At 37.7% G+C, this 72,089-nt stretch overlaps 1 protein-coding gene and 3 long non-coding RNA genes across 4 annotated transcripts; all 4 read left to right on the top strand.

Annotated features, from left to right (window-relative positions):
• The first annotated feature begins 35,707 nt into the window (after positions 1-35,707).
• LOC147489024 (uncharacterized) lies at positions 35,708-36,338 on the top strand. The gene is made up of 3 exons (XR_015200828.1): positions 35,708-35,768; positions 35,852-35,971; positions 36,062-36,338. It is a non-coding gene; the product is annotated as an uncharacterized LOC147489024 (long non-coding RNA).
• Positions 36,339-37,846: 1,508 nt separating this feature from the next.
• LOC147489023 (uncharacterized) lies at positions 37,847-38,626 on the top strand. Its single transcript, XR_015200934.1, has 3 exons — positions 37,847-37,929; positions 38,038-38,141; positions 38,417-38,626. It is a non-coding gene; the product is annotated as an uncharacterized LOC147489023 (long non-coding RNA).
• Positions 38,627-50,801: 12,175 nt separating this feature from the next.
• LOC147489022 (uncharacterized) lies at positions 50,802-51,248 on the top strand. The gene has a single exon (XM_086574547.1). The coding sequence runs from the start codon at positions 50,802-50,804 to the stop codon at positions 51,246-51,248; it is 447 nt and encodes a 148-aa protein (XP_086430673.1).
• Positions 51,249-51,831: 583 nt separating this feature from the next.
• On the top strand, positions 51,832-54,519 carry LOC147489021 (uncharacterized). Its single transcript, XR_015202036.1, has 2 exons — positions 51,832-52,363; positions 54,249-54,519. It is a non-coding gene; the product is annotated as an uncharacterized LOC147489021 (long non-coding RNA).
• The last annotated feature ends 17,570 nt before the right edge of the window (positions 54,520-72,089 follow it).

The raw sequence follows: 72,089 nt of genomic DNA, 5'->3' as shown, positions 1-72,089 counted from the left end.
TAGATAGATAAAAGGATTATTACCTACATATTAGCCTAAGTTTCTAAAAACTATTCTAATGCAAAAGCTACATGAGACTTCTAGATTATTGAGAGCATAGAGAAAGAAAACAATACCAATATTCCTAAGTGTATAACATACTTTTTATTTATATTTTTAAAATTTTTGAATTTTTTTAACTAGAAAACAGGTGCATATTATACGTATCTATATCCTAACAGATGCCTTAATTACACGTGTTTCTATGCCCCCCCCCCCCAAACAAGAAGCATGCTTTGTCCTCAAAGTATTTAAATAATTAGGTTAGAGGAATACCATTGAAACGCGTGAAATTCTAGAACATCTGCAAAATAAGGTTAAACATACTAATATAGAAAAGAAAAACTAATGCAACTCTATAAGAGTTCCACCCGTTATGGGGTTAATGAGAAATAATTTGCTTGGGACATAAGCAGACACTAACTGAAATAAAAACTAACCTTAACTCCCGTTTAAACATTTTCCTCCTCATTTCCCTCTCCAAAGAGAGGAGGTTCCTTCGCATCCTGCCATGCCATGATAACTTGCCAAGCCTGCTGCCATGTGTCATCAACTTGTGCTAACCTGTCTAGTGTTACTATGTCTGATGGGGTGTATGGAGCAACCAAATGAGGTTGCACCTGCCATCCCGACCAAGTCATTACTCGAAATGAGCGAACCACCCAATTGGTGGGTCTCATGACTTCAACCCTTTTCCAATCCGTGAACTGGGTACAGAATTCAGGTAGACAACTGAGCATGATGTGGCAAACCAAAATAGGTATAAGAAGATACTTATGTCGCATGCTTTGGGCTTTCTTAAGACTAGCCACTAATACTCGGGGAATGTCATATCGGCAATGTCCCTCAGCTAAAGTAAGGAAAACACAGACTACCAAGGGCTATGTTGTAACGCCCTTGGTCCATTATACGAAATATACCTCCCCCATAATACTCATGGAAATATGTATAGTCATAGAGGTATGCATTATCGGTCATATATCCCCACGTGTGAATAGGATCAGGTATTGGTATTCCATTATCGGTCATATATCCCCACATACTTATTGAATTCTAGGGGTGTGTCATCAACCATGACGGAAAATTCTTGTTCTCCATCCTGGTTACAATAGAACTTAACATTATTGTAAAAAAATTCAGTAAGCTTAGGTGAATATGAGTCGTCTTCACTTACCAGAAGATGCCTCCATCCGAACTGCATGATCCTCTCGCATAACCAATGTCCATAAGACTCGTTCCCCAATAAGTGTTCGAAAGACTGCTCCGGTATTACTATAGGAGAAGTCATCACAAAACTACTCTCTAGAACAGCTGCAACGATCTTGGAACAACCCATAAAAAATTGGAATTTTTCTTGGCCACAGGGTTCTGGCCGCGGGTGCGCTCCACCTATGCCTGGGTAGGGCGCGGGTCACACTCTGATGAAATTCTATCAGAGAGTGCCTAGAAGGCGCCAGTAGCGCCCGAGATTCGAAATATAGTGCTAAAATGGATAAGAAGATGGGAATCGTGGGAGTGAGAGGTGAGAGATGAAAGTGGAGGTGTAGTGTGGGTTGTGAGTGTAGAATGAATGAAGTTTTTATAGGTTTTAAGTTATTAAAATGAATCGGGAAGTTACCAAAAAGTTTTAAGGCAATTGCCGGAAACAAAAAATTTCCAAAACCAAAAACGGAAACAACCTATATTCTCTATTTCGAAACAAATCTAATATCTTTTAGGTTGAATTTAGGATAGAAACTGCCTAATTCATCGAGATTTCATCCTATCACAATATCTATTCATAGTGATGCCCATATCGGCAATATTCTCAACCCTCACTCCAACACAAATTCTAAACCGGAGGATCATATAAAAAATCATGCTAGAATACATAATACCACCCCCAAACAATTCGGGAAGGTGGGATTATTGATAAAAACAATGCACAATTTAAAAAGAACCAGATTATATTAAAACGGAAATTCAAACAACATTTAACAACCAAATTCAAAATTAAATACGGAATTCATAAATTAACATCTGAACTAAAATAAAAAGAAAATACAAAACAACATCAACTCATAATATTCCTAAACCACTCGCTGCTGGTAGTGGAAGGGACATGGGAAGGTGATGTCTCCTGAGCTCCTGATGGGCCAGAGCCATCCGTCCTGCGGCGACGACACTTGTGCCTCACCGACTCAGAAGAAGCACCCCCCTGGGGTGGAAAGCGTGCAAGCATATTATCTCAAAACTTGCACTAAGCTTCCATCTTAGCCCTCGTCTGTTCCCACCGCTCATCCTCGCGTTGGGCACGAGTCTCAAAGTTATGATGTATGGTAGCCTGCCGAGTTCGGAGGTCTTCACAAATAGTATTGAGAGAACGCATGCCACGATGAATCACAGCCATGCGTTCTGCATCTGACCTACACCTCTCCAAGGCATCGGCATCAAAATATGTCGTGTCCTCCTCATCCTCTGAGTCATCCTCCTCGACTACCCTCTCTTCAAGCAACCTCCAAACTCTCTAGATACACTCCGTATAAATATGAGGATTTCGGTGCTCCTTCAGGCAAATCCTATCAGAAGTCGGAGTCGCTCTCAAGGTCATCATGATCTTGGTTATCAAAACAGGGAGATGTGCAATATTCTTCCCAACTCCCCTAATCATGTTACCCAAAAACTCCAAAATACAGAACTCGTACTTCTGCTCTTGGAGTATCCATAAAATGTGAAGGCAGTTCAGACCGATGTCACTGACTTTCTCCTTTCCTATGACATTCCTACCAATCCACTGAGCTATAGCCAGCTGGTTGGTTCTGAGAGACGACTGGTGAACACAATGCGAGCTCGCATTGTAGTTCCCTTCCGAAACAGTCGCGTTCATCAAAGGCTCGACCCCAGTAAATTGGGAATCTTGTAGTGTGGCATCGAGATAGAATCTAGGCGGAATGGCTAAAATCTCAGCTAACAACCCAGTAGATACTTCTCTCCTCCGCCCATCCACCTTAACAAAAATCCTATTTCCATCTAACTCCCTTGTCCTATAAAACTGTCGGACCAAATCTTCATGGTAAAAATCCTCTGTCGAGTACCACAACCCACTCCAATCTCTCCTAACCATTTCGTCACCGTAAAACGGTGCGAAATGGTCGGCAGTAAATGCGTGCTCCGGCAAAATCCGATGTCTTTGAGCTATTTTAAGATTTGGGACGATATGGGGGTTTAACTTGAATGTGGGGATGGAGTTTGAGACAACCTCACTAACCAAATAGTGGTGGTAGCACGGCAGTTCAAATTCCACAATTTTTTTTTGTTTTTTCTAAAGTTTTGGTGGTGGGAATTGGTGGGGGAATGATTTGAAGAAGATTTGGGGTGGATTTAATTGATTGGAGTGGGTGTAATTGTGGCATGGAAAATACCGACCGTGGATGACATATAAGAAGATGGAAAATACCTTGAAGTGCGTGCATGATGTAAGTTATGCGAACGAAAGAGCTCTAAATTCATATGTAATGTCACCCCGAATCAAAATACAATTAAACAACCTAAGCAACACAAATGGAAAGTTGAACAATCCATTACGGAAAACCAAACATCCCACCCCTAAACAAATTTTAGACAACAAAGTTTGAAAATTTGTTTTAAAAGTGGGTCTTTTAAAGTCAGATTCTCGAGACTTCCTAAATTACTATTTTTATGATTTTAACCATTTTTATTTTTTTATGAATATGATTTAATATAAGAAAAACGATAGAGCAATAAATGCATAATTCACACCATAGAAGAACATGACTCAAAATTCGAGAAAACATGTAAGAGTGGAAAACGTGAATTATGTTAAACGTGGACTTAGGATCCGGTACTTATAGCCACACACTCCATAAGGAGGGCCCGATTACCTGAATGGTGCACTTACCAATATATGGAAATGAAAGGAAGTACACTAATGAAAAAGGTTAGTCCTCATAGATAGGGTCCTGTAAAAGGACTTCCTCTACATCAGGGGACAATAGCTCGTGAAAATGTTTCAACCGTTGGCCATTGACTTGAAAGGTACTATTGTCCTTGGGATTTACCAAGGTGATTACCCCATAAGGGGTGACTTCAGTAACCAGAAAAGGACCAGACCAACGAGTTTTTAATTTCCCTAGAAAAATATGTAGACAGGAGTTGTAAAGCAAGACTTTTTGACCTACCATAAACTCTTTGCGCAAGATTTGCTTATCATGAACACGTTTTATGTTAGCTTTATAATCCTTCATGAGATCATAAGAATCACTACGGATTTCTTCAAGCTCATTCAATTTCAACTTGCGCTTGACACCTGCCTCATCGACATTGAAGTTAAGGCTTTTTATAGCCCACATAGCACGGTGCCCCAATCCAACGGGCAAATGATAAGGTTTCCCAGGCCAAATACAAGTCTAAAGGGAGACATACCTATAGGAGTTTTGAAAGCCGTCCTATATGCCCATAAGGCATCAAATAGACGCTTTGACTAGTCTTTCCTATCAGGATTTATAGTTGTTTCTAATATCTTTTTGATTTCCCTATTAGAAACTTCTACTTGTCCGCTAGCTTGTGGATGATACGGAGTTGCGACTTTATGTGTAACTCCATACTTTTTCGCTAGAGATGCAACAACTCTGTTGCAAAAATGTGTTCCACCATCACTAATGATGACTTTGGGAATGCCAAATTGACAGAAAATATATTCTTTAACAAAAAACACAACTGTCTTATGGTCATTGTTACGGCAAGCCATGGCCTCTATCCATTTAGACACGTAATCCACGACGACTAGAATATAAATGAAACCGTGGGAAACTGGAAAGGGACCCATGAAATCAATGCCCCATACATCAAAAATTTCTACCACCAATATTGGATTCAATGACATCATATTACGCTTCGTGATTCGCCCAAGTTGTTGGCAAGGAATGCATGTCTTACAATGTACTTGGGCATCTTTAAAGAGAGTGGGCCAAGAAAACCCACATTGATGAATTTTAGCAGCTGTTTTTATACCACTAAAATGGCCACCACACTCTTTGTCATGGCAGAATGAGAGAACCTCATTATATTCCCATTGGGGAATACAACGACGAATAATTTGATCTGCATAATACTTGAAAAGGTAGGGCTCATCCCAGTAGTATAGCTTAACTTTGGCCAAGAACTTCTTACGTTCATTTCTTGACCAATCATAAGGAATAACATCAGACGCTAAATAATTCACAATGTCAACATACCATGGTGCAGAAAAAATAGCATACAGATGCTCATCCGGAAAAGAGTCCGGTATGGAGTCAGAATCACTATCATCATTGTTTGTAAGTCTAGATAACTGGTCGGCAACTACGTTTTCAACCACTCGTTTGTCTTTTATTTCTAATGTGAATTCTTGCAGTAGAAGAATCCATCGGATCAATCTCTGCTTAGCATCCTTCTTTGCGAGAAGGTACCTAATGGTTGCATGGTCCGTGTAAACTAGAGTCTTAGAACCAACCAAATAAGGACAAAACTTATCTAAAGCATAAACGACAGCTAAGATTTCTTTTTCAGTAGTTGTATAATTTCTTTGAGCATCGTTTAGAGTTTTACTAGCATAATAAATAACGGTGAATTTATTATCTAGTTTCTGTCCCAAGACAGCATCAACTGCATAATCACTAACATCACACATAAGTTCAAAAGGTTTAGACCAATTGGGAGGCTGTATAATGGGTGCAGAAGTTAAGGCGGCTTTTAAAGTTTCAAAAGCCTATTTACAGTTAAAATTAAAATAAAAAATGGCCTCCTTTAAAAGCAGATTAGTTAAAGGTCTAGCTATTTTCGAAAAATCTTTGATAAAACGCCTATAATTAAAAACCTACATGGCCTAGAAAGGCTCTAATATCACGGACAGTCCGTGATATAGGTAAAGTCGCTATCTTATCTAGTTTGGCCTTATCTATTTCGATGCCATCACTAGATACGATGTGACCTAGTACTATGCCTTTTTTCACCATGAAGTGACATTTTTCCCAATTTCAAACGAGACTCTTCTCTTCACATCGTGTTAAAACTTTAGACAGGTTAGACATGCATTTAATGAAAGAGTCTCCATAGATAGAAAAATCATCCATGAACACTTCCATGAAACACTCTACCATGTCACTAAATATATGAAGCATACACCGCTGGAAAGTACCAGGAGCATTACAAAGGCCAAAAGGCATTCGTTTATAGGCGTATGTTCCAAAAGGACATGTGAAGGTAGTCTTTTCTTTGTCATCACTATCAATAATAATTTGGAAATGGCCAGAGTAGCCATCCAAAAAACAATAAAAAGCATGACCAGCTAGACGTTCAAGCATCTGATCTATATAGGGTAAAGGAAAATGATCCTTTTGTGTCATGACATTTAAACGTCTGTAATCAATACAGATCCTCCATTTCATAGGGCCATGCGTGGCAACATATTCACCCTTGGCATTACGTACCATGGTAATCCCTGATTTCTTTGGAACTACATGAATGGGACTTACCCATTCGCTATCAAAGATTGGGTATATGATACCCGCATCGAGTAACCGTATGACCTCTTGCCTGACCACTTCTTTCATGGCAGGGTTTAAACGACGCTGAGGTTAATGGGAAGTCTTTGCGTTATCCTCTAAATGGATACGATGAGTGCACACATTAGGGTAAATTCCCTTAATGTCGGTTAGGGACCAATCAATCACAGAACGATGTTCCCTAATCACCCTGATCACCCGTGTCTCTTCCTCTTTAGATAACAGAGAAGATATAATTACCGGATGACTACTATCCAGATCAAGTTGAATATACTTTAACTCAGGAGGAAGAGGGTTAAGCACCGGGGTGGAAGGAATATCGATAAATGCTTCTGGAGGGTCCTCATCTTGAGTAATGAATACTTTCTTAGGCAGCAGGTCTTCAAACTCTGTATATGGAGCAACCGAAGGGTCTACGATTTGTGTAGACTCAAAGATGGTGTTGACTTCCTCTATGTAGGAGTCATCGACAAAATCTAAACTTCCAAAAGAAAGGAATTTATGCATATGGTTTTCTGGAAACGTGTTATTAAAGTAATCTTGAGCTAAGCTCTCGATCATGCTAACCTCTCCATCTATAGACGAATCTGGTAACTATTTCATCATTTTAAAAACATTTACCTCAACCGAAAGATGGCTAAAAAACAAAGACATAGACCCATCGCGGTAGTTTATAAGTGCGTTGGCAGTTGCCAAGAAGGGACGACCTAAGATGATCGGAACAGAGTCGTTAGTGACTACTGTATCGAAGATAACAAAATCAGTAGGATAGTAGAAATCCTGGACCTTAACAAGCACATTTTCAACCACACCCTTAGGGTACTTAATAGATCGATCCGCTAATTACAATGTCATTTTAGTAGGTTGCATCTCTTGTAGACCTATTTGTTTGTATAGATAATACAGGAGTAAGTTAACACTCGCCCCCAGGTCTAGTAAAGCGGTCATCGTGTGGGAATCTCCTAAGGTACATTATACAGTAGGACGACCAGGGTCCTTGTACTTAACGATTCCATTGTGTTCCGTTAAAGTTGGAAACTGTTCAGTTAAAAAGGCGTCTTTAGGAATATTTGTCTTATGCCTTTTAGTGCACAACTCTTTGAGAAACTTAGCATGGTGAGGTAATTTCTTAATTGCGACTAGAAAAGGTAAGTTTATCGTTAGATTTTTAAAAACTTCCCTAATCTCGTCGAAGTTTGTATCCCTATTTAACATAACTAATTTCTGGGAAAACGGTTGTTTCTCTTAATATTTAGCGTATGGATCAACTGGATGTCTAACCTTTGCTTTCTATTTTTTAGATTGTGGTTTAACTGGTACCTCTACAGGGGTAGGCTCTTCAGTTTCTATTATGGTATCTAGTACAATCTCCGGTGTAGGGACAACTGGTGGGGTAACTATATGCATAGTTACTTTGTTATCAACCACTCTCCCAGAGCGGAGACGAGATGACATTTAGCTCACCTACGTTTTCATTTTCCGTACTAGTATTACCATTTACCTCAAAGGTTGTGTTTGTTGTTTTAGGATTAGCTATCGCTTGTCTTGAAAACACACCTTTGGGTTGCACTTTCTCTTTAGCTAATTGCTATAAGGAAAGTTGGATGGCTTGTAAAATCTATTGTTGAGATTTCATAAAGGTATCAAAACGATCTGGTTGTGGAAGAGTGTTAGCTATAGGTTGTGTGACAGGAACTATGTCACGTTGATTATTAATGGGTGGATTTTGATAGTTATTATTTATCGAAACGATACCTCTATTAGCATTATAATTATTATTGTTATAATTATTATAATTACCTTGACCTTGTGCTTGACCTTGTTGTGGTTGCGCTTGGTTGTTATAATTATTATAATTACCCTGACCTTGTCCTTGTCGTGGTGGAGCTTGGTTATAATTGTTTGCTTGCCTAACATTTTGATTATTAAACCCTGGAGGTGTTACTTGTTGACTATTTCTCCAACTGAAGTTGGGATGTTGTCTCCAAGGGGCGTTAGGAATATGAAAACTATTAATCGAGCAAACATTATCTTTTTGTGATTCTTGTTGTTCATAGGCGAGAGGACAATAGGAGTCGGGATGCTCTGGACTCAAACAGAAATTACATGGATTGGAGTTGACATTCATGACGGGGATAGGCATTTGTTGAACAGAAATAGCCTCTACCTTTTTAGTTAGAGATTCAATTAAATTTTTAAGTTCCGGATTTGGTTTCATCTCAAATATACCGGCTGCTTTAACTATTGTAAAAGAACTAGCAGAACGGGAGAAATCGTCACTACCTCCCCAGTTATTATTACGCTTAGTTTGATTTTCTAAAAATTTATAAGCCTCTGAGGCTCCCTTACTTAGGAAACTACCCCCATTCATTATGTCAAGCACCTTTTTGTGGTGGTGTAACAGTCCCTTGAAAAAGGCACGAACTAGCGTGTCTTTCGCGAGGTTATGGTGTGGACACTCTATAAGTAGATCGGTGAAACAATTCCAAGTCTCTGAAAATGATTCATGAGGATTCTGTTGAAAGAAATGAATCTTGAAAAGCATTTCATCGGTCTTCAGTGGTGGGTAAAAATGTTCCATAAATAGTTGAACAAGTTTAGCCCACGAGTCCACAGAATTTGGCGCTTGGGTAGTTAACCAAGACGCCGCCTTATCGGCTAAAGTGAAGGGAAATACCCTAAGTTTAATTTGTTTAGCACTAACCGTAGGATGGTGGAATGTAGTAAGGACTTGGTCAATCCTACGCATCTGCTGATAAGGCTTTTCATGGTCTAACCCATGAAAAATGGGTAACAAATTAAATATATTTGGGGGGATTCGAAAATCCCCCACTGGGTCTGGTAGAACGATGCAGGATTTAGGGCTATCATTCAAGGCTTTGTAAAAATCAGAGAGAGGAGACTCTCTTTCTTCATCCATTACTTCAGGTGGTGTGTGTGGTATATTAGTTAGAGGTGTAGTGAGTGGTATACTAGAAAGGCGTGTTTGTTGACGTTGCTGGTTGATTACGCTAGACGTTTTTCTTTGGCCTGACCTTAATCTCATGCAAAGCTAAGCCAATCTTAACGAAACACAATAACATTCCAAACAATCTTGATATGCTAGTATGAACCTCTAACAGGAGATGTGAGGTGTGGAAGAAAAGAGTACATGAATGCCTCCTTGCTTTGCTTATAAATAACGTCTTGTTTACGCGTGCTCAGTGTGTATAACAAGTTAAAACACTGAAAACTATGAAGAAATGGAAATTTGAAACAAACCTATGGAAATCGGGCAGTTTAAGAGATTGAGCCGGAATAGGCGCTTCGAGAATAGGCCTAAGTAGAGGCGTGGTAGCCTTCGGTTTCGAGTTGGAGCTCCAGCGTTTGCCGGCCAATTTAGCCTTGGTGGGGCGCAGGTAGCGCTCAGGGAAAACCTCGAGGCCCAGGCGCTTCAATGCGGGGGGCGCTCGTGTTTTGCCTTGTCAAGGCGCGGGTCGCGCTCAGCCAAAAGTGGAGTTCCAGGCGCCGCGGGTCGCGCTCCAATTATGCCTAAGCAGGGCGCGGGTCACGCTCCCTGTAATTTTTCAAGGAAAATTTTCAGTGCTAAAACAGACAACCATAATGAGAATCAAACAAGGGTGGGTGGGTTATGGGACTTTGGAAAATTAACAATTCTAAAGAAAACAATGCTAAAGGCAACTTAGATGGCAGCGGCGCCATTTAATAAACGTAAAATTGAATAGTTTTACTAATGAATAAAGCGATGAAACTCTAAACGCAAGTAAAACTAAAAACTGAACTATACTTGTGATTACCAAAGATTTCTACTCTCGATACTATTGAAGTAGAGTTGGAATAGAAGATTCGTTCCACTCCTAGTTCTTTAGCATTCAAGTTTCCTACAACTATCAATCCTACCAAAGTCAATGAGAGAATTACGAATTATACTACGAAATACTACGGAATACTAAGGTTTGAATCTAGAATAAGAATTAGGGGGGAATTGAATCCACCTTAAATCCAACTTAAGAACTAACATAGATTGTTGTAATCTAATTCTTACGTTCTTACGGTAAGAATTGGTCGTTCTAATCCCTAATTATACATGACATCTCTACCAATTCATAACTAGCATGTGAGGAAGTCCACCCATTCTCATGGAGAATCAACTCCCTTCTAGAGTGGAATAGACTCTTACAACGTTTCTACGCTACATAATCAAGTTTTCATCAAGTCTTCACCAAACCCCTCTAATGGAGGTTTAGCTTTGATTCATCAAACTATCATTTCCAATTGAATTAAAACTAGACATCATATAAAGATTCTAACTTTACTAAATTCAACTAAACAATAATTGAAATCTAAATTACAACTAAGAATTCATTGAATAACAAGAATTGAAATTAGATCTAAACAATTTTAAATAACAAAATCGAATTTAACAAGAACTAACTATTTTATTTATCTAATCAATGATAAACAATGATTCATATACTTAATCTAAAACAAGGAATGAAACTAATTAATTAACTAATTCAAAACTCAAAACTAGATCTAGAAGCTATTCTCTAATGGCTACTTTCTAACCTAAGCTAATTAATACTTAAGAGCTAAGTCTTGTGTGTGGAAATGGAGGAGACCAGATCCACATTTTCGTGCATGGGCTGAGGGTCCATGTTTTAGGCCAGAAAATCGAGCCCAAAGCCCAATTTCTTCAGTCCACAGGGCCCTTTTCAGCTGGCTTTGACTTTAACAGGCTTTTTGTCTACTTTTGCTTCTCTGATTGGGTCAAGATTTGGACAATTGGAAAGCTCTTTCTGAGCTGGTCATTTTGACATAAGGTATGCCCAATTCTGAGGCATGAGTCTAAAGATACGGTGTTCGGAAGTTCTACTGACTTTTGTGTGCTGTTTCTGCCCGTCTTGGCCTTTAATCACAGAAGTTCTTACTAACCAACCCTTGCTCCTTTCTATCGCCAAAGTGGCACATTTCTGCATATAATTGACTTCAATGCCTGAAATACATAAAAGCACGTAATTAGCATTAACTCTTATTTATTACTCGCATAATTGGTCTAAAAGTATTATTGTTAAGGGATTAAAACTACCGTTTTGGGCTCTTATCAATACCGTTTTACATTACTAGAAAAATAAAAATGCACTGCATAAGGGAAATAAATAACTGAGGTATTTTAGACTAAGAGAAACAAGCTGCTACTGTGAGTCCTCAGGGTTAGCTGATGAAGAACCAGGGTTCCGACGATGACGAGTACTACGAACTCCTGAGTGAGCTGATTGGTCCCGTCTGTTGCCTAAGGACTGAATTATTCGGTCCTGAAATTGCTGCTGATTAGCCAGCATCATGCGCTGAAAATGACCCTAACGATTACGCATCTCCTGCTGAAATTCACTCATGGAAGTACCAGTGTTCATTAGTCTCAAGGCTTCCATGGGAGTGCTGATTTGGCGCATGGTATCCTCATTAAAATAGTTGGGTGGTGAAGGAGGAGGAGGAGGCACATTATCACGCTCAATATCATCTCTCGCACTAGGTTCCCAGTGATCCATGACACAAGTCTCAAAAATCGCAAAATTTTCGAAAGACCTTGTTTGAATTAATGGCCTAGCGGATTGGAACCCTAAATTAATCATAATCTATGTAACAAGTACAACAAGAGGAGCTGACCTGTTAGAAGCGGTTGTAAGGACATGGCCAAGGAAATGGACCATGAAGAAAGTTTCCTTCTTCTCCTGAAGGATCCACAGCAGATGCAAGGATGTTTTGTTGATGTCAGACGTCTTTGATATACCGATGACGTTGTAGGCCGGCCATTGCGTGACTGCCAGTTGGTTCTGTTGGAGGGAATGTTGGTACACGCATCTCGAGCCATCATTGTATTCTCCCTCGAGAAGCGTGTCAAACATCAACTCCATTGTATTCGGATACTCCGATATCAGTAGTGTCGGACTATCGGAGTTAATCGGAATATTCGTTATAGTCGACAATAACTCCAATGTGAGTTCATGTTCCATCCTATCCGCTGTAATCCAAAACTCATTTCCCTGGAAACCAGCATTGTTGTAAAATTTTAACGCCAAATCTTCGGAGTAATGAGTCGGCACTTTGTGTAAGAGATACTCCCACTCCCTATTCTCAATTTCACCATCGAAAAAGGGATGAAACATGCCGAAATCATAGAGATTTTTAAAACTTCTCTCGACTGTGATTCTACGATTTCCAGCCATAGAGTGATCGAGATGAGGTTTTGAGGGTGTATATTAGTTGAACGGAGTGAGGAGATGATGTTGTATCAATAGGTTTGGAGTCGATGAGGTTTATACCGCGTGCGCGAGTCAATTTTAGACCAGCAGTACCGCGTGAGCTGGGTTTTTCTTAGGGAACGAGATCCAAAATTTAGGGAGAACGAAATGGGAGAGGCTAACGCGTGGGTCCTCCCGCGTGATGGGTTTTGTGGCTGGACACGTGATTTGGGTCGGGTGCGAAATTTTGGCCCAAGCCCAAATGAATTCTGGAAATTCCTATTATGTCCTAAAATTTCAAAGCGGAATCTCGATTCGTTTCAACTCCAATTTAAACGAATGAGATGCCAAAATGATCAGCATTAAAAATGTCATCCAATGGTATAAGAAGAAGGCACATTCAACCTGTTTTTCTTTTCTTTTATTTTTATTTTTATTTTTATTTTTATTTTTTATTTTTTTATTTACAAATGTACAAGGGGAGATAAGCGTGTCAACAACACCGGATTTCAAGAAGAAACCCAATACAGTAAAATTAGGCAACTGTCATGTCGGCTCTGGGGCGAACCCAATCCAGCCAGACTGTGGCTTAACCTATATGTTTTAGGGGCCTAGGGTTCAAGACGATACCATCCCTAACCAATGTTCAATGGTCTAATAATAATATTACCCTTAGTACATATGGTATAGCCTCAAACCGCCCTGAATTGCCATCAAATAGAAAACTATTCGGGGTTGGCCTGGTGAAATCCATTACCCGTGCGAACGAGGGACCATCCGATGTTGTACATCACGACTTTCTTTGTGCACAATGCTTAATGCAAAGGTGAAAAATAAAAGACATGAGTATATACATGTGAGTCTTTTAACGTCAGATCCTCAAGACGAATGTGAGTCTTTTAACATTAGATCCTCAAGACTAATCCCAACCTGTGGGAGCAATGGGCCGTCGACGAAGTTTATCCTGCTGAGATGGTGTCAGACAAAAATATACCTTATACCGGCTCATATCGGATAGTAATTCAAGACCTAGACAGAAAGGTGTTTGACGATTCATACACCACCCCATCCTTCGCGCACGTCGCTTTCGAGCAAAAGTACTACGATCATTACCTATTCGAGATGGGTGAGAATTACACCAAATGATGAGTTGGAGTTCGCGAGGAAGAGAATAGAAAAAGGGAAGAGAAGGAAGGATTTGAAATTTTTGGTACCCATTGTTTACCAGAAATCACGTTTGCTCGATTATCAGAAGACATTTATACTCAGTTCTGAAATAGAGTTTTTGTGGACTTAGGTTCCGGCGCTTGCAACCACACACTCTAGGAGATTTGAGAGAAGAAAATAGAAGAGGGCCCGACTACCATACTGGCGTACTTTCCCTGTTTTAAACACCTGGAATTGAAGGAAGTACACCAGCAAATCTTTTAGTTTTTGTAGACTGGATCTTTGAGAAGAGTCTTTTCGACATCGGGAGAGTGCAACTCATGATAATGTTTAAGGCGTTGGCCATTTACTTGAAATTCGCTGTCATCGTTTAAATTTTTCAAAGATATAGCCCCATAAGGGGTGACAACAGAGACAGTGAAAGGATCAGACCATTGAGTTTTTAATTTTCCTAGAAAAATGTGTAATCTCGAGTTGTACAACAAAACTTTTTGACCAATTTTGAAATCTTTTCTTATTATGTGCTTGTCATGCACTCTTTTCATGTTGGCTTTATAGGATTTCGAGAGATCATAGGCATCACTCCGAATCTCCTCAAGCACTTTTAACTGTAATTTTCACTTCTTGCCTACCGCATTGGTATTATAATTGAGGCTTTTGATGGCCCATAGAGCACGATGCTTAAGTTCAACCAGCAAATGACAAGGTTTTCCAAAAACGAGGCGGTAAGGGGACATGCCTATAGGTGTCTTAAAAGCTTTTCTATATGCCCACAAGGCATTAGATAATCGAAGAGACCAGTCTTTCCTAGATGGATTAACTATTTTCTCTAAAATGGACTTAATTTCTCTATTTGAGACTTCTACTTGGCCACTGGTCTGAGGATGATACGGAGTTGCCACCTTGTGAGTGACTCCGTATTTCTTTACTAACAATTCAAAAATTTTATTACAAAAATGTTTTCCCCCCATCACTAATGATAGCTTTGGGAACACCAAATCGAGAGAAAATATGTTCCTTTACAAACAAAATAACAGTTTTGTGATCGTTAGCACGACATGCCATTGCCTCAATCCATTTTGACACGTAGTCAACAGCTACTAGTATGTAGAGAAAACCATCAGAATTTGGAAAGGGACCCATGAAGTTGATGCCCCACACATCAAAAATTTTGACAATTAAAATTGGATTTAAGGGCATCATATTGCGTTGAGTAATGCTTCCTAGCTGTTGGCAGCGATTGCATGCTTTGCAATGCTCATGTGCATCTTTAAACAGTGTTGGCCAATAAAATCCACATTGTAGAACCTTGGCCGCAGTTTTCTTACCACTAAAATGACCACCACAAGATTGTTCATGGCAGAAGGATAACACGTCATTGTGTTCCCAGTCGGGAATGTAATGGTGCATCAGTTGGTCTGAACAATACTTGAAGAGGTAGGGATCATCCCAGAAATAAAATTTTACTGTGGATAAGAACTTTTTCCGGTCCGTACGAGTCCAAGATGAAGGGACTTCTTCGGTGACTAGGTAGTTTACTATATCAGCGTACCAAGGAGATCAAAAAATAGAATACAAGTGTTCATCTGGGAATGAATCACAGATGGGTTCAGCATCATTATCGACATCATTGATGAGTCGTGATAAATGGTTTGCAACCACATTCTCAGCTCGCAGCCTTTTTTATCTCTAATTTCTAGAGTAAACTCTTGCAAGAGGAGGATCCAGCGGATCAACCTTTGTTTTGCATCTTTTTTCGCTAATAGGTAACGAAGCGCCGCATGGTCAGTGTAGACTATTGTGGAAGAACCAACTAGGTAAGGACATATACAACTGCGAGAAATTCTTTCTCAGTGGTGGTATAATTATGTTGAGCTTCATTAAGAGTTTTACTAGTGTAGTAAATGACAATTGGTTTATTCTCTCGGCATTGCCCTAGGATAGCTCCAATAGCGTATCACTCGCATCACACATTAATTCAAAATGTTTAGACCAATTAGGTGGTTGAATTATAGAAGCCGTAGTCAGGGCGGATTTTAGGATCTCAAAAGCTTGTTTGTAATTGAAATTGAAGTCAAAGACAACATCTTTAAGAAGGAGATTTGTTAAAGGTCGAGCAACCTTTGAGAAATCTTGAATAAATCTCCTGTAGAACCCTGTATGTCCTAAAATCGCACGTATGTCGTGAACTGATTTTGGTATAGGAAGTGAAGTAATTTTTTCAATCTTAGCTTTATTGACTTCGATTCCATCCTTTGAAATAGTATGAATTAGAACTATTCCTTTTGTAACCATAAAATGACATTTTTCCCAATTAAGAACGAGATTTTTCTCTTCACAACGTACTAAAACCTTTTCAAGATTTGATAGACAGCTATCGAAAGAATTACCATATATTGAGAAATCATCCATGAACACTTCCATAAAGCGTTCAACTATATCACTAAAAATGTGAAGCATATAGCGTTGGAATGTACCAGGTGTATTGCAAAGGCCAAAAGACATTCGTTTATATGCAAATGTACCAAAAGGACAGGTGAACGATGTTTATTCTTGATCAACAGGATCTATGATTATTTGAAAATATCCTGAATAACCATCAAGAAAATAGTAATATGCATGACCCGCTAAGCGTTCAAGCATTTGGTCAATGAAGGGAAGTGGGAAATGATCTTTATGAGTGACCGCATTAAGTTTGCGATAGTCAATGCATATTCGCCACCTCACTGGAATACGAGCAGAGATGCATTCATCTTTATCATTTCACACAGCTGTAATGCCAGACTTCTTGGGAACAACGTGTACGAGACTCACCCAAACACTATCTGAGATGGGGTAAATAATACCTGCATCAAATAACCTTAAAATTTCTTCCCGTACCACATCCTTCATGGTGGGATTGAGATGACGTTGCGGCTCACGTGACATCTTGGCATTTTCTTCAAGATGTATGCGATGGGTGCACACTTTAGGGTCAATGCCTTTAATGTCATCGAGAGACCATCCAATAGTAGAATGGTATTCTTGGATGACCTTAATTAAACGTGATTCCTGATTGGTAGTCAATTGTGATGATATGATAATTGGGTGACTACCATCTGGATCTAGATGTACGTATTTTAAGTCCGAAGGAATAAACTTTAAGTCAGGGGTGGGAGGAGTGGGTATTAAAGATTCTTGAGGAAAGTCGTCTTCCATAGAGAAAACAGATTGATGGTCGTCCAAGTCGCTTGATAGGAGTAGTAGGGTCAAATAGTGGTATTGACTTTAAGAACTCGTTTACATCCTGTGAATAAGCATCCACATCAAATTCAGAATCACCACATGAAAGGAATTGGTGCACTTCATCCTCAGGAAAAGAGTTTGTGAAATATTCCTACACAAGGGTGTCAACCAGGTTAACCTCCCCATCAATGTCATTTTGTGGAATTTGTTTCATCAACTTGAACACATTAACCTCGACCGAAAGATTTCCGAAGGACATGGTCATAGAACCATCCCTACAGTTTATGAGGGCATTATCGGTTGCTAGGAACGGATGCCCTAATATTATAGGAATGGAGTCACATACAACTTCTGTATCCAAAATGACAAAATCGGCGGGATAGAAAAAGTCTTGGACTTTTACAAGTACGTTTTCCACAATGCCTTTTGGATACTTAATGGAACGATCGGCTAATTGTAGAGTCATCGTGGTAGGTTTAAGCTTATGAAGACCTAGTTGTTTGAATAAGTAATAAGGAAGTAAGTTCACACTCGCTCCTAGGTCTTGTAATGCAGTGGTCGTATATTTGTCACCTAATGTGCATGGAACTATTGGTCTACCAGGGTCCTTGTATTTGACTATACCATTGTATTCAATGATTAACGGAAACTGTTCGGTAAGGAATGCTTGTTGAGGAACATTTGTTCTTTTTTTTGTGTGCACATATCTTTCAAAAATTTTGCATGTTTTGGCATGTTGTTTTAGGGCATCGAGAAAGGGTAAGTTAATTGTCAAATTCTTAAAAGTTTCTTAAATTTCATCAAAATTTTCATCAGGTTTATTCTTTGCCAAACGGGCAGGAAATGGTGCCTTAGGGCGGAATTTGGCATAAGGATCCGCTCATTCGTTTCCCAATTTTTGAGTTGGTGACTTTGATGAACTCTGTGTTTCCACTGTTAGTTCATTATTGGGAGCAAATTCATTAGAATCTTCGTTTACTTTTGTTTGATCATTCGGAATACGGATTTGATTATCAACGGTTTTGCCAGAACGAAGAGTAGTTATTGCATTCACCTCACCTTGGTTTGGAGCATTTGTACTAGGTGCACTGGTGACTTCACAGGCAGTGTTCGCTGGCTTAGGGTTTGGAATTGCTTGGCCGGGAAACACGCCTTTCTGACTCTTTTCTTATGATTATTGTTGAAGTGATTGTTGGATAGACGTTAGGATTTGGGATTGCTGGGTCATGTAAGCGAAGAAAGTCTCGTTTGTCCTATCGGTAGCGAGAGGCATAGGTTGTGCAACAGGGACGAGTTCACGATTATTGCTGAGAAGTGGTTGATTATAGCCAGAATTTGGATTTGCTAGAACAAGGCTATGGTTGTATGAGTCCAGAAGTGGTTGCCACAGCTACTTCAAGTTTCTGATCTCAACTCCTGGACTCATACAACATAATCCTGTTAACTATAAAAAGAAGAGATTAGAGATAACTCGCGCGCGCGGCTAGCCCAGGCATAGAAAGGGTGGCGCACACGAGTCTTTCTAAATTTCCAGGTCTCAAGTTTGGCCGGACACTACCATTTTAGGGTAGTGTGCTATATGTGCCCTTAAGTCCAGGTAGTGAATCCTACTTCTAAGAAATTTTAACGAATCTTCTCATGAGCTTCATTAATCCTCCACCTTAGAGGATTTCAGCTCATCATCCTTGGATTGATTTCAAGTTACAAAATAGATAAGTAACAAGAGATAGAAAGAAAGAAAGGAGTGTAAAACAACCTGATTACCTAAGAAAGAAAGAAGTTTTATTAGAACTAGCAAGTGTTTTCCCCCATTAACATGTTACAAGTTTTTTTTCTTAAAACCAAAAACTAAATCTAAAAACATAAAGACTAGGAATTGAAATGGAACAAAAGTCAAGGCAGTAAATGTAGTGTTTTCCCTCTTGTTTTGTTTCCTTCTCTATTTGAGAGAAATCTCATTTCCTCCCACATGAAATACAAACCCACATTTACTTCCTTCTTACCCACACAATCCAAAAACTTGACACCTTGCTTTCTTTTGATTATTAGCACCTAATCTCATTAATTACATGAAAGGTGTCACTTTTGCACCAATTATTTGCACCTTTGTCTTGACTTGCATGATGACTCATTAACTCTCGCGGCCCCCGTATGGTGGGTTCAACAGTGGCGGTCCGGTCTTTTGGCATTTTTACAACTTTCCGCCTATGTGTAGAATTCGTCACACTGATCGTCTGAGCAGCTTACTTGTCGCATTCAGAGTCCTGGTTCAAGAGATATGAACTTCGACAGTTGGATGCTTTTGCGCATGTGATCCCGTTTCTGACTGGATTATATACTGTTTGAGTCTTTGGGCTTTAGTCCGGATTTGTTGGGCTTCATATAGGCTTGATCGGAAGGCTTATGTATACTCCTTATTCCGTGCTTAAATGTTGGCTTTATCATCATTTTTACATTAGTTGCTCCAACCTGCAAAAGCACGAAAATGCGATTATTTCATGATTATTAAGCACAAAATTAACCGAAATGTAATGTCTCTACGGGGTTTTATAGTACAGTTTTGGGTGCTTATCATTTATCTTAGCTTCTCAAGCCAAGCAAGTCTTTTTTGTTCCTGACCAACTTGATCCTCAGTGGTCAGTTGCTCTGGCAGCTCCTAAAAGATGTTATAATGTTGGCGATATTGGTAATGACGTGTTTGATGGGGACATAGGAGATGATAAGAGCCCAAAACTGTAGTTTTAACCCCTTTAAGAATATTGCTTTTGACAAATTATGTGATTAATAAGTAAGAGTTAGTACTGTTATCGTGTTCTTATGTATTTCAGGCATTGGAGTCGAATATGTGCAGAAATGCGCCCTTTTTGCTGGATAATGGAGCAAGGGTTGGTTGTTAAGAATTTCTATGATTAAGGCCAACATCCAAGGAGAAAAAGCCTATTTAAAGCCCGATCAAAGCTAAAAAGTCAAAGTTAACGCAGGCAGGAACATCACACAAAAGTCAGCAGAACTTCCAATGGCCGTTTCTTTGGACTCAGACCTTGGAATTGGGCCTACCTTATGTCAAAACGACCGGCTCGGAAAGATCTTTCTAATGGTCCAAGTCTTGACCCAATCAGAGGGGCATAAATGGATGAAAAGGCTGTCGAAATCAAATCTAGCTGAAAAGGCCTTTATGGACTGAAGAAATTGGGTTTTGAGCTCAATTTTTCAGCCCAAAACATGGCTCCTCAACCCATGCACGAAAAAGTAGATCTTGTCTCCTCCATTTTGAAGAAACAAGACTTAGCTCTTATGCATCTAGTTTTTTAGTTAGCCAAGAATCCAATAATTTGTTTAGATCTAGTTTTTACATTAAATTAATTAGTTTTAGAACAAAGTAGATTATTATTTAGAATCAGATTTAGTTTTATAATAAAGTATTAGTTTTTCATTTCTATTTAGTTTATTGATTCAATTTTTATTTAGATTTAGTTGTCTTAAATTGATAATTAGTTTGTTTTAATTTGATAATTAGTATTCATAATCTTAGTTCTAAATTAGTTTTAAATTCAGTTTAATCCATTTTGAATCTTAGACTATTGTTAAATTAGATTATAAGGTTTAATCATTTATTCAATAATGAGTTGTTATATTTGTTCTTGTTTAAGACATGATAGTATAATGATTCAAGACTAAAACCTCCATTAGAGGGGTTTGAGGAAGCCTTGATGAAACTTGATTTCGATTAGTGCAGAGTAGTTCGTAATGTTTTATTCCATTCTAGAAAGTAATTATTTCACCATGAGAATGGGTTTGATTGTTTCACATGCTAATTGTTAGTTGGTAGAGATTACCATGAACAATTAGGGATTAGAAACACCTAGTTGTTATACGGAAGCATTACAATTCGGATTACGACAATTCTTCGTTAGTAAATTAAGTCGAGTTAAGGTGGAATCAAATTCTCCTAATTCCTCCTCATATTCTCAAGTTAGTATTTTCGTAGTTTGATTTATATCATCTTGACTATTGATTCACCATAGTAGTTAAAATTCAATTCCATTACTCTCATTGACTTTGGTAGAACTGATTATCGTAGTTAACATTGAATTCTAAACAACTAGGAGTGGAACAAATTTTCTATTCCAACTATATTGCAATAGCATCGAGAGTAGAAAACTTTGATAACCAACCAGTAAATTAGTTTTAGTTTTACTTACGTTTGAGTCTCGTTACTTATTTGTAGGTAAAATTATTCGTTTTACAGTTTATCAAATGGCGCTGTTGCCATCGTAGTTCCGTTTAGAATTATTTTCATTAGTATTGTTAGTCTTCCCGAAGTCCCATTAAACCCACCCATCCTTGTTTGATTCTAACTGTGATTGTTTGGTTCAGAAATTTTTTTTTTCCAAGAACAAGTTTGAGTGCGACCCGCGCCCGTACAAGGCAAATTTCGAGTGCCACTTGCACTGAAGCACCTGGAACTCGAGATTGGACCTGAGCGTGACCCGAGCCCATACAAGGCAAATTTCGAGTGCCCCCTGCGCTGAAGCGCCTGGAACTCGAGTTGGAGTTGAGCGCAACCCGCGCCCTACCTAGGCCATTTTAGGCGCGACCCGCACCCTCTTCTAAACCGCCCGATTTTCCCGGTTAGTACAAACTTCCATTACTTCAAGTTATTAAGTGTTTCTAACTTGTTACACACACTGAGCTCGCGTATACAAGACATTATTCATAAGCGGAGCAATGAGGCATTCATGTACTTCTTTCTTCCACTCCTCACATCTCCTGTTAGAGGTTTATACTTGCATACCAAGATTGTTTTGATGGTTGTCGTGTTTAGTTAAGATTGGTCTTAGCCTTGCATGAGATTAAGATAAGGTAGAAGAAAAACGCCTAACGTAATCAAACGTCAACGTCAACAAACAAGGCTATCTAGTATACCACTCACTACACCTCTAGCTAGTATATACCACACATTACACCTGATATAATGGCTGAAGAAAGAGAGTCTCCTCTCTCTGACTTTTACAAAGCCTTGAACGGTAGCCCAAAATCTTACAACGTTCTTGCAGACCTAGTGGAGGATTTATGAATCTCCCCAAATATATTTAATTTGTTACCCGTTTTTTATGGGTTAGACCATGAAAAACCTTATCATCACATGCGTAGGATTGAACAAGCCCTTACCACATTCCATCATCCTATGGTTGGTGCTGAAAAATTAAACTGAGGGTGTTTCCTTTCACCCTAGCCGACAAGGCGGCGTCTTGGTTAACTGCCCAAGCGCCTAATTCTGTAGACTCATGGGCCAAATTTGTTCAACTATTTATAGAACATTTTTACCCACCACTGAAGACAGATGAAATGCTTTCCAAGATTCATTTTTTTCGATAGAATCCTCATGAATCCTTTTCAGAGGCTTGGAATTGTTTCACTGACCTTCTTATAGAGTGTCCACATCATAACCTTGCGAAAGACACGTTAGTTCGTGCCTTTTTCAAGGGACTGTTACACCACCATAAAGAGGTCCTTAACATAATGAATGGGGGTAGTTTCCTCAATAAAGGAGCCTCAAAGGCTTATAAATTTTTAGAAGATCGATCAAACAAAGCGTAATAATAACTGGGGGGGGGTAGTGACGATATTTCCCGCTCCACTAGTTCTTCTTCAACAGTTAAGGCCGCCGGTATGTTTGAGATTAAACCCAATCCTGAGCTTAAAACTTTAATCGAATCTCTAACTAAAAAGGTAGAAGCTATTTCTGTTCAACAAAAGCCTATCCTCATCATGAATGTTAACTCTAATCCATATAATTTCTGTTTGAGTCCTGAGCATCCCGACTCATATTCTTTTCTCGCTTATGAACAACAAACATCACAACAAGATAATGTTTGCTCAATTAATAGCTATCCTATTCCTAATGCCCCTTGGAGACAACATCCCAACTTCAGTTAGAGAAATAATCAACAAGTTACACCTCCAGGGTATAATAATCAAAATGTTAGGCCAGCAAACAATTACAACCAAGCTCCACCACGACAAGGACAAGAACAAGGACAAGGTCAGGGTAATCATAATAATTATAACAATAATAATTATAATGCTAATAGACGTATCGTTCCGGTTAATCATAACTATTATAACCCACCTATAAATAATCAACGTGACATAGTTACACAACCTGTAACAAACACTCCTCCACAATTGGATTGTTTCAACGCCTTTATGCAATCCCAACAATAGATTTTACAAACCATCCAACTTTCCTTACATCAGTTAGCCCAAGAGAAAGTACAACCCAAAGGTGTATTTCTAGGTCAAGCGAAACCTAATCCTAAAACTATAAATACAGCCTTTGAGGTAAACGGTAGTACTAGTAATGAAAATAGAAATGTAGGTAAGCTAAATGCCATCATCACTCTCCGTTCTGGTAGAGTGGTTGATAACGCCGTAACTATGCCTATAGTTACCCCACCAGTAGTCCCTACACCGGATATTGTACTAGATACCGAAGTAATAATTGAAGATCCTACCCCAGTAGAGGTACCAGTTAAACCACAACCTAAGAAACAGAAAGCCAAGGTTAGACATCCTGTTGATCTATATGCTAAATATAGAGAGAAACCACCATTTCCTCAGAAGCTAGCCATATTAAATAAAAATACAAATTTTGACAAGATTAGGGAAGTTTTTAAAAATCAAACGATAAACTTACCTTTTCTTGAAGTGATTAAAAAGTTACCTCACCATGCTAAGTTTCTCAAAGAGTTGTACACTACTAGGCGTAAGACAAATATTCCTAAAGACGCCTTTTTAACTAAACAGTTTCCAACTTTAACCGAACATAATGGAATCATTAAGTACAAGGACCCTGGTTGTCCTACTGTACAATGCATTTGAGGAGATTCCCACATGACGACCACGCTATTAGACCTGGTGGAAAGTGTTAACTTACTCTCGTATTATTTATATAAACAAATAAGTCTACATGAGATGCAACCTACTAAAATGACGTTGCAATTAGCAGATCGGTCTATTAAGTATCCTAAGAGTGTGGTTGAAAATGTGCTTGTTAAGGTTCAGGATTTTTACTATCCTACTGATTTTGTTATCCTCGATACAGAAGTCGCTAACGACTCTGTTCTGATCATCTTAGGGCGTCTTTTCATTGGCTACTACCAACGCGCTCATAAAATGCCGCAATGGTTCGATGTCCATGTCTTTTGGCCATCTTTCTGTTTAGGTAAATGTTTTTAAAACGACAAAACAGTTTCCAGATACGACTTCGGATGGAGAGGTTAGCATGATCGAGAGCTTAGCTTAAGATTATTTCAAAGCCACATTTCCTGAGAATCAGATGCACAAATTCCTTTCCTTTAGAAGTTCCAACTTCGACGAGAACTCCTTGGAAGTCGAGGAAGATTTCCTTCGACTCTTTTGCAACTCTTCCTTGCCACCTCGCGAGTCCCTCCCTGTCAACATCCATTAATCCCTTGACGCTATGACAGAAGATGAATTTTTCACCCTCTATCCCAGTGATTCTTTTGACCCATCTATTGAGGAAAGTCTTGCATATCTCAAGGCTTCTGATGATCTAGACCTGAGAGCTCTAGACGGGCCCCATTCATCCACCTCACATCATCTTGTCACTCATTCATCTTCCATCACCAATTTTCCCCACCTTCCACCAAATCAAAGGAACCTTGAGTTTGCATTTGACCCTCTTGCTTCTTCTGTGCTTAATGATTTTCTAAATCCTCCTAATATGGAAATAATTCCCAAGGGAAAGGAACTTGACACCTTCATTTTTAGAATTAAGACAGTTCCTACCTATACCATGAATGAGTTTTGTGTTAAACCCACATTCCCATTTTTTCCATTCTTTCCTTTTAAAACTTATACATATCCAACATATCTTCCACAAACATCTATCTTCTCACGATCATTCACTTGGACACCCTTTCATTCAAAGATGAAGAAGAAGGTGTATGCTCGGTTATGTTCTAGGTCTATCAGACTTCACTTTTATTTCACTAAGTTGCATCGTAGAAAATCTTGTTGCTTAATTCTGTTTGAGGGTGCATTCCATGTTAATTATTTATGGCAAGATCCACAACTATTTCGGTTCTTGATATATGGTAAACTACATGTTCATTATATACATATGTTAGAGATAAAGTATCGGGAATCTGACTTTAAAAGACCTACGTTTAAAACAAATTTTCGAAACTCTATTCTATAAAATTTGTTTGGGGGGTGGGGTGTTGGTATTTCCATCCTAAACTCTGTTCTATAAATTTGTTGTTTTGATGTTATTTATTTTGTTTTATTGTTTTTATTAGTTTGGATGTTAAGTTGTTGAATTCAGTAGTTAAATTTGAATTCGGTAGTTAATTGCTATTTTAATTTTGATTTTAATTTAATTTGGTTCTTTTCAATGCATGCGATGATTTTTTTGCGTTAATCCCACCTTCCCGAATTGTTTGGGGGTGGTATTATTTCTTTTAGCATTGTTTTGATATGATCCACCATTTTAGAAGTAATATTTCGATGATTGTTGGGAATGTTGTCGATATTGGCATGACTATGATTTGATATTGCGGTAGGATGAAATTTCAATGAGTTAGGAAGTTGCTATTCTAAATTCAATCTAAAAGATATTCAGTTTGTTTTAGAATAATGAATATGGGTTGTTTCCGTTTTAAGTTTTGGAAATATTTTGTTTCTGGCAATTGCCTTAAATTTTTTTGTCAACTTGTCGATTCGTTTTAGAAACTAAACCTTATATATACTTTCTTCATTCTACACTCAAAACCCACACATCTCACTTTCATCTCTCACCTTAAACCTCCAATTTTTCTTCTTGATTTTCACTGCAACTTGTTCTTCACACACGGAGCGCGACCCGCGCCCTAGCAAGACCAATTCTAAGTGTGCCTAGCGCTGAAACGCCTATAACTTGATTTCCATCTGAGTGCGACCCGCATCCTACAAAGGCCATTCCGGAGCGCGCCCCGCACCCTGACCTCCGCAAACCCTAAAAGTTTCTGATTTTTTTGAGAGTTTTCCCGGGTCATTTGCAGCTCTTCTAGAGGGTAGTTATTGTGATGACATCTCCTATGGTCATACCTGGGCAGTCTTTCAAAGACTTGTTAGGAAGCGAGACCTACAGAGGTTGGTTCCGCGATAGGATCTTGCAGTTAGGATGGCGATATCTACTGGTAAGTGACGATGACTTGTATTCACCTCAGCTTACTGCTTATTTTTACAATAATGTTAAATTCTATTGTAACCAAGATGGAGAACAAAAATTCTCCGTCGTAGTCAACGACACGACAATGGAATTCAGAAGAATTTGGTAGCTTTGGTTTTGAGGATTGCCTTTGCCTAATCCTACACACACGTGGGGATATATGACTGATAATGCATACCTCTATGACTATGCATATTTCCACGAGTATTATGGGGGAAAGGTGTTTCGTATAATGAACCAAGGGCGATATAACATAGCCCTTGGTAGCCTATCCCTGAATGTAGGAACCACCATGTTATTCATCCTGATGAATATTTTAGGGGAGTGACAGTTTACTTCTGCAAATAGTACCACTGGTGACGTTTTCCTTGCTTTAGCTGAGGGACGTCGCCTATATGACATTCCCAGAGTTTTAGTGGCTAGTATAAAGAGAGCCCATAGCATGAGGCATAAGTATCTTCTTATGCCTATTTTGGTTTGCCGCATCATGCGCGGTTGTTTACCTGTATTCTGCACCCAGTTCATAGATTGGGTTAGGGTTGAAACCATGAGACCCACCAATTGTGTGGTTCGTTCATTTGACGTTATGACTTGGCTGGGATGGCAGATGCAATCTCATTTGGTTGCTCCTTACACCCCATCAGATCGAGTAACACTAGATAGGTTAGCACAGGTGGACGACACACGGCAAAGGGCTTGGCAAGTTATCATAGCGTGGCAGGACGCAAAAGAGCCTTGGTCCTATGAAGAGGATGAGGAGGAGGATGACGCATAAACGATGGAGATAAGGTAAGTTTTTAGTTTCAGTTCATGTCTGCTTATGTCCCAAGCAATTTGATTCTTGTTATCCCCATAACGGGTGGAACTCATATAGAGTTGCATCTGTTTTTCTTTATCTATATTAGTATGTTTTAACCTTGTTTTGCAGATGTTCCCAAATTTCACGCGTTTCCATAGTATTTTTCTACCCTTTTTATTTCAATACTTTGAGGACAAAGCATGTTTCTTGTTTGGGGTTGGCATAGAAACACATGTAATTAAGGCATTTGTTAGGATATAGATATGTACAATATGCACTTGTTTTTTAGTAAAAATTCAAAAATTTCAAAAATTCAAAAATATAAATAAAAAGTTTATGTTATACACTTAGGAATATTGGTATTGTTTCTTTCTCTATGCTCTTAATAATCTAGAAGTTTCACATTAGCTTTTGCGTTAGAATAGTTTTTAGAAACTTAAGTTAATATGTAGGTAATAATCTTTGCATCTTTCTATAAACACAGTGCATGAGTATCTATGTGGTATTAGCAGTAAGTTTATGAAATCTAGGCTAGAGTACTTCTTCTACAAATCCTGTGAGAATATAGCCTAAAGCCTTATATGAGTTAAACATTTGAGAAATGACACAAGGGAAAAGTAAAATCCTGATAGAGAAATCACACGTCCACTTGCTTGATCACTATACCATATCCTAAGCGAGAATTTAGGCCCTTTTTTGATTGATATAGCAAAAAATTCAAACCTATGAATTATTTTCCGCTAGTCGCCCCTCTGAGCCTTTCTTTAGCTTTTCATAAACCGCAAATCCTTTACCCTTTTACAAAAACAAAAAAAAATAAAAAATCAACCTACCCATTTTAGAACGAGTCTGATAATAGAGATGAAGAATAGAAAAGGGAAAGACCTTTGAAATCAAGAATTTGTTAGTCGCTTCAAATAAGAAAAGAAAATTTCCATCCAAATAAAAAAAAAAAAAGGCAAAAAAAAGTTAGAACTCCAAAAACAGAATCAAAGGAGTCAAAAGCCAAAGAAAAAGAAAAAAAATGTCTAAGGATGGAAACAAAGTGTAGAAGCAAAAGCAAAGAATAAGGTTTTCTCTAGTTACATAATATGAAGACTCTATTATCTCAGACTTGTCCTTTTTGAATATCCATTTCCTTCCTTCTTAAACCATCTCCTAATCCCCACAACACCTAATAAAGACATCTAACTTAATTAGGAATAGGTTAGTGTGATAGTAAGTGGAAGATGTGTTTGATCGACTTCGGCTTCCTTGTGTGTCATTGAGATTGTAAGGTAAAGTGTGCCCACTGCACACTGGAGTAGCGAAACTTGAGTGGAAAAATCAGAGTGTTTTTGTCTTGACATTTATGTGAGGACCTACTTAAGGACGCTATTCCAAAGTTTCAGAAATGGACCTGTTAGTACATTTCATAGTATTACTCATTATATATATGTTTATTCGTAGATGATTGATTATTATACATATATTGGCTTAGGTTTCGACTTGATTATTCTGTATTCATTGCTAGTGAGATGTATAGATAATTGAAACAATAAATAAGGAAACAATAGTTTTATTTCTTAGTCGTTGTAGTATAGATGAAGTTTGTGAGTACCTTCACTAGAAAACTCTCACGAGGCTATAACTCGTTCACTAGGGAATTCCTAGTGGTTTAAGGTCTTGTTGCATATGGTCAATGCAATCGCACTCGGCAAAATGAAATTTGTTAGAACTCTATTTTTGGTCATTTATTCTAATTTCTCATATTTGCTTGAAGACAAGCAAAATGTTGTTTGGGGGTGGTTTGATAAGAGCCCAAAATTGTAGTTTTAACCCCTTTAACAATATCGCTTTTGACCAATTATATGATTAATAAGTAAGAGTTAGTACTGTTATCGAGTTCTTATTTATTTCTGGCATTGGAGTCGAATATGTGCTGAATTGTGCCCTTTTTGCGGGATAATAGAGCAAGGGTTGGTTGTTAAGAAGTTCTATGATTAAAGGCCAAGATCCAAGGAGAAAAAGCCCATTTAAAGCCCGGTCAAAGCTAAAAAGTCAAAGTCAATGCAGGCAGGAACAACACACAAAAGTCAAGAGAACATCCAAAGGCCGTTTCTTTGGACTCAGACCTCGGAATTGGGCCTACCTTATGTCAAAATGACCAACTCGGAAAGATTTTTCTAATGGTTCAAGCCTTGACCCAATTAGAGAAGCAGAAGTGGATGAAAAGGCTATTGAAGTCAAATCCAGTTGAAAAGGCCTCTGTGGACTGAAGAAATTGGGTTTTGGGCTCGATTTTTTGGCCCAAAACATGGCTCCTCAGCCCATGCGCAAAAAAGTGGATCTTGTCTCCTCCATTTTGAAGAGACAAGACTTAGCTCTTAAGCATCTAGTTTTTTAGTTTGCCAAGAATCTAATAATTTGTTTAGATCTAGTTTTTACATTAAATTAATTAGTTTTAGAACAAAGTAGATTATTATTTAGAATCAGATTTAGTTTTATAATAAAGTATTAGTTTTTCATTTCAATTTAGTTTATTGATTCAATTCTTATTTAGATTTAGTTGTCTTAAATTGATAATTAGTTTGTTTTAATTTGATAATCAGTATTCATAATCTTAGTTCTAAATTAGTTTTAAATTCAGTTTAATCCATTTTGAATCTTAGACTATTGTTAAATTAGATTATAAGGTTTAATCATTTATTCAATAATGAGTTGTTATATTTGTTCTTGTTTAAGAAATGATAGTATAATGATTCAAGGCTAAAACCTCCATTAGAGTGGTTTGAGGAAGCCTTGATGAAACTTGATTTCGATTAGCGTAGAGTAGTTCGTAATATTTTATTCCATTCTAGAAAGTAATTTTTTAACCATGAGAATGGGTTTGATTGATTCACATGCTAGTTGTTAGTTGGTAGAGATTACCATGAACAATTAGGGATTAGAAACACCTAGTTGTTATGCGGAAGCATTACAATTCGGATTACGACAATTCTTCGTTAGTAAATTAAGTCGAGTTAAGGTGGAATCAAATTCCCCTAATTCCTCCTCATATTGTCAAGTTAGTATTTCCGTAGTTTGATTTATATCATCTTGATTGTTGATTCACCATAGTAGTTAAAATTCAATTCCATTACTCTCATTGACTTTGGTAGAACTGATTATCGTAGTTAACATTGAATTCTAAAGAACTAGGAGTGGAATGAATTTTCTATTCCAACTATATTGCAATAGCATCGAGAGTAGAAAACTTTGATAACCAACCAGTAAATTAGTTTTAGTTTTACTTATGTTTGAGTCTCGTTACTTATTCGTAGGTAAAACTTTTCGTTTTACAGTTTATCAGGAGACAAGGTTCATCCCAAAGTATTTCCAAGTGCTGATTCTTTTGATTTGATTGATGAATCTCGGTTAGTTTACACACGTGAAGACTGTGAGGGAATATGGGTTGAGAATGAATCATCTAAAACCTAGTCATTTTGTTTTATTTTCTTCTCTTTTGTTTCTGCGATTTTTTTATTTTAAGATTCTCTATAAGTTGTCAATTGATCAAGATTTTTTTAAGCCTTCAGTGAATCTTGTATTTAGTTATTTCTATTAGTTACTTTTTTCTGTTTTTCCATTTGGAGCTTTACTTATTTCATGAGTAGACTTCATCTATGCCAGGTATTATTCAAACAAATTGATATTACTAGGTGTTTATATATATATCTATATATTTGTTTTTCCTTCTGCGCATATTCTTGTTTATCTCATATAATACTAATTAATGCCCTGTGCTTATATTTTTAAGCTTAGCCTACTAGCCATGGATCTGGAAGAGGTTGTCCATTCTGAAGACGAAACACCTATAAGTACCAAAGTAGAAAGGAGAGTTGCAACTGTAATGCACTATTTTTCTGGTGATTGGGATGGTATCATCATAAGAGTTCACTTTGATGGGAAAGGTAGGCCTATATGTCGAAAAGTTTGTAATAAGCTTTATGGTTGGGAAGGTGCTCTTGCGAGGAGTCTGATTCCCCTAAGTGCTTTTCAAACGTGGACGAAAGCACCACCATAACTTTTAAAACTATTATGGGCTGGCATACTGGTAATTTATTTTGAATTTTGAATTTTTATTTTCTTGTTTGTTCTTATCTTGCTTGTAACTTGGATTCAGTTTATTTATTCGTGACCCAGATAAGATTTGATATAGATATAAGGTATAGGAAGTCAGTTTTGAAATCGTTTGGAGTTAGATGGAGGACCTTCAAGAATATGCTGACTGTCAAATATATTATGCCATTTAAAGATGATCCCGAGGCACTTTCAAAACCACCTGCAAAGTATAAGCTAATTAAAAAAGCTGACTGGGACGCATTTGTGAAATTGAGATTAACAGAAGAGTTCCAGGTATGTGTGAGACATTTAAATAGGTATATTGTTCTATTTAAATTAATAACTTTTTTTTATCCATTAGGAGAAGAGTAAGTTACAATCTGCACGAAGGGCAAAGGGTAAGTATAATCACCGAGTTAGTAGGCTTGGATATGCTGGTTTGATAGATAAGATGGTAAGGACTTGTACAATTTTTTTAAATCTTAATGTACATAGTAAACCATATCAAATACTTCATAACTAAATTGATTTTTTTTTTTGTATATCTTATTATAGCAAGAAGAGTTGGGAGAATCGTTTGATGAGGATGATAGAGCTAGCTTGTGGCTTTTAGCTTGGCAAAACAAGAATGACGAATACTTTAACGATGATACAAGGAAGGTGGCAGAAAAAATTGTAAGTTTTGAGTATGCTAGCATGGGTAATAGAGTAAAGTACTAATGTTACAGTCCACCTAAAGTCTAAATATCACCAGCCCTGTGTTCAGCATCCCACAAGCCAATTTTAGGCCATGTCAGACCCTGTTCAATCTGTAACATGTTAGTTGTAAGTCATCTCCTAATGTAGGACAAGGTACTATTCCATATCAAGTGGATAGTGCAACTGTAGGGATAATGAAAACCATGTTGGCTATATATTGGAATGCTTGACTATTATGAGCTTTGCTTTAATTCATTATTACATTTACTGCTAGTGTCTTTGGATGTCTTCTAGGTCCCTTGACAACAAGTCCTTAGTGTGTAGGACAGTAGGTCGCCTGAGTACAAGTCGTTAGTGTGTAGGTTGCATAAGCGCGTTAGGTGAGATTTGGAGATAGCATGTATTGTGTTTAGATTGGTGATTAGTATAATCTCCTTAAACAGCTCCTTTTCATTAGGTTGTTTGATTGAAAACGCCCTGACGAGAAATGGTTAATCGAGCTTGATGAAACAGGCAAATCCCTAGTTTAGTTATCAAGTTTAGACATATTAGAGCATGTCTAGAGGAACGGATCCTTGTGTTTATGATCAGAGCATTGAACTTACCAATTCTTGTGATCATTATGGAGGTACAAACAGTTGGTGCTATGTAGGAATTTTGGAGGTTTCAATCATTGTATGTTGTAGAAATGAACTTTAAAAGAGTTTCAATTCTGTTATCCATTATAGATGTGTGAGTCGATTCATATCCCTTTATATGAACTAGATGTGAGTTTGAGAAAGAATTGACTGCACTTCTTGGAAGGAATTGCCTACTTAACCGAGTCTGAGCAGACCAAAATCAAGTCAGGGTGTGGTTCATTGTCTTCATATATAGAGATTCCATAGATGACTCTTGATGCTTTGTATGGAAAGATTTTGTAACCACATGTTATTGAGCCCGCCACTTTGATGGGTTCGGTGCCCATTCCTTGAAAGACAACATGTATGGATTGGTTAACCTTTAGTCCAAAGAATAAAAAGGAAAAAGAAAAAGAGAATGAGAAAACCGAAAAGTTTGTCTCGGAAATCTCTCCATCATCACAATTTATAAGCATAAAGGGTTTTGAATCATAAAAAGTAATGGCTATGTGTTGTTGGTTTCAATCGATAAAGACGAAAACTACTACTCTCTCGTGTCTGATTGAAATCTTGCTTTATAATACCCCTTAGTCCCTTAATAAATTTGATTGTGTTAATTGATGGTGGTGATGGGGTTAGTGGGGTGGTAGTGAATGATAGTGGGACTTTTTGATAAAGAAAACAGAAAGGTGACTATCATCAGATAAGTTTTTTGCGTTGCTTTTGCTATTGGGTAATTTTCTTTTGTAAAGGTTATATGCCTAGTTTATCACTTGCTCTTACAATGTCAAGCGTAAATTCTTATATATCAATTCATAGGATAAACTATGAAATTGAGAACTTCCGTGATTCCAGTCAGATGTAGTCCTTGGTGCATTTGAACCATTGAAACCTTCCTGCTGCTTGCTAATCTATGCAACTTGAATCATTGAAGACCTGAACTAAAGGAAGAACTAATTCATTTTTGTTGCTTAGGTTCCAACTTTAAAAAGCCTTTAACTACCATTACTGCTACGTATAATCTAATGCTATTCCTTTCAAAAGATCCTTTATTTCTTAAAGAATACTAGCGACAACATATTCTGATGAGAATTAACAACATAGGGTGCACTATTATAGTCTAATTTTCTCTCATTTTACTTTTACGCAAGTCCTTTTTGTGCTAGTTCATTACTTCTTTCTTTTGGTTCATCACTTTTATTTGTAAACCTTTGTCAACATTGCAACTACTTCTTTATTATCCTTTTCAGATGAATGGGGAAAGAGAAAGACAATGTTAAGATAAACTTGTTAATGACATTATCCAGTGTTCATGATATTGTGCAACTAGATTAAAATCCCGTTACTGAAATTACCTCTATCTGCTTAATAACAAGTGTTCTTCATTTCCCTCTCTATGCCAATTTCAGGCACTTTCAGGCTATGTTCAGCACCCCCACAGGCCTGTTCCAGCCCATGTCAGACCCTGTACTGGCAGTCCACCAGTCATCCCATGTAGGGGTGTAAAAAAAAACCATTGGCCTATCATCCGGTAGGGTACCCGGTCTTCACCCGCCACCCAAACCCGCACCGACCCGAAAATAGACCCGCCCCGCCCCGCCACCGTTTTTTTGCAGTCGGGCTATGGGTGTAGGTTCTATGTTCAAACCCGACCCGTTAAGCCGCCCAACCTACACCGTGTCAAAAGCCGTTGACCCAACCCCGTTGACCCGCACAATTTCAAGACTCTAACTCTAATATTTTTGTATTTTGTTTATAATTTCTTTTAACTTTTGTAGAAATTTGAGAGATATGAATACAAACTTATGAGTTCAATATCAATTTCACATATTCAAGTTTGAACATTGGGAAAATATCAAAAATTCAAATTCAACTTTCGAATTTTGGAAAAGATAAATCATTCATCCTTGTATTCATTTTGAATTCTTTTAGTTTATATTTTATTGTTTTGTACCATAGATCCTTGCTCCCATCTTCATTTTATCATGTTATGGAAAATAATCAATTTACAAATGGTAAATCACGATAAATAAGTTTCAAATTTACAAATATGGTTTTGGATTCAAATTCAAGTTTTTTTATTTTGTTTATTTTTTATTGATTGATTCCATTTTTTCTCTATGCTGTGAATTGGAAATATATTACTTGCAGAATTAGAAAGTTTTTTTTTTAGTGAAATTGGGTTAAAATGATAATTTCCACCCGACCCAGATGACCCGCCCTGTAAGCTGACCCAACAGGCCGGGTGATGGTACTAAGACATGACACTTCAACCCGCCCCGTCGGGGACCACTAGATTTGTATCCCCTAACCCCGCCCCGCCCTGCCCCATCACTATTTGACCCGCGGTTTACCTGCCCCGTCCCGTATTACACCCCTAATCCCATGACAAGTTGTCAACAGTCCCAATTAGGCATGGCCAGTCCACCAGTTAGATGCACTCACTAAGAAAACACACGTTGAGAATGATGGGTTGATATTTTCTTTCTCAGTAAAAGTATGATCTATCTTGCTTAAGAAGAGAGAATGTTTTCGCAGGACCAACTAAACAAGGAAGAGGCTGAAGAGAAGTTAGTAACCCAAGGAAGCGATGATGTTCTTACGAAGGCATTGGGGACTCCAGAACATTGTCGTAGGGTTAGAGCAGGAGGGAAATATGTCACTCCAACTACTTACTTTAATCTCCCTAAATGGGGATCAAAAGCACATAGAGCAGAGATGGAGTCCACGATCCATAAGAAAGAAGAAGAAAACCAGGCATTAAAGGAAGGAGTGAGAGAGTTGGAGACCTTACAAGGAGTGATTAGCATGCGACACATAGAGAAAGTTGCCTCCAATGGTTCCAAGAATAATAGTAAAAAGCGAATGGAAAGTCCAAATGATGATGTATTATCTTCTGGCACTAACAAGATCCATAATGATAGAATGGGGGAAGGCTATGTATGTGTACAAATCATACGTGCAATTTTGGCAAATTCTCTTCTGCCAAGACTGATTCCGGATGATGATATTACCACCGTAGGAGGTGGAATTGGCTACCACATGGTTTGGCTAAGTGACTTTGTGGTATTTGACAATTTGGCTATCTCAAAACCCATGTTAGGAAACAAGCAGGTACTTGTTATTTTTATATTAACTAAAAGTGATAGTTATAGCTTACAAATATCTATTGAAATTGTCCTTATAATGTTTGTTAGGCTGTGGGATCAAAAGACAATGATAATGGTGCTAAAGCCGGATCAAAAGGCAATGATAATGGTGCTAATAAAGCCAAAAGTGTTATGCCAATCTCTAAACCTAAATTGGGAAATGAGAAGGTAAAATCTCTAATTTCTAAAATCATTAATCATGGTACTCACTTGAATTTTAAATTTACAATTATTTTAATGTTTGTGGTTGTTTTAAAGTGTAAACTTGCTTTGGGGTCCAAAAGCAATGTTGTTGCTGATGCTTGTATAATTGAGGGGTTTGGACCGGATGACAAGATCCATAATGATAGAATGGGGGAATGCTATGTACGTGTACAAATCATACGTGCAATTTTGTCAAATTCTCTTCTACCAAGACCGATTCCGGATGATGATATTACCACCGTAGGAGGTGCAGTTTGCTACCATGTGGCTTGGCCAACTGACTTTATGGTATTTGACAATTTGGCTATCTCAAAACCTATGTTAGGAAACAAGCAGGTACTTGTTATTTTGATATTAACTAAAAGTGATAGTTATAGTTTACAAATATCTATTGAAATTGTCCTTATAATGTTTGTTAGGCTGTGGGATCAAAAGGCAATGATAATGGTGCTAATAAAGCTAAAAGTGTTATGCCAATCTCTAAACCTAAATCAGGAAATGAGAAGGTAAAATCTCTAATTTCTAAAATCATTAATCATGGTACTCACTAGAATTTTAAATTTACAATTATTTTAATGTTTGTGGTTGTTTTAAAGTGTAAACTTGTTTTGGGGTCCAAAAGCAATGTTTGTTGCTGATGCCTGTATAATTGAGGGGTTTGGACCGGATGACAAGATCCATAATGATAGAATGGGTGAAGGCTATGTGCGTGTACAAATAATACGTGCAATTTCAACGATTGCCCTTCTACCAAGACCAATTCTTGATGATGACATTACCAGGGTAGGTGGTGCAATCGGGTACCACGTGGCTTGGCCTCGTGACTTCGTCATACTTGATAATAAGGTAAAACGTATTCTATTATATTTTTCCTACCAATATTTATATAAATTAGCACCTATTTGTATTTATTATTCATTGTTTATTTATTTTTTTATATAGAAAAATGAGGTTGAATGTGATGAGCATGACGAAATTATATTTGAAGAATTTGCAGTTTTTGTAGGCAATATAATGAAAGGAAATCATATAAGTGAAATGGACACGAGGATTTTTGAGCGTGAACTGCAGTTTTATATTGCAAAAAATGAAATAATGGATATTTGTCATAAGCAAATGTTGAATGCCAATTGCATTGTAGTATATATCAGGTGAGTGGAATCTTGGATTTTTTTTTAAGAGATGAGTTGTTTAATTTATGCGTACATGTCGTACTAATGGTAGTATGCTTTTCTTTTAGATATTTGTATGAGAAATACGGAAGTTCTCGACAGAGGTTTGGATTCTGTTATCCTGGTGATTTCAACTTATATGCAGACAAAAAATAGATGAATCGTCTGGTCTCAAATAGATTAAAGGCAAGACAAAGAGACCAAGTTATTTTTCCTTCGTACAATTCGGGGTATGCTTGTTGGTCATGTTCTTTAACATATATGCATTCTCATTTTATTTTTATTTTTTGTACTTTCTTAACTCCTATATATGGTTGTATAGGATTCATTGGGTTTTGGTAATTATTGACTTAAGTGTAAAAAAAGTATATTTTCTTGATTCAACTGGAGGTGTCCCTGATATAAAGCTAAGATGCATGGTGAACATGTGAGTTGATGAATCTTATTTTTATTTTGTATGTCATATATGCAAACAACTTGTAACTTAATTGTAAAGTTCGTTTTTTTAGTGGGATGAAAACATTAGCATTAAGTGAAGGAAAAAGAGTGGAACCAGAGTGGGACTATGTCAAGGTAAATATACAATACTTGAATGTGAAAGATTTACTTAGTGTATTGAATGTGTTTTGACAATTTGTTTATGTTTTCGTGTAGTGCCGAATTCAGCCAGGAGGATACGAGTGTGGATATTATGTCTTGCATTTCATGAGACATTTTATGATGGATCCTAGTCAAACAATTAAGACAAAGGTTAGCAAGTCTTTCTTGTTAATATATTCTAAAATATCTATGTAATTCTTTCTTGTAAACGTATATCATATATACTAAATTCTTTGTTGACTTGACGTACTCGTGTAGCTAATGGAGTTGGCCAACACTATCACCTATACCACTACTGAGCTTATTGAAATTCGTATGGAGTTTATTGACTTTATCGAATGATTTATCTCGCCAAGCCAAATGTATGTGTATGTATTGCGATAATAGTATTTTGTTTTTATTTTGTTTGCTGCTTTGAGGTATGGGATGACTTTAAATGTAGTAGTGTATATCTTGAACCACAGCCTATTTGCATTGTAGGTATTTTCATTTATTTTTTCTTCCGTTATGAGAACTAGGTCCCATCGCATTGTTATCCTCGATCATGCCTATATAAAATAGTATGTTTTTGGTCAGTGGCTTGAGCTTTTGGTAGCAAATTTACTAATAATGTTTTTTTACTTTATTTGTTTCTTAGGTTTGACAACGTTCGATCGATCAATGGATAATGCTTAATTTGTTGATGATGGAGTTGATTAGAATGATTTTTAGTTTGGTTGAATGTGCTATCAAATAAATGTATCTAACATTTTTCAGTGATGTTGGATAAATGATAAATTGATGTAAGGAATAAGTATTTTCGAATGGTTTGAAAATATATGGGTTGAAGTTACTGTGGATGTTCTAATTTTATTTTTGAGAATTGTATAGCCGTTCTATTGGTGAAATAAGTTTACAGGTTAGGAATTGAATTGCAGGTTATTATGGAGTATTTTTTACTGGAAAAATATAATAATAATATATATAATATAAATTTAAAAAAAAAAAAAAAAAAAAAAAAAAAAAATAGATGACGGTTGTAGAAGAACTGTCACAGTGTAAACTATTTGTTGACGTATTTTTTTTTCCATAAAATGACGGTTCTATAGTAGTTAATAGGCATTTTATGACGGTTCTACAGTAGTCGATAGGCATTTCATGACGGTTCCACAATAGTCAATGGGCATTTCATGACGGTTCCACAATAGTCAATTGGCATTTCATGACGGTTCTGACTTGAACTATTAGAAAATATTCTTAATTTCTTGACGGTTACATATGAAGAGTCATAATAAAATTTACCTACTATGACGTTTTAAAGACTAATATATGTCATAATGGGAGGACCTTTTAAGACGTCCTTCTATGAACCGTCATAAATTTAATGACGGTTTTGGTTGACTTTTTATGACACCCTTAGTAATGATGGCTAGTTTTTCAATCAGAAAGTGTCATGATATGTATTTCATGACAGCTAAAAATTGTCATAAAAAGCCCTTTTTTAGTAGTGAGAGAAGCAACCTTTGTCAGTGCTGACAGCACAACATATTTACCAAGACTCGATATTGAATCGGATAAAAAAGGCTTCTTGAGAACTCTTCTTTGTGACATTGATCTTCGAAACCTGCCCAGCCACACCCTTGAGCAAATCTGGCGATTGTTTCTCAATTCTAAAAATCAGTTCAATTACATTAAAAATTAATAGAGATGCTGTAAATAATAAACATGGAGACCTACTTGTTTCATTAAGCTAGCTTCTGAAAACGAAATTCGTCGTAGAACATCATATCCTCATCATACACCTGGACTGCTGTACAAGACTCCCACGTAGGGCAACTCCTACGAGATGAAGATGAAAGGAAATCTCCCCTCACTGAATCTCTGTAACATAAAGAACTTCTCCATTTTGAAGAGCTCTTAGAGGTTGATTATACAGTATATGAGTCTCCGATAGCATCTTCGTTGCTATTTTCTAAAAGTGTGGCAGTGTTCAATGGTAGGAGCTTAGGAGAAAATTTGAAAAAGTCTCCATCTATTGAGAAGTTCTTTTGTACATCTGAATCGTCTTGTTTGTTGAAGTGTCTGTCTCCTTACAATGAAAGCAATGTCATACCTGGTTACAAAATGCACTGAAGGACACTGAGCATTTCTCATTTGTATATGGTACTCTAAAGATATTGTATGTGCATATCTATGCAACATACCATATCAAGTCTTCAATCCCACATATCAAGAGTTTCTATACTTATAGATTCTTAGTTAGGATAGATTTTATCTCCACATATGTAATAGTTGTATGGTGATAAAAGATAAAATGAATAGTTTACCTACGAAATGAACGATGAACTCAAAACGTAAGTAAACTACAACTAATCTATGCTGCCTAAATTTATCAAAGATTTCTACTCTCAATTCTATCGAAATAGAGTGGAGTAACAAATTCGTTCCACTCCTAGTTCTCTAGCATGGAATGTTTTCTAATCTAATTAGTCGGTCTTAAGTCTAATGAGAGTTTTACGAGGGGGAATTATACTACGATGCAATATGAAATTGATTATTTGAATTTAAACTACGAATGCTATGGAAATATGATTGTTTTTGAATCTAGATAAAGGATTAGAGGGGAATTGAATCCACCTCGAATCCAACTTGATAACCTAGCATAGGTTCTTGTATCTCGATTCTTACGTTCTTACGGCAAGAATTTCGAGTTCTAATCCCTAGTGTTCATGGCATTTCTACCAAATACTAACTAGCATGTGAGGTCGTCCACCCATTCTCATGGCGAATCACGACCTTCTGTGAGTGGAATAGATTCTACAATGCTTCTACACTATACCACTAAGTTTTCATCAAAGCTTCATCAACCCCTCTAATGGAGGTTTTAGCCTCGAATCATCAACCCATCATTTCCCATTGAATTATAACTACACATCATATCAAAATTCTAACTTTACTAATCTAAATTAAACAATAATTGAAATCTAATTAATTAACTAAGAATGAAATAAGAACAAGAATTTAAACTAGATCTATAAATGCAAATGACAAAAATCAAAATTGAATAATAATAACTATTTTATTTATCTAATTAAATGACGAACAATCATTCAAGGAATTAAATAAAAACAAGATATGAAACTAATTAAATTAAACTAATTAAATCTAAGGAAAACTAGATCTAGAATTAATTAATGGAGGCTACTAATCTAATCTTTAATCTAGGTCTAACTATCTACCATTAACAAAGACCTAAGCTTTTGTTTTTATACTTTCAGATCCAAAAATCGTGCATGGGCTTGGAGCCATGTTTTGGGCCGGAAAATCGGGCCCAAAACCCAATTCTTTCAGTCCAAAAAGGCCTCTTCAGTTGCAGTTGGCTTCAACAGACTTTTTGTCCACTTCTGCTCCTCTGATTGGGTCAAGACTTGAACCATTGGAAAGCTCTTTCCGAGCCGGTCGTTTTGACATAAGGTAGGCCCCATTCCGAGGTCTGAGTCTAAAGATACAGCCTTTGGAAGTTCTGCTGACTTGTGAGCTGTTTCTGCCCGCGTCGACTTTTCAGCTTTTGATCGGGCTTTAGAAAGGCTTTATCTTCTTGAATCTTGGCCTTTAATCACGGAACTCCTTAGTAACCGACCTTTGCTCCTTTGTCTCGCTAAAGTGGCACATTTCTACACATAATGGACTTTGAAACCTGAAATGCATAAAAACACGTAATCAGTGTTAACTCTTAATTATTACTCACATAATTAGTCTAATAGTATGACTGTTACAGGGTTAAAACTACAGTTTTGGGCTCTTATCAAACCACCCCCAAACAGCATTTTGCTTGTCCTCAAGCAAAGATGAGAAATTAGAATAAGTGACCAAAAATGGAGTTCTAACTACTCTCGTTTCGCTGAGTGCGATTGCATTGACCATATGCAACAAGGCCTTTAACCACTAGGAATTCCCTAGTGGACGAGTTATAGCCTCGTGAGAGTTTTCCAGTGAAGGTACTCACAAACTTCATCTATACTACAACGACTAAGAAATACAACTATTGTTTCCTTATTTATGTCTCAATTATCTATACATCTCACTAGCAATGAATACAGAATAATCATGTCGAAACCTAAGCTAATATATGCATAATAATCAATCATCTAAAATAAACATATATACAATGAGTAATACTATGAAATGTCTAGCAGGTTCGTTTCTGAAACTCGGAATAGCGTCCTTAAGTAGGTTCTCACATAAAAGTCAAGACAAAAATCACTCTGATTTTTCCACTCAAGTTTTGCTACTCCAGTGTGCAGTGGGCATACTTTACCTTACAATCTCAATGACACACAAGGAAGCCGAAGTTGATCAAACACATCTGCCACTTACTATCCCACTAACCTATTCCTAATTAAGCTAGAGGTCTTTATTAGGTGTTGCGGGGATTAGGAGATGGTTTAAGAAGGAAGGAAATGGATATTCAAAAGGGACAAGTCTGAGATAATAGAGTATTCATATTATGTAACTAGAGAAAACCTTGTTATTTACTTTTGCTTCTACACTTTGTTTCCATCCTTAGCCATTTTTTTTTTTTTTCTTTGGGCTTTGACTCCTTTTTTTTTTTTTTTTTTTTGAGTTTTTATTTTATTTCTATTTTTTTATTTTTCTTTTCTTTGGATGGAAACTTCTTTTTCTTTATTTTTTTTCAGCAATTAACTAACTTTTGTTTATACGTTTTTCTTCTTCTTTCTTCCTTATTCTATTCTTCTCGACTTATCTAAATTGGGTAGGTTGAATTTTTTTTTATTTTGTTCTGTTTTGTAACAGGGTAAAGGATTTGTGGTTTATGAAAGGGCTAATGAAAGGCTCAATGGGGCGACTAGCGGAAAATATACTTAGGTCGGAATTTCTAGCTATATCGATCCAAAGAGGACCTAAATTCTCTCTTAGGACATGGTATAGTGGTCAAGCAAGTGGACGTGTGATTTCTCTATTCGGAATATACTTCTCCCTTGTGTCATTTCTCAAATATTTCACTCATATAAGGCTTTAGGCTATATTCTCACAGGATTTGTAGAATAAGTACTCTAGCCTAGATTTCAGAAACTTACTGCCCAACAATCATAGATACTCATGTAATATATTTATAGATAGATGCAAATATTATTACCTACATATTAACCTAAGTTTCTAAAAACTATTCTAATGCAAAAGCTACGTGAGACTTCTAGATTATTAAGAGCATAGAGAAGAAACAATACCAATATTCCTAAGTGTATAACATAAACTTTTTTTTTTTTTATTTTTATTTTTATTATTTTTAAGACAAATAATAATGTAATATACAACCTAATATGTGCTTAACATTTACATCGTGTTTCTATACCACCCCAAACAATTTGGGAGAAGGGGGTTCATGAAACAATTCAATAGCACAATTAAATTATGTAACTAACTAATTTTTATAATTTTTAACATTTTATATATAAAAGTCGTAATTTACATCCTAAAAGTGTCTAATTTTTGCAAATGTTTCTATCCCACCCCAAACAATCAAACGCTTTGTCCTCAAAGTGTAAAGAGATAAGGAAAGAATTTACCATAGAAACGTGGCAAAATTTGGCGCACTGTAATGTAAAATATTGTAAAGATGATATGATAATATGAAGTACAATTAAACTGGTACGTACTAACTAACACAAACTCTACTGGAGTAAACATGACAGGCTTAGGGTGGCAACATGATTTGAAATGGATACCAAAATACGCCACCCCCAAACAAAATTGGAAAACTCTTTTTAAGTTTGAAAATTTTGTTTGGCCTATACTCCAGAAAGTTGGTATTGTACGAAAACTTGGGTCTTTTAAAGTCAGATTCCCTAGACTTATCAAAACATATGTAAGAATATGTAGTTTATCATATATCAACAACCGAAATAGTTGTGGATCGTTCCATAAATAAATATCGTAGAAAACATATCCAAACACAATCAAGCACCAAGATTTCCTACGACGCAGCCTAGTGGAATGAAAGCGGAGTTGGATAGACCTATAACATAACCGAGCATGCACCTTATGTTTCATCTTTGAACGAGAGGGTGTCCTAGTGAATAAGTGTAGAAAAATGAATGGTTGTGGAAAATATGGTAGATTGGGATAAGTTTTAGAGGGAAAGCATGGAAAAAATGAGGATGTGGGTTTAGCACAAAACTCATTCATGGTGTAGTTAGGGACTGTCTCAAGTCTGAAAATGAAGGTGTCAAGTGGTTTATCCTTGGGAAGTATTTGTTTACTAGGTGGATTTAAAAATCATGAAGCACAGGGAGAAACTAAAGGATCGAGTGCAAACTTCGAGGTTCCTTTGAAAAGGTGGAGGGGGGAATATTGGTGATGGAAGGTGAATGATTCTCAACTACTGACTCTCAAGTCCATATCATCGAGAAATCTTGATATATGCAAGACATTCCTCAATAGGTGGGTCAAAAGGATCACCGGGATAGAGATTGAAAAATTCATCTTCTGTCATAGCATCAAGGGATGAATGGTTGTTGGCAAAGGGGACTCATGAAGTGGTAAAGAAGCGGTGCAAAAGAGTTGCGAGAATTCTTCTTCGATTTAAATCTACTACCGTGGAGTCATTGTTAAAGTTGGAATTTCGAAGGAAAGGAATTTGTTAATCTGTTTCTCGGAAACATGTTTTTGAAGTAATCTTGAGCTAAGCTCTCGATCATGCTAACCTCTCCATTTGTAGATGAATCGGAATCTTGTGTCCTTGTTTTGAAAACATTTACCTCAACGTAAAGATGGCCAAAGGACAAGGACATCGAACCATCGCGGCAATTTATGAGCCGTTGGCGTAGCCAAGAAGGGCGCCCTAAAATGATAGGTACAGAGTCGTTAGTGACTTACGTGGTCGAGGATAACGAAGTCGGCCGGTAGTAAAAATTTTGGACTTTAACCAAAGACGCGTTTTCAACCACACCCTTAGGATACTTAATGAACCCGATCGACTAATTGCAATGTCATTTTAGTAGGTTGCATCTCCTCTAGACCTATTTGTTTATACAAATAAAGCGGAGTAAGTTAACACTAGCCCCCGTGTCTAGTAAGCCGGTCGTCGTGTGAGAATCTCCTAAGGTGCATTATGCGATGGGGCGACCGGGGTCCTTGTACTTAACAATTCCATTATTTTTAGATAAAGTTGGGAACTGTACGTTAGAAAGGCGTCTTTAGGTATGTTGGTCTTACTTTAGTAGTGCCTGACTCCTTAAGAAACTTAAGCGTGGTTAGGTAGCTTTTTATAGCTTCGAGAAAAAGGAAGGTTTATCGTTAGATTTTTTGAAAACGTTCCTAATCTCCTCAAAGTTAGTATCCCCAGTTAGCATGGCTAATTTCTGAGGAAAGCGGTGGTTTAAGCTATATTTAGCGTATGGCTCGACTTGATGTGTAACCTTGGCTTTCTGTTTCTTAGGTTGTGGTTTAACTGGTACCTCTACAGTGGTAGGTTCTTCAGTTTCTATTTCGGAATCTAGTTCGATATCCGATGTAGGGAGTACTGATGGGGTAACTATAGGCATAGTTACTTTGTTATCAACCACTCTTCCAGAACGGAGAGTGGTGATGGCATTTAGCTCACCTACGGTTGTAGTTTCCGTACTAGTATTACCGTTTACCTCAAAGGCTGTGTTTGCTGTTCTAGGGTTGGATATTGCTTGGCCTGGAAACACGCCTTTTGGTTGGGCTTTCTCTTGGGCTAACTGTTGGTTTAATTTATTAACGGATTGTAGAATGTGTTGGTTAGATTGAGCCATGGTTTGGAAAAGTTGTTGGCTTACTTGTATGAAGGTGTCAAGATGATCCAGTTGTGTGGGTGTAGTAGTCACGGGTGGTGTGACTGGAACTATCTCGCGTTGATTATTTATGGGCGGATTGTGATAGTTATTATTTACCTAACGATACCTCTATTAGCATTATAATTATTATAACTACATTGACCTTGTGCTTGACTTTGTCGAGGTTTAAGCTTGGTTGTTATAATTATTATAATTACCCTGATCCCGTCCTTGTTGTGGTGGAGCTTGGTTATAACCGTGCGTTGGCCTAACATATTGATTATTATACCACAGTAGGTGTGACTTGTTGGTTATTTCTCCAACCCGAAGTTGGGATTTTGTCTCCAAGGCGTTAGGTTCACTATTAATGGAACAAGAATGTTCATAGGCTATAGGGCCGATTGGGAGTCGGGATGCTTTCGGGACTCAATGAAACTACATGGATTTGAATTTACATTCATGACGGGGATAGGCTTTTGTTGTACCAAAATGGCCTCTACCTTTTTGTGAGAGATTCAATTAGAGTTTTAAGCTCGGATCTGATTTAACCTCAAACATCTTGGTAGCCTTAATCGTTGAAGAAGAACTAGCCCGGGCGGGAGTAATCGTCATTACCCCCCATTATTATTACGCTTTATCGATCTTCCAAAAATTTATATGCCTCCTCGGGCTCCTTTACTTAGGAAACTACCCCATTCATTATGTCTAGGATTTCTTTATGGTGGTGTAGAAGTCCTTTGAAAAGGCCACGAACTAACGTGTCTTTTGCTAGGTGATGGTGTGGACACTCTATAAAGGAGATCGGTGAAACTATTCCAAGCCTCCTCGAAAATGATTCATGAGGATTAAATGAAAAGAAGTGAATCTTGGAAAGCATTTCATCCGTCTTTTTAGGGGTGGGTAAAATGTTCCATAAACAAATGAACAAAGTTTGGCCCACGAGTCCACGAATTAGGCTTGGGCGGAGTTAACAAAGACGCCTCCTTATCAGCTAAGGTGAAAGGGAATGCCCTCCATTTAATTTGTTCCGCACCAACCGTAGGATGGTGGAATGTTGTAAGGACTTGTTCAATCCTACGCATGTGCTGATAAGGTTTTTCATGGGTAACAAATTAAATATATTTGGGGGGATACGGAAATCCCCCACTGGGTCTGCTAGAACGATGCAAGATTTAGGGCTATCGCTCAAGGCTTTATAAAAGTCAGAGAGAGGAGTCTCTCTTTCTTCATCCATAATATCAGGTGGTGTATGTGAAATAGTAGCTAGAGGTGTAGTGGGTGGTAAACTAGATAGACTTGTTTGTTGACGTTGCCGTGTAATTACGTTAGTTGTTTTTCTTCGACCAGACCTTAATCTCATGCAAGACTAAGTCGAACTTAACTAAACATGCAACACTCCAAACAATTCGATATACTAGTAGAAACCTCTAACCGGAGATCGCGAGGTGTAGAAAGAAAGGAATACCTGATTTAGCCCTTGCTTCGCTTATGAATAAGCGTCTTGTTTACGCGTGTTCAGTGTATATAACAAGTTAAAACACTGAAAAACTTGAAAATCGAAGTTCAAACAAACTGTGGAAATCCGCAAATTTCAAATTTTAGCTTAGAGTGGCGTGGTCGCTTTTGGCCTGATGATCGCTCCGTGTTCCATAACTTAAGTCGGTCGCGCTTCGGTATGGGGGTGGGTCGCAGCTCTATGTTCCAGTAACTTAAGCGGCGAATTCACGCCTCGATAGAGCCTTGCGCTCGCCCGTGTATATTTTTTGAGGAACTTTTCAATCTTTGAAACGGACAACCACGATATGAATCAAACAAGGGTGGGTGGGTTTAATGGGACTTAAAAGTGACTAATTATACTATGAAAACAATGCTAAAGGGAAACTAAGATGGCAGCGGCGCCATTTGATAAAAGATAAAATGAATAGTTTACCTACAAAATGAACGATGAACTCAAAATGTAAGTAAACTACAACTAAACTATGCTGCCTAAATTTATCAAAGATTTCTACTCTCAATTCTATCGAAATAGAGTGGAGTAACAAATTCGTTCCACTCCTAGTTCTCTAGCATGGAATGTTTTCTAATCTAATTAGTCGGTCTTAAGTTTAATTAGAGTTTTACGAGGTGGAATTATACTACGATGCAATATGAAATTGATTATTTGAATTTAAACTACGAATGCTATGGAAATATGATTGTTTTTGAATCTAGATAAAGGATTAGATGGGAATTGAATCCACCTCGAATCCAACTTGATAACCTAGCATAGGTTCTTGTATCTCGATTCTTACGTTCTTACGGCAAGAATTTTGAGTTCTAATCCCTAGTGTTCATGGCATTTCTACCAAATACTAACTAGCATGTGAGGTCGTTCACCCATTCTCATGGTGAATCACGACCTTTTAGAGTGGAATAGATTCTACAATGCTTCTACACTATACCACTAAGTTTTCATCAAAGCTTCATCAACCCCTCTAATGGAGGTTTTAGCCTCGAATCATCAACCCATCATTTCCCATTGAATTATAACTACACATCATATCAAAATTCTAACTTTACTAATCTAAATTAAACAATAATTGAAATCTAATTAATTAACTAAGAATGAAATAAGAACAAGAATTTAAACTAGATCTATAAATGCAAATGACAAAAATCGAAATTGAATAATAATAACTATTTTATTTATCTAATTAAATGACGAACAATCATTCAAGGAATTAAATAAAAACAAGATATGAAACTAATTAAATTAAACTAATTAAATCTAAGGAAAACTAGATCTAGAATTAATTAATGGAGGCTACTAATCTAATCTTTAATCTAGGTCTAACTATCTACCATTAACAAAGAGCTAAGCTTTTGTTTTTATACTTTCAGATCCAAAAATCGTGCATGGGCTTGGAGCCATGTTTTGGGCCGGAAAATCGGGCCCAAAACCCAATTCTTTCAGTCCAAAAAGGCCTCTTCAGCTGCAGTTGGCTTCAATAGACTTTTTGTCCACTTCTGCTCCTCTGATTGGGTCAAGACTTGAACCATTGGAAAGCTTTTTCCGAGCCGGTCGTTTTGACATAAGGTAGGCCCCATTCCGAGGTCTGAGTCTAAAGATATGGCCTTCTAAGTTCTCACGACTTGTATGATGTTTACGCCCAGCGTCGACTTTTCAGCTTTTGACCGGGCTTTAGAAAGGCTTTATCTTCTTGAATCTTGGCCTTTAATCACGGAACTCCTTAGTAACCCGACCTTTGCTCCTTTATCTCGCTAAAAGTGGCACATTTCTGCATTATAATGGACTTTGAAACCTGAAATGCATAAAACACGTAATCAGTGTTAACTCTTAATTATTACTCACATAATTGGTCTAATAGTATGACTGTTACAGGGTTAAAACTACAGTTTTGGGCTCTTATCATATGGAGAAAATAAGGGCATCTCCAATGGGGAGTATAAAATATACAAAGTGGAAAGTTTACATCCCAGATCTCAAAAACTTCTTTCCAATGGGGAGTGTATAACCCGGGTAATAAGCTAATAGTTAATAGGTGGAGTGTAAAATATACAAAGTGGAGAGAATAAGGGCATCTCCAATGGGGAGTGTAAAATATACAAAGTGGAAAGTTTACATCCCAGATCTCAAAAACTTCTTTCCAATGGGGAGTGTATAACCCAGGTAATAAGCTAATAGTTAATAGGTGGAGTGGGGAATTTCCCATCCGGCTATTAGTTGATAAACAAATCGGATGTCACTTAAACTAACATTTGGATATCTAACACGTATGGACGTGGGTTCAACTGACGTACTAAATATTTGTCTTCTTCTTTCAATGTTTGTCTCCCCCACTTTTTTAGACTTTAGTCTTCTCCATGTCACTGTACTTCCTCTTTTCTCAACTCTCATCAATAGCAATTGTTTCCCCTCTCTCCAATAGTGCACACTGTGTACGCAATTTTGCTGAAATCCCCCCATCATATAACAAGTATCTCATATCCAATTCTCATTTTCTCTTTGGATTTTTTTTAATTTTTCTCTCTTTTTGTCTAATTTCATTTCGAAATATGAGATGGGGATCTGGTTTTTTATAAAGGATGGGAGTCCAATTAAATTTGAAGATGCATCGGTAGGCACACCCATCTATTGGGTGAAATTGGAGAGAGATTCTCAAAATGTGCAAGCCATTGGAAATTTCAGCTGCCTGCCTAAAGTGAATTTCACAAGTGGCAGTATTCCTCTAGTAGTATGGATGGGTACTATTTGTTGATGTCTCTAGCTACCAATTGGGAAAGTTCTTCTTTGCAAGTGTCTAAATCTCTATGAATTATGAGCAAGCAAGACGAATTCAAAGAATTAGTATGAAGTCGATCTAAAATGGAGATAGTGTTCTGACTTTGTGAAAAACCAAAAAAAAAAACAATAAAAGAATGAACTTGAACTAAAACAAATTTTGTGGTGTTGATTGTTAAATTATATTTGGTGGGGAGAAATTCAAGAAAACGTTTGCAACCACAATTAAGTGAAATGTTGTTCTAATTGATGTCCGTTTTCTTGAATACACATTTGTTTAAGTTTTTGCATTGGAGCACTTCTTCGAGTGTGTATATATTCACACCATCTAAAAGTGAGAAGTGAGGGTTGTAAAATCTTACTGGCTCCAATGTGGAGCTGATGTGGAGGTGTAAGCTTACACCTCTCAATGGAGATGCCCTAACGTAGGATTTCCTTGATTTTAGGTTCCTTGATTGTGGGTTATATCCTTGATTGTAGGATGCCCTAACGTATATTCAAATTTTGAATTTACTTTCTTATAATACATGTAAATGATCTATAAATAAATCTTTTCTTCTTGGTCTTCTTAAGGAAGCCAACCAAATCAATCTCGATTCTATATGGTATCGGAGCTCTAACAAAAAAAACGAAAGAAATCAAATGGCTTTACCTTCCACTCCAAGTTCCACTTCCGTAATCCCCAATGCAAGCTCCATTTTGGACCCTTTTTCCATGCATCATTTCGATAATCCAACGGCGGTTTTGGTCTCTCCAGTCCTCTCGATCCGATGGCAACTATGGCACTTGGTCTCGTGCTATTAGCATGGCCTTGCGAGCAAAAAATAATTAAGCTTGGTTTTGTTGATGGCACACTCAAGAAACCGTCCGAAGATAAAGATGTCCCGAATTGGGCTCGATGCAATGACCTTGTTAGTAGTTAGATATTGAATTCTTTGTCGATGGATATTCATCAAAGCATTCTTTTTGCCGAAACTGCTGCAGAAATATGGGAAGATCTCAAGGAACGCTTCTCACAATCAAACTCACCAAGGATTTATCAACTCAAGCAATTAATCTCCGCTCTCAAACAGGACAGTTCTACTGTATCGGTTTACTTTACTCAATTAAAATTTTTATGGGATGAACTTAACTCTATTGTTACTGTTCCCCCATGTGTTTGTGGTTATGGTAAGACCATCATTGAACATTACCATCAAGATCGTGCAATAGAGTTCCTCCAAGGACTTCATGATTGCTTCTCTGCTATCCACAGTCAAATACTTTTAATGGATCCATTTCCAACCATCCAATGGATCTATTCTCTAGTCCGCCAAGAAGAGAAACAACAAGAAATAAATGTTGTTATGGTTCCTTCTATTGATTCCGCTGCTCTTCATGTGCGTTAATATGACTCTCATCCTTCATATCACTCCACAAAAAGGGCTAGACCTTTTCGTGAACATTGTAACAAACATGGACACACCAAAAGCACTTGCTACAAGATTCATGGATATCCTCCAAAAACCAAAGAAAATGTGGTTGCCATTGTACCACTCACACCCAACTTCCCGCCACCCCCCACCATTTACAACCTAACAAAGATAGTCGTCTCCCTCACCATGTCACAAAATGACAAATCTGCAATGCCCATGACAAATCTAACAGGTTCGATTCTTCCTTTTTCCTCTTCGTCATGGATTATTGACTCTGGAGTATCTAATCATATTTGTTTTAATCCAGCTTTATTTAATAGGGTATTTAGACTTTGGTCCTAACCATAGTTTGTTTATTAGGGTTTGGTCCAGCAAAACTTGAATATTAGAGTTTAGTCCTAGTTTTGCTTTTTAACTGCCAATCAACTGAGTTGACTGTTGTCAATTTGCTTATATTTTTGAAATGGCAATAATACCCTCCGTGTGCATAATCACGTGAATAACTAAAGTTGTTGTTGGAATTATGCTCAAATTGACTTGCCACGTGTCACAAATCCTCCACAACTCGATCACCAGCTCCAATACTCTTTGCTGCTCCAGCAACCAACTTGTTATGTTTTCAACCTGAAATGCGCTTTTCTGTTTCATACTGGCACCTTCTTCTACCTTACCTGCTACTGCCTTACAAACGATAAAGCTACTACATTTTCTGTTCGTGTTTGTACGCGGTGAGTGACAAAAGATATGGTGGGGAGACAAAATACCAGTAGAGAAGAAAGACGAATGAGGAATAGACCACCTCATAGTGGCGGTGGAGGCTGAGGAGAGCTGCTGCAATGGTATTGAGGCGCGCTTGCCTTAAAATAACAACCGAATAATGGGAATATTATCTTCTCCTTTGCGTTTCTCTCACTCGTCTATTCTTTCCATTTCTTATATTAACCACTTAGATTTCTAGACTCTCGATTGTTCGTTCGTGCTCACAAAGGAGGAAAAAAAATTAAAAAATGGTGATGTTCAAGGTGACACGAGTTGACACAACACCTATTGAGGGTCAGAAACCAGGAACTTCTGGTTTGAGAAAGAAGGTAATCATCATCTCATTTAATATTATATTCTTTTGGATCTGGTTCTAAATATGCAAATCTAGTAGCTTACTTTAAACGCCCATTCTATTTTTTAGTACAATTGATGCATTTGTATCTAATCATCATGACCGATTGATTCATTTTTTAGTTTACTCATTTCAGATCTGATTCGTTTATGTGTTCATGCCTTTGTTTCTGCATATGATCTATTAAATGTATGTGAAATCGATATGTGAGAGAAGTCGAGATGCACAAATTTAAGATATGACCAAGGCCCAAAATTTCGATATCGGTTAATATATCGGTGTACCCAAAAACCGAGATATATCGGATATATCGGTTTTTTTGGTGACCAGTCTAAACTATTTAAAATATCGGAAATATCGGATATATCGGATATATAATATCGGAAATATATTGGAAATATCGGATTTATATTTAAAAATGGTCAAAAAGTCAATCGATATATATCGATTATATCGGAAATATCGATTATATCGGCGATATAAAATTTCATATCGGAAATTCCGATATATCTCGGAAAAAAAAGGGTTCAATATTCGGTGGATATATGTCGAAAATATCGATATCGGTGTACCAATTTACCGAGATATATCGGCAAGATATCGGATATCTCGGCGATATTTTGGGCCATGGATATGACAGCCACATCGAAATGAGAAGTCAGATCTTGACAGCCGACAGGTGTCGAATAAATTTGATAAAATGGAAGCACGTGATGTTATACGCGAGGGGTATTATTGCTATTTCAAAAATACAAGCAGATTGACCACAGTCAACTCAGTTGACTAGTGGTCAAAAACCAAAACTAGGACTAAATCCTAATATTCAAGTGTTTCTAGACCGAACCCTAATAAACCAACTATTGTTAGGTCTAAAGTTTAAAAAACCCTTATTTAATTCATTTATTATTACACCAAAGATTTTTTTTATTTTTTTTGTTAAAGGTAATTGATTAATTATAAAGAATAAGAGTTACATGGTATCAAGAGTAGCAGAATAGAGAAAAAAATAAAAATACAAGTCTGCACTAGAATATGAATTTCTAGTTAACAAAACGATAATAAGTCGTATGATGGTTCTCCAGATGAATCATGAAGGAAGGTCGAGAAATCTACCATATACTGTCTCCCTGTGTTAGCGCAGCCTCCTGTCTGGCACAGCTGTCCGCTCCCAGATTAGTCTCTCTCCAAGATGGAGTGACATTAATCCATGCCGCTTTTTCCTTTAGAGATTGCCAAATTTCTTTGACTCTCCAATGTGTTTTGTTATTTTGGAAAGCCTGGACAACTGAGGTAGAATCGCATTCCACCCAAATATAACACCAACCCAATTCAATCCCCTGCTTAATGGCCTGGATAATAGCCATTGTTTCTGCCATATAGTTAGTTGAGATACCCATTCCTCCAGCAGGGATTTCCTTTCGAACATCCGTCAGTGTTTATCTTGAGTATACCCGGAGGAGGAGGTAACCAAAAGCATTCAAAGATTTTTGGGGACCTGCAAATTTTGTGTTGTAGCTAGAAGTGCTTAAGAATCTTGAGATCATGCATCGAGTTCTCCATAATCCCCGAGGACTTGTGGTGCACTCTTATAATCGCTCTCCTGACCAAGAAAGAAATTTGTGTGTAGCTTGGAACTTTGTCGTCATATAGGGCTACACCAAAGAATTTTTAGTTCAATTGCCAAATGGAACTTACTCATTAGTACATCACATTAGTACTATTGTCTTTTCACCAACTCTTATATTTGAGAATGTATTTCACATATCTTCTTCCAAATTTAATCTTTTATATCAATATCTCAACTAACACATTCTCTTAGTTGTGATGTTATTTTCTGACCATCTCAATATATATTTCAGGACCAACGGACTTTGAAACAAATTGGTCTGGTGATTCTCGAGATGGCTTATATTATCTAAATAAAGCTTCCTTATTCTTCGTTCTTGGCATAAACAAGTTTGATCTTTGGCATTGGCGCCTTGGTCACCTATCTATGTCTCGTTTTAAATTTTTAGTTAAAACATGTGAACCGGTTAAATCTGATTTTGAATGTTCTTGTAATATTTGCCCACTAGCACAACAAACTCGTTTACCTTTTAATAAGAGTATTACTTCTAGTTCTAGTACTAATCATTATGAATTAATTCATTGTGATATTTGGGGGCCATTCTCTATGCCCTCTCATAGTGGTACGACGATCTTTTTTTTTCCACTATAGTGTTGGAGTTATCCCTCACATGAGGAGAGAAACCGAGTCGACGTAAACGGAAAAACTTCGACATCCGGAAGTCGATGCCAGGCCGTAGAAGAAGATCGCCAACATAGAGCTCCAAGAACATAGGGCTTAATAAAGCGAAAGCCGCCAATGTCGAGTCTTGGTTCGACTTCGCCAGAGTGATACGCCAGTCTATTTTTCGTGGGCTTGCTACTGATCCCGCTAATTTTGGTTTTGGAGATAAAACCAAAAATCAAGGTTTTGGAAAACGAACCAATGAAACCAAACAAGTCGGAAAGGATTGGAATCCGCACTAAAACAAAGAGAGAACCTTTACGAGAGATACAACCCTCGTAAAAGAGATAAGAGTGATCTAGTAAGGTGAGAGATCTGTAAGGAGAGATTGTAATCTTCCTTCCTACTTTATTAAGAACCGCTCTTGTGGAAGTAGGCATTATTGGCCGAACCACTCCAGAATCTTTGTGTTGTGGTTTTGCTTTTACCGCTTTACATTATTATCCGTTGTTAATAGTTGTTTAGCGAGTTGGGCATGTTAGACAGAGGCTAGTTTGTGATATTTGAGATTTATCCGAGTTGAAGTGTGTTCATACAAGTTATCCGTAGTGGGGAACCGATTGATAATGGTGTAATCCCCAACAAGTGGTATCGAGCCTTGGTTAGAATAGCCTAGGGGTGTTATCCCAATCTTGGTCGGGGTGTTTGACCGAAATTCCCCGAGAAGATTTGAGGTTAAATAACTTGTAGAGATGGACCATTCCGTGAACACTCGTATGATGAGTCCGAATAGGAAGAACTACACCATCCGAAAGCCAAGATGGAAGACTTGCTATAATTGCAGCGGACTTGGCACTTCCCATCGAGAATGAGGGAGTAAAACCGTAGAAAAGGCGGATGAGGTGAGTGGAAAAAGCTTGACGTAAAAAGCTATTGGGTACATTCGACAATGGATAGAGCGGCGGTGTCTTTCACCATGTGGCCCCCAGACTACGACGCTTGGACGGAAGAAACTTCGAAGACCTTTATGAGAGGAAGTCGGGTGGAAACAAAGTGCTAGTCGTTAAGAAGTTTGCTGGAACCGAAGTACCAAGAAGGTTCTTCAATGTCCGAGCATCTTAATGAAGTACGTAATATCATCAATCGATGCATTTGATGAAGATCAATTTGGGGAGACGAAGTTGAGGCTTTGTTTCTATTAGGCTCTCTACCCGAAAAGTTGGGAGACATTAGCGGTTTCTACATGGAGCGACCAAAGGATGGAATTGTTACCATGGAGATGGCTACCACGCCTTTCTTTCGAATGAGGAGACTAGAAGGAGTGCAAGCGTTCTTCTAACTTCGCAGGTCCTTTTCACGCAGAAACGGGGAGAGGTCGGCGAAAAACCATCTCGCTCTAGAGGTGATGACGTAAAATCTAGGGGTGAAGCTAGAACTCCTAAGGCGGAGAGGCAATGTTACTATTGTGCCACCAAAGGCCACTTCCGATATGAGTCGCGAATCAAGAAGGGGATGAGAAGAATAACCGTGTACATGAAGACATGGTGGAGGGTGAACTAAACACAAAGAGAGATACTACCGCACTAGTCGATGACCTAATGGGAATTGAATCGATTGTCGATTGGTGTGTCCCGCGAAAGTACCTCATGTCGATACGAGTGGGTGATAGATACAGAGCATCCTATCACGCCACACCGCCGCGGGGGATTCTTCACTACCTACGGTTGTGGTGAATATGGTGAAGTGAGGATGGGTAAATGTGGAGTCTCAAGATTATAGGCATCGGAGATGTTCATGTAGAAACCAATGTCGGCTACACCTTGACACTCAAGGATGTAAGACATGTCCCCGACATACGGTTAAGCCTAATTTCGGCCGAAATTAGATGATGATGGCTTTGTAAACTCGTTTGGTAACGGGTATGGAACCGAAAGCGAGGTTCCATTGTAGCGGCCGGAGGAAAGAAAACTTGCTCTCTTTACAAAACACAGCTAGTTTGTGTAAAAGCGTGGCGAATCTTGCGCGAGCGTAAGAAGAAGCTTCATCCGAACTCCGTGGTCACATGGGCATAAAAGGGATGGAAGTTCTTGCTAAGCAAAAGGCCATGCCGGATTATTAAAGGTACACATTTAAATACATGTACTCATTGTTTGGTAGAAAGCAACACGGGTGTCTTTCCAAAGATTCCCCGTCTCACGAAAAGGACAATCGCCCTCAACTAGTGCAATACTGCACTTATGTGGTCCTATGAGAGTGAAGTCCCACCAGGAGCTTCGCTTCTTTGACATTCATTGATGATGCCAAAGAAAGATATGGGCCTATAGTCCGAAGACCACGGATGAAGTACTTGGCGTGTTTGAGAAATTCCACAATGGTGGAAAGAGAGACCGGAAGTTGTTGAAGTGTATTCGCCGGATAATGGGGGAAGTACATTGGGCCATTTTTGAAGAGTATTGCCGAGTCATGGGATTAATCTCATGAGCGCACCGCTCCCCGAACACCGCAACGTAATGGAATAGCGAGAGAATGAACCGTAACCATTGTAGAGAGGATAAGATGCATGCTATCCCACTCTAAGCTACCTAAAACTACCGGGTAGAAGCAATGCGTACCGCCGTGCATGTGATCAACTGTCACCAAAGAAAGCCTCGAATAGTGATTATCCGGAGAGTATGGTCGGTGAGAGATGTTGATTATGGATACTGGAGGTATTTGGGTGCGGGCATTTGTGGTATATTCCGGGGATGAGAGATCCAAGCTTGATGACAAAGCCAAGCGGGCATTTTTCCGGGTTATGGAGATGAAAAGTTTGGTTACAAACTCTATGATCCGATTAACAAGAAGGTAATCCGAAGTCGAGATGTTGTGGTTCTTAGAAGACCAAACCATAGCGGAGACTTTGAGGAGGGTGAAGCTTTGAGGTGCTTTCACCAATGATCTTGTTGATTGAGAACCGAAGTTCCTACTTGTGGAACGTCGCGTAGGCATTGAGAATGCAGAAGAACCATGAGTTTGAAGCTCATGATGAGAATCCTATTGCTTCATGATGGGATAGAACCTATTGGTATAGAAGATCACGAGATGAGATGCATGAACCACCACCGAGAGCAGCGAAGTGTATCCTCCCCGGGCACCGCCAGATGGGGCAAGGAGGTCCGACAGAGAGAGACTAGCTTCAACCCGGTATCCACCACATAATGCGTCTTCTACTATCGGATGGTGGAGAACCTATGTACTATCAAGAGGCACTTGAAGTGCGGACGCACAAAGAAAAGTGGTTGAAGGCCATGCATGACGAGATGGATTCTTTGCATAAGAATCACACTTATGAAGTTAGTTGAGAAACCCAGGAGAAAAGTTCTCAAGAATAAGTGGATATACAAAGTCAAGCATGAGGAGAAACAATCCTCACCCAAGGCACAAAGCTTCGCCTTTGTGGAAGGGATTCGGTCAAAGGAAAGGGATTGACTTTGATGAGATTTTCTCTCCTGAAGTGAAGATGACTTCTATCCCGTGGTATTGGGTATGACCGCGCAAGTATGAACCTAGAGGTTGAGCGGCTAGATGTTAAGACAGACTTTTCTTCATGGAGACCTTGAAGAAGATGTCTACATGGACCAAAACGAGGGGTTTGAGGTCAAAGGCAAGGAGCACCTAGTATGCAAGTGATAAAGAGCTTGTATGGGTTGAAACAAGCACCGAGATTAGTACATAAAGTTTTATGGTGAAGCAAGGATACAAGAAGTCCGCTCCGATCATTGTGTGTTTGTTCGTGATTTCGGATGGGGATTTCATAGTCTTTATCTTTGTATGTGGATGATATGTTGATAGTTGGCCCAAACATCAACAAGATATCCAAGTCGAAAGAAAGACTTGAGTAAGTCCTTTTGAGATGAAGGATTTGGGTCAAGCAAAGCGGATACTTGGGATGGATTACCGTGACGAAAAGAGTGGGAAGTTGTGGCTTTCTCAAGAAAGCTACATTGGTAGGTGTTGAAGAGATTCAACATGGATCAAAGCCGGCCCGGTCATTGTCCGCTTGGTGGCCGCCCGCATGACCAAAAGAGATGTGTCCCAGGTGAGCATGAGCAGAGTCGATGGAAAAGATTCCTTATGCATCCGCAGCCGGGCGCTTTGATGTATGCCATGGTGTGTACTAGACCGGATATTGCTTTCGCCGTTGGGGTGGTAAGCGATTTAAAATCGGGTAAAAGAACATTGGGAAGGTGTTAAGTGGATATTGAGATATCTCAAAGGCACTTCCAAATCATGTTTGTGCTTTGGTGGAAGTAAGCCCTTACTTGAAGGCTACACTCGATGCAGATACATGGCGGTGATGTTGACTCGATGAAGTCCACCTCGGTTATCCGGTTACTTTTGCGGGGGAGCGGTTTCTTGGCAATCTAAGTTGCAAAAGTGTGTTGCCCTCTCCCTTCTGGTTTGAGTATATTGCGAGCCAGCGAAGTGTTGCAAAAGAGTTGCTATGGATGAAGAGGTTCTTCGACGAACTAGGGCTAAAGCGTAAAACAGTTTGTAGTTACATGTGACGGATCGGAGCGCCATCCACTTGAGCAAGAATCCGAGTTTTCATTCTAGATCCAAGCACATACACGCATGCTATTATCATTGATTAGAGAAGTACTCGAAGACAAGCATTTGTGTATCGAGAAGATCCATACCGACAAGAACGGGTGGGATATGATGACCAAAAGTCTTACCGAAAAGGTAAGTTTGATGTTTGTTGTGCTATTGCGGAATGGCGGACACCCTCCTCGCTGATGATTTGGCAATTGCATGGAGGTAGCCCCCCCACCGCTCGAGGGGGAGATTGTTGAGTTATCCCTCACATGAGGAGAGAACCGAGCCGACGTAAAACGGAAAACTTCGACATCCGAAAGTCGAGCCCCTAAATCAAGAGCGCCATTCGGAAGAGAAGAAGCCTTCGAGCTCGATAACATAGAGGCGACCAGCTTCAAGTGGCCAGCCAGCGCTCGATGTCGAGTCTTCGGCGTGACTTCGGCTTTAGAGAAAATTTATTTTTCGTGGGCTTGCTACAAGATCCGCCAATTTTGGTTTTGGAGATAAAACCAAAAATCAAGGTTTTGGAAAACGTAACCAAAACCAAACAAGTCGGAAGGATTGGAATCCGGACTAAAACAAAGAGAGAACCTTTACGAGAGATACAACCCTCAGAAAGAGATAAGAGTGATCTAGTAAGGTGAGAGATCAAGGAGAGATTGTAATCTTCCTTCCTACTTTATTAAGAACTGGCTCTTGTGGAAGTAGGCATCATTGGCCGAACCACGGTAAATCTTTGTGTTGTGGTTTGCTTTTACTGCTTTACATTATTATTTGTTGTTAATAGTTGTTTAGCGAGTTGGGCATGTTAGGACAGGCTAGTTTGTGATATTTGAGATTTATCTGGAGTTGAAGTGTGTTCATACAAGTTATCTGTGTAGTGGGGGAACCGATTGATAATGGTGTAATCCCCAACATATAGTAGATGATTATTCACGTTGCAATTGGATTTATTTAATGAAAGCAAAATCATAAACCATGAAATTACTGTTTTATTTTTTTTAATTTTGTAAATAAGCAGTTCAATAAAAATATCAATAATATTCATTCTGGAGGTGGTGATACTTTTCTCCCCCAACTACAAAAATTTCGGTCAGATAATGGAACCGAATTTTTATCCACACCTCTTCAATCATGGTTTCAAGTTTCAACTAAATGACATAATATACCAACGTAGCTACGTTGCGACCCCTCAACAAAATGGAATTGTTGAGCGAAAACATCGTCATCTTTTTTATGTTGCCCGTGCTCTTAGATTCCAAGCGTATCTGCCTTTAGAATTTTGGGGAGAATGCATATTAACAACCACATTTAATAAATAAAATGACTACTCCTATCCTAGGCCACAAATCTCCACACCAAATTTTGTTTGGTACCCCTCCTTTTTACTCCCCTTTGCGAGTTTTCGGATGCTTATGTTTCAGCAAGAACATGAATATCAAAAATAAATTCGATGCACGTGCCAAACCAGGCATTTTCATAGGATACCCATATGGCCAAAAAGGTTATCGCATCTATGATATCGCAACTCGTAAAATATATACATCATGTGACGTTATTTTTTACGATGACAAATTCCCTTATCAGGACATCCCCACCAAATCAGTGGATTCACATGTATTTGTCAAACCAATACTTCATAACACATTATATGATCTTCCATTATCACAAAGTCTTTCTCCACTCAGTTCTATAACACCTGAGTTACCTCAACAAAATACTTCACTCGGTTATCTTATTCTCGAATCTTCCTCTTCAAACTCTCAAGCTTTTACAGATTAACCAACACCAACTTCTCCCATAATTATATTGATCAAGCTTTTACAGATGAACCAACACCAACATCTCCCATGATTGATGCTACTCTTTCTCCACGAGTTCAATGCCTTCCTATTAAGTTAGGAGATTATGTTTGTTCATCTACATCACGTGCAACAAATTTTCCCATTGCAAATTATTTCTCTCTTTCTCATTTAAACAACACCATCATGTGTTTCTCACGAACATTTTAACTAAAGAAGAACCAACCTCTTTTACTCAAGCAATGAAAATTCCAGAATGGCGTGACGCCATGGCTACAGAAATCAAAGCTTTAGAAGACAATAACACTTGGTCTTTGTGTATTTTACTAGCCGGAAAACAAGCAATAGATCGTTGTAAATGGATTTTTAAAATCAAATATGTACCGCTCTAATAGTTCCATTGAAAGATTCAAAGCACGATTAGTTGCAAAAGGATATACCCAAATTTAGGGTATCGACTATATATCATGATACGTTTGCACCTGTTGCAAAGTTAGTGACAGTTCGTCTTCTTCTCTCTATTGCAGCCATTAAGTGTTGGTCTCTTCATCAACTAGATGTCAACAACGCATTTCTTCAAGGAGATCTTAATGAAGAAGTGTACAAAATCATGGCCGTAAATATCGTCCAATATATCGATATATTTCATTTGTTGAAGGGTCCGAAATGGATATATTGAGAGAAATCGAAAAGATATATTGACACAATTCGGATCCGATATATATTGGATTTTCTGATATATCGATCGATATATTCAATATATCCGATTTTGATCTTTGACTTTGTTGACTCTAACCGATTTTTTACTGATTTTTTATTATTTTTCTGATATTTCCGATATATATCACTATATATTGACGATATGTCCGATATATTGACACAAATTTTTTTTTAACCGGTCAACAAAAAGAGATATATCCACCGATATATCTATATTTATGATATATTTCATTTTTTGTAGGGTTCGAAATATCGAGCGATTTCAAAATATTAAGCCTTGCATGATACTACCTCTCGGGTTCTCTAGTAAGGAGGAGACCCGCGTTTGCAAACTAAATAAATCCTTGTATGGTCTTAAACAAGATTCTCGACCATGGTTCTCTAAATTCTCCTCGACACTCATTAGAAAGGGATTCATCACTCAGTCCATTCCAGACTATAGTCTCTTCACATACATTAAGGGAAATATATCTCTTTTTGTTCTTGTTTATGTTGACGACATAATCATCACTGGAAAAATAATGATGCAATTTCCAATCTCAAATCATTTCTAGAAAAATCATTCTTCATAAAGGATCTTGGCAAATTACAATATTTTCTAGGCATTGAAGTTTCTCGCTCAAAACGTGGAATTTTTCTCTGCCAACGAAAATATACAATTGATATTTTAAAAGATGCTGGAATGACTGGAGCACGAGTCACTAGTTTCCCAATGGAACAATAGTTCCAGTTACGTCCTATTGATGGAGAACCTCTTGCTGATCCAAAATCTTATCGTTCTTAATAGGGCGACTTCTCTATCTCACTGTGACACGACCAAACATTCAGTATGTCGTCAACACATTAAGTCAATTCATGCAAACCCCTCATTCCGCTCACCTTGATGCTACCAATCACATTCTTCGTTATCTCAAGGGTTCTGTTGGCAAAGGCATACTCTTATCCGCATCTAGTTCACTCCACTAAATATACTGATTTTGATTGGGCGAGTTGCCCAACTACCCGTTGCTCCACATGTTATTTCACAATGCTGGGTTCTAGTCCAACCTCTTGGAAAACCAAGAAGCAACCCTTAGTATCTCGGTCTTCAACTGAAGTTGAATACCGTGCCCTCGCTACTCTATCATGTGAATTACAATGGCTCAAATCTCTCCTCACTGATCTTGGCATAGATCACCCGCAACCAATTTCAATTCACTACGATAGGCAAGTTGCTTTTCATATAGCAGAAAATCCTGTATTTCACGAACGAACAAAACATATTGAACTTGATTGTCATTTTGTTCGTGAGAAAATCACTTCTGGCTTGATAGAACCTTGCTATATTTGGTCACGTGACCAAGTTCCCAACATATTTACCAAACCACTTGGAGCTGAAGCCTTTCAATGCCTATCTAGCAAGTTGGGTGTCGTTGATCTCTCAACACCTACTCCAACTTGAGGGGGAGTCTAATATTGTATATGCATATCTATGTAACATACCATATAAAGTCTTCAATCCCACATATCAAGAGTTTCTATACTTATAGATTCTTAGTTATGATAGATTTTCTCCACATATGTAATAGTTGCATGGAGAGAATAATGTAGGATTTCCTTGATTTTAGGTTCCTTGATTATAGGTTATATCCTTGTACAGTTGTATTTTCAAATTTCGAATTTTCTTGTAATACATGTAAATGATCTATAAATAATTTTTTTTTCTTGGTCTTCTTAAGGAATCCAACCAAATCAATTCTCGATTCTATAGGTACCGTCATGGTAAAGTTAACCTCAGCTTAATCTACCAGCAGGGTTACTAAATTAGAGCTCTCAATTTGTGTACTTTTGCAGATCTTAAGTATAGATGAGGAAGTTGTAGACTGGCTACAAAATTGTTCCTCCAATAGGTCTTCAAAAGGATCTTCACACGGTTTTTTCAAGGCCAATGTCTTTTCATTGCAGAAGTTACTCCTTATGAGGACATTGATTTGGTGAAGCCAGTAAAGTTTCTCCATCACAATTAGTGTCAGCATGCAAGATTTCCATTCTTCGAGCACTCAAAAGTAATGAGCCCAAGATCTTCCTAATTTAAATAGTTATATGATCCATCACTTGCACTTTCCTAGTCATCTTCTTTTGTACATTCCACTGTAATGAACCTAACCTCTTCCTCTTACCAATCAACTTCATATTTATCTTCAGTACTACACAACAATATGTAGATTAAGAAATAGAGTGCTTGTGTTTTGTGCAAGAGAGAGAGAGGATGAGCAAACCTAGCATTTGGAATTGTTTTGCAGCAAACATAACCAATGAGTTTAGCTGGAAAAATGGATGAGAAGTACAAGAAGAGGGAATGAAAATGGAACGAACTTGTAAGATAACTGAAGGACAACATGCTATAAAACACACAAAAGGACCCGTTTTTTTTCAGATCCGAACAACTACTTTTTCACTGTACACGTCTAGGTTGAGGCACAGTTCAATTACCAAACACAAAGCATATTAACCATCATATCTAGCATCTACAATGGTTAAGATTTGAACTACACTCAATCTTCAAATCAAACTGTGTGATGATTGTTCCTAATCTAGAAACACAAATATTTTGTTGATGATCAAAGAACAATGAGAAGTATTGGATCAAGAATAATAAGAGATCTAGAAGATGATGAGTTGAACCACATTCTTTAATGGCGGCCTACGTATCTTGTGAAGAGGAATCAAACTCAAAACTTGGTTCAACTATCCTATTTATAAGAATAGATTAGGTTTCCATAATTGCTTGTATGAATTAAGTAATTAGTGTTTAATTATGAAACATTCTCTTGTCAAGTCTTATCCAGACTTTTCTAGAAGCTTATGTTTCCCAAATCAATAAGTCTTTTTTATTGACTTGAACAACAAGGAAACATGTTCAGGTTCGGATTTGGAGTTCCTAGTCAGGAGTTAGCATTCCAAACCTACTATTCCAACCAATTCTGAACCTCCTCTTCTTATTTCACTCCCAAACCTAAAAGGTGAGTTAGTGAGGACCTAGACGTACTTAAAGTGTGTTCTGGTACTTCCTACCCATACTAGGACCAAACCCGAGCGTTAAGAAGATGTTGTCACATGTCACATATTCATTTGCTAAAATATGTACACACAGATGCCCCCCCCCCTTTTTTTTTCTTCGTGGGTGATAATTCAAACCCTCAAGGAAATAGGGTAAAAAGGTAGACACTCATCACGTCGTGCAATCGTATAAAAGAAGTGAGCAATATACCTCTATCTGCTCCTTGAAATTTATATACAAAATTGGCCATTATCGCAGCTCAAAGAACAAGTCCGGACATACGATGACCACGACTCGATTGGTCTTATAATAACCCAGACTTGAACAGATCAGGACTTTTCCAAATCATCATGACCCGAACTTGGATAGATAAACTCCATCTATATAGCACGCATGTATAGATCATTTGTGTGAAGCGTAAGAACTGTAACTATTTTTTTTGTACGACTTGAACTTGGGTAGATCCAGACCAAGCCTCATGATAACCCGTACCTGAGCACATGCCGCACAAGATCCAAACTTGAGATTAAAAAGGAAATCACTAAATCAGCACATATGATGATGTGACCCAAAACTAATTCTCTTTGTTTTCATTTTTGTAGGTCCGGGACATGGGCTCACATCCCATAAGCCCATAACAGTCCACTAAGAGTGGGGACAAGTCTGATTTCTTATAACCGCCAGTATTAGGGTGTGCTTGATAAAAATTCCCACTTGATGGGCAAATATGTAAAGGGAAAACAATTTCCCACTTAAAAATTTATCGGCAAACTACCTAGCAAGAAAATCGAGTTTTGTCGTTGCTTGTTTCGTCAACAGGCAAATGTTAGCAAATGTCATTTGCCAGGTTTAGTAGTGCTTGATATCACAAAAAATTTGCCATCGGCAAATTCGGCAAATAATTTTCTTCAACCTTAGTTGCAACTCCTTCGCTTCTCTCACTCACTCTCTCTCAAGGTTAGCCGCCTCAACTAAAACTCCATCTATCTCTTTAATTTTTTTCATATATATATATATATATATATATATATATATATATATATATATATATATATATATATATATATATATTAACTGTGATTGGCAATGTCAATTATCTTTGACAGATTTGAGGAGGCAGGATCCATCTCTTTCTTTTATTAATTTGAATCAAGGTGAGAATTTTAATGGTTTTCAATTTATAATAGATAGATTGGTTCATGTATATATTTAGGGTGATTGGAACTGCATGTGCAAGCACACTTCGAGCATGATGTTGAGAACATTAATTAATTATAGAATACATACCTCTTTTACATCCTCAGCTCCCATCCGATCCCAACAACTTTTGAGGGATCTAGATAATCTAATTACAATAATTCGTAGTCTTTCTCACAAAATGAAAATGATGAACGTATGTAACATGCACATTCTTCTATATCCTGAATCTTTTATTTCCATTTTGGTTGTTTAAAGTCAAGTTCATGGTAAATTGGTTATAGGGAACATACTTGCACACTGCCACGTACATGTTTTCCGAACAAGAATCTAAGAATGTCAACAAAATTGCTTCCCTCTTGTGCAGAAACTTTTAAGTATAGATCTAACCTATATAAACTTGATCTAAAGAAATATTTCGTTGTTTAATAAAGTTTAAACTACTTGAACTTTAGACTCATGGATTTGAGCCAACTCTTTGAAAATTATCGAAAATGTTCCACTGTGCAGGGTGGAAAGTCCAAATTCTCTACATGTGATCACTACTCACTAGTTCATCTCATATATCAATATGAAATTAAGGTTTATGTTCCACAACTTAATCATTTTTTGCACTCAAGAATGTCGTCTTCACACTTGGAAGTCACACATACATTCCGAGTGCCACCAATTGTTTTGTTAATGATATAAACACCTCCTTCTGAGAGAAAAACACATTTGACTAAATTGCTTTGATTGTCTTTTTCATCGAATACATTGAATCATGTCTTCATCAAATATCACAAAAAATGAACTAGGGGTTAATTTTTCCAAGAGCATTGGCCGAAACAAAAAGGTTTTCAATTTAATTTTATTCATCTCTTTATCTGTATGGCTAAGTTTGGTGCATTGGCCGAAACAGAAAGATCCCTAATGTATCTAACTATAACGATAAATCAATGTTTGTTGTATGAGTAAGTGTGCTTGTTGCATCGTTATCTAACTAGAACGAAGAAGTATTTGTTGTAAGAGTAATTATCATTCTGTATACACAATGTTCTTTAGTTTATATATAAAATTACTTTAATAAGTGTTAGTTTGATTACTTTTTAAATCGTATTTTGATTAATTCACCTTCAAAGTTTCTTTTTATAGTTATGGCAAGTCGTCAGCATACCCGTTGGCCTCCCACGATGGATAAGATCCTAATTGAATTGTTGTTGGAGAAGACTATAAATGTTAGTGGTAGAATGTCAAGGAATGGGTGGGAAACCGGGACCTTAATAGAGGTGATTGCGATTTTGAATCGACGACTGAACTTGTCAATTGGGGTTGACCATGTACGTTCTAGGATTAAAACTATGAAGATGGATTACGTAGCTGTGAAGGAACTTGTCAACTCTACTGAGTTTGGTTTTGAATACAACCAATAAACCAAATGTATTGTTGCTGATCGTCAAGCATGGGATGCGTATTTCAGAGTAATTTATTTGACTATCTTGTAACAAATGATTACTATGTTTTATAACCATAACGTGTTTGTAAGAAATTGTTTATTGTTATAGGCACATCCCAAAGCGAGGCACCTAAGAGGGAGGATGTTTCCTCATTTTCCTCAAGTTTGTGTCATTTTTGGCTATGACTATTCACATCATACTGTCAATGTTGGTGAAAGCTTTGGCCCAGTTCTTGGTGAGACTTCACAAGCTGAGAGTGTACTTGGTGAAACCTTCGGTGATACAGAAGTTGAGAGTGGTGAAAACTTTGGTGGACATGGTGAAAGTTCTAGTGTCGTTGATGATACTACCCCCTCCCCCCTTCAGTTGAGTATTTATTCCCTTCAGTGGAGTATTCATGGCAGTAGACTTCATAGTTGTTGAAGTTACTTGTTATTTTGTGAATTTCATATGTGTTTTAGATATTTTAGAATGAGATGTAATCCGTTAGTGGTGGTGTGTGGTGGTTGGTGGGGTTGTTGGGATGTGGGTGGTGTATCGTGTAGGTGTGTGTCGTGTTGGTGAAGTGTAGGCTGCAGTGTGTTGCTGATGTGTGATGTTGTGTGTGTGTTATTGGTGTGTACTGCTAGTGTGTGGGCTACTGCTATGTAACTGTGAGGGTTCACGTGTGCTTACGTGTGTGCTGCGGTGTGCTATTGTGTGTGAAGTATGTGCTGCTAGTGTGTGGGCTGCTGCTGTGTAATTGTGAGGGTTGACGTGTGCTTATGTGTGTGATGCGGTGTGCTGCTGTGTGTGAAGTATGTGCTGCTAATGTGTGGGCTGCTGTTGTGTAACTATGAGGGTTAACGTGTGCTTATGTGTGTGCTGCGGTGTGTGAAGTATGTGCTGCTGTTGTGTGAAGTGTAGGCGAGTGTGTGTGTTGCTGCTGTGTGAAGTGTAGGCGAGTGTGTGTGCTACTGCTGTGTGTTGCTAGTGCGTGAAGTGTGTAATGAAGTTCATGAAGTACATGTAATGAAGTGTGTGGGCTGCTGCTAGTGCGTCGAGTATGGATTCAAGTACATGTAATGAAGTCTTTAACTCTCACTTATACTTTGAAGGTTAATATGAGATTACACTCTTTTAATGTTCTTCCTAATCTTTTAGACCAATGGAGGTAATTAATCCTTCTGACTTCATGAAAAATAATTTGTTGTTTAGACTCTTGACCTTGCAGCAATTGGCTCTCTTGCCCTTGATGACTCATCTGATGCCCATTTCCTTGTCGCGGCCTACAATATTGATCTAAAATGCATATGGTTTGAAACTCTACTAGTAACTTGTACAGCGTAAAGATGACTTGTGTGGTCACAAGTGTATTGTAGACTTAATTTGAGTATGCCAACTAGAGTATGTCAACCTAAAGATAAGTGATGTGGTCATATCTGTGTTGTAGACTATGATGTGAGTATGTCAACTAGATTACACAATCTGCTGTTTATGTACTGTTATTTCTCTCTGTCATCTAAATCTTGATCATCTTCCATGTGTATGCATTTCTTTTGAATGCAGTATAGCCCATAACTGTTCTATCTTTATTCTGAAACAGCGTTCTATTTTGAAGTATCTTAATTTCATTGCAATCTATACGGTGTAATATTGTGACTCTGTTTAGTTCGGAGATGGCCTAAAGGCAGTTGAAGAATTGACTCTTTTTAGTTCAGAGATCACCTAATGGTGTATGGGCATAATGATGCTATTTCTGACCGAATGAAAGAGAGAAATGCTGCATTTGGGCTTTGCAAAGTACTTAAGTCATAATTTTCAAAAAGTGCACTGATTGAGAAAAAGGAAGAAGGAAGAATTTCCTTCTAAAGAACCATGTTTCGAAAATGATAAAAATTATTTTTCTTTTTAAGAAAACCATATTATTAACAACACAGGTAGTCCAAGTTTCACTGGAGGCACAATAGAAAAAGTTTCATGTGTGCATCATAGAATGTGCCACAAGAAACACAAATGTCTCAAAGTGGAAAGTATAGTTTGCAAGATACCTACTACAAAGCTCAGTACTTCACAAATTACTGGACCAAATAATGGGAAATCGGTAACTGGTCCCACAACTTATTAGATCAGAGAAGATCATTGATCCTCACTGAACTCCCAGAAGTCCAAAACAGAGGGTATCAGGTTTCAATATTGATTTTGTAGATGATTCCAAACATCAGTTCAGTGGATCACTCATGCATCAATAGGGACAAGGGTACGTGTGTTTGTTCAACTTGATTCAATGATACATAATATTTATTTCTCGATGATAAAAATAATCTGACAAATAAGTTAGCCCATAGATAACTTAACATAGAATTCACATAAAGATCTTAACCCAAAGAAATTTTCATATGGATGAGAAAACAAATATAGGACCAAGTTTGACAACCTAATCAACGCCTCTTCTGTCAAGTAAAAGAACTGTAGATATTGTATTGATTCAGAGGGCATCTTCAAGTACTCCTCGTGTTGTCATTCCATCCCCGGGCAAGCTCCTGACTGGAGAAGTCTAAAGAATGCCTGGAAATATGATTGAGCATTTTAAAGCAATACTTCAAATAAGTACAAGTACAACCTCAGGAGACATAAATTCGGTGAAGCCAAAATGTTTAGACTTTCTTGTCTGAAGAACACCAAATGAAAAATTAGAATGACTCACTTACATGAGCACTCACACACAGACCACTAACCTGAACACACACACACATACACACCACCTGAACAGACACACACCACAACACACATATAGACCACAGACCTGAAACACATTATACACTCACTTACACAGAGCACAACTAATGCAAAGCATTCGAATATGACGCAAAGAACAAGACTTGGTTCAAATGTAGCTTTAATTAATAAATTACAACGTATGAACAAAGACGAATATGAAGTCAAATATCCATACATCAACAAAGATGAAAATATATAAGTACATCCTTACACGAACAAAGATAACTTAATACTTGGTTCAAATTCGTTAAATTACAACACATTCGACTACAACACGAAAAGTAACTTAATCATAACAGCAATTAAAACAACTAAAAACACAACTATCAAATACCATATGTACACCCAATCATCACGTTGCTCAACCACATTATGTCCCATATTCTCTATTGGTGCATTTGGAATGTCAGAAGGTTTCATAGCAATTTGGGGTGTTGCAATCATCGTCTGGGTCTCTTCGACGGGTCGAATGCACCTACTTAGAATAAATGTAGTAGACATTCTACACCTAAGGTGAGCGGCCAACTTTTCTTCAGCTTCTTCTATGGACTGGCATCCATAGAACTTCGCATCTTTGTAGAAATTTACTTGAGTTTTACAATCTTCCCAATCTATGTAAACTCCATGAGTTTTGCCTTTGAGGACTACATACCAAAAATGCCTCCCCATATCTGTATCACAAATCTAATGTTAAATTTGAAACTAAACATATGTACATATTTAAGCAAAGCATGTCCAAAGCTTTGATTCATTCTTGAACACAAGCCAGTCCCACCACATGTCACTCCACTCATAATAGAGTTTAACAGTAGCCAAACCCAAAGCTTTCCCAGGACAGAGCACTCACACACACACACATGTTTTGTAAATTTTTTGCTTAGCATCATCTATCCACTGTCAAATTTGTATTTCGACCTATCTCTGTCAAATATAAACAACTCTTGGAAGTGTGAACCAACAAAAGGAAATGTTTCAATCTTCTGCTAACAATTCACTCTGTTTGTTTGGTTGATTTTCCTTCCTCTACTCTAGTCTAGTACTCTAGTCCTTGCGAAAACAAACAAAATAGTCGGTCTCGCACGCTAACTTATGGTCTAACTTTTGACATACTTTTTCACAACATGCCTACTAAACAAATTAACCAAATGAACGCACATATTAAGCACCTAAACACACGTACACACACACACACACACACCACCTGAACACACACACTAGCAGCACACACACACATAGACCACTCACACAGCCTGCACACACACAAAAGCATATAATAATTGAATTTAAACATTAAAACAAAAACACATGCATAACAACATTCTATTAAATAACTTTACTAAATAGAACAGATAAAATACCAAGTTCTAGTATCCAAAAGCCACATACATTCATACATATACCAAGTTCTAATTCAAACACTCATACACTACACACTAGATTCAAAACTTGAGATGTGATATGGACTAACCAACTATATTCTATTTACTAAAACCAACTATAAAACATCACATTCTAGAAAAAATTCGGCAGAGTCTCCTTTGTATTTTCGACATTTCATATACACACATTCTATCATAACCTGAAAATCCAATAAATATACATCCAAGGCTTATATAAAACCTTCGACCTCAGTCGTAAACCCAACTACTAAAAAATATACTAATTAAAAAAACCAACTACTCAGTCGTAAGTTTACTATCTTTTCTCCTAACTCAACTAACACGATTCCCAGTTCTTGTACTAAAAGCACCGTCACTCGATCCACGTGTTAGAAGAGTTTTCCTAGTGAGCTAGTAGAAACCTATCCTCAGCTCGTGAAAATTAGTAGAGTCTATCCTCCTGCTAAGCATATTTTGAAACGACTGAAAATAACCAACGTTAATCTATACCAAGTTCTACTGTATAAAAGACATGAATTCATACATATAGCGAATTCT

Source organism: Coptis chinensis, chromosome 7 (assembly GCF_015680905.1).
Source record: "Coptis chinensis isolate HL-2020 chromosome 7, ASM1568090v1, whole genome shotgun sequence".
NCBI lineage: Eukaryota > Viridiplantae > Streptophyta > Magnoliopsida > Ranunculales > Ranunculaceae > Coptis > Coptis chinensis.
This window is presented reverse-complemented; position numbering and strand designations above follow the sequence as displayed.

Bases quoted from the DNA above. Each gene is read 5' to 3' on its own strand.
- LOC147489022 (XM_086574547.1), top strand. From the start codon at position 50,802: ATGGATATTCATCAAAGCATTCTTTTTGCCGAAACTGCTGCAGAAATA.